At 37.2% G+C, this 72,089-nt stretch overlaps 1 protein-coding gene across 1 annotated transcript; it reads right to left on the bottom strand.

The window, feature by feature from the left end:
* Positions 1–38,732: 38,732 nt before the first annotated feature.
* Positions 38,733–48,669, bottom strand: LYPD6B (LY6/PLAUR domain containing 6B). The gene is made up of 4 exons (XM_044666595.1): positions 48,555–48,669; positions 45,564–45,662; positions 42,609–42,739; positions 38,733–39,495 (listed from the first exon to the last, which is right to left on the bottom strand). The coding sequence occupies exons 1-4, from the start codon at positions 48,667–48,669 to the stop codon at positions 39,331–39,333; spliced, it is 510 nt and encodes a 169-aa protein (XP_044522530.1). The 3' UTR covers positions 38,733–39,330.
* Between the last annotated feature and the right edge of the window lie 23,420 nt (positions 48,670–72,089).

The following is a 72,089-nucleotide window of genomic DNA, read 5'->3' on the forward strand; positions in this document are numbered from 1 at the left end:
AGGTGGAAGAGTGGTAAGGGTGGGCAATGGGGGTCAAGTGACTTGCCCAGGGTCACACAACTGGGAAGTGTCTGAGGCCGGATTTGAACCTAGGACCTCCCGTCTCTAGGCCTGGCTCTCAATTCACTGAGCTACCCAGCTGCCCCTCATGGCTATTTCTTACAGCATAATCTTTTTTCTTTTTATCACTTAATATTTTATTTCCCCCCAATTATATACAAAACAGTTTTTAACATTTTGGGGGGCTCCAAATTTTCTCCATCTCTCCCACCATCTCTTCCCTCTACCTGAGATAGTAAGCAAATCTAAATGCATGTTTGGTGATGATTAAAAATTCTAAGAGATTGGGTTCTGGGTAAGAAAATTAATTTATTGTTGAGGTTAGCATTAGCCAGTAAATTAATTTTGGTTAGTGGTCTCTTTTGATGATCAAAAATCAAGAATGAAAATCTTGAGGATCATTAGTACGATTCTGAAAGCTCATTATTCAGTCATCCCCTAGACATCCTTTGGAATTCAGTGAGCACATCATTCTCTCAGTCCCTCTCATATTCCTTGGCCGATGAATGGAAAATCAGATGCCTGAGTCCTGATCCCTGCATCTAGAAGGAGTAATCTAAGTTCTGACCAGTTAGGAGTGATTTTATTCAATATATTTTTTATGTTTTAGAAAAATTTTTTCCATTGTTACATGATTCATGTTCTTGCTCTCTCCCCCATCCCCCACCCCACCATAGCCAAAGCACATTTCCACTGGTTTCTTCATGTGTCATCAATCAAGACCTATTTCCATATTATTGATACTAGGGTGGTCATTAAAAGTCTACATCCCAAATCATGTCTGCATCAACCCGTGTGTTCAAGCAGTTGTTTTTCTTCTGTGTTTCTACTCCTGTAGTTCTTCCTCTGAATGTTAGTAGCGTTCTTTTCCATAAATCCCTCAGAATTGTCCTGGGTCATTGTGCTGCTGCTAGTACAGAAGTCCATTACATTCTATTTTACCACAGTGTATCAGTCTCTGTGTATAAGGTTCTCCTTGATCTGCTCCTTTCACTCTGCATCAGTTTCTGGAGGTCATCCCAGTTCACGTGGAGTTCCTCCAGCTTATTATTCCTTTGAGCACAATAATATTCCATCACCAACAGATACCACAATTTGTTCAGCCATTCCCCAATTGACAGGCATACCCTCATTTTCCAGTTTTTTGCTACCACAAAAAGTATGGCTATAAATATTTTTTTCATGTCTTTTCCCCTATGATCACTTTGGGGTACAAACCCAGCAATGGTATGACTAGATCAAAGGGCAGGCAGTCTTTTAGCACTCTTTGGGCATAGTTCCAAATTGCCATCCAGAATGGTTGGATCAATTCACAACTCCACCAGCAGTGCATTAATGTTCCAAATTTGCCACATCCCCTCCAACATTCATTACTCTCCCCTGCTGTCATTTTAGCCAATCTGCTAGGTATGAGGTGATACCTCAGAGTTGTTTTGATTTGCATTTCTCTATCATAAGAGATTTAGAACACTTTTTCATGTGCTTATTGGTAGTTTTGATTTCTTTATCTGAAAATTGCCTATTCATGTCCCTTGCACATTTATCACTTGGCTTGATTTTATCAATGGCTTGATTTTTTTTGTACAATTGATTTAGCTCCTTGTATATTTGAGTAATTAGACTTTTGTCAGAATTTTTGTTATAAATATTTTTTCCAGTTTGTTGTTTTCCTTCTGATTTTAGTTGCATTGTTTTTGTTTGTTCAAAAACATTTTAACTTAATGTAATCAAAATTATTTATTTTACATTTATATTTTTTCTAACTCTTGCTTAGTTTTAAATTCTTTCCTTTCTCAGAGATCTATATACTAGCAATCTAGTATACAAGTATACTATTCTGTTTTCACCCAATTTACTTATAGTTTCCTTCTTTATATTCAAGTCATTTACCCATTCTGAATTTATGTTGGTGTAGGGTGTGAGATGTTGATCTAAACCTAATCTCTCCCATATTGTTTTCCAATTTTCCCAGCAGTTTTTGTCAAATAGTGGATTTTTGTCCCAAAAGTTGGGCTCTTTGGTTTTATCATAGATTGTCTTGCTGAGGTCACTTTCTCCAACTCTATTTCACTGACCCTCCCTTCTGTCTCTTAGCCAGTACCATATTGTTTTGATGACAACTGCTTTATAGCATAGTTTAATATCTGGTACTGCTAGGCCACTTTCCTTCATGGTTTTTTTTATTATTTCCCTTGATATTCTTGATCTTTTTTTATTTCAAATGAACTCTGTTGTAGTTTTTTCTAATTCTGTAAAAAATTTCTTGGTAGTTTGATAGGTATGGCATTAAAGTAAATTAATTTGGGTAGAATGGTCATTTTTATTATGTTAGTTTGTCCTACCCATGATCAATCAATGTTTTTCCAATTGTTTAGATCTAGTTTTAATCCACATAATTGACTATATCAACAAGCTAACAAACAAAAATCACATGATTATCTCAATAGATGCTGAAAAAGCCTTTGACAAAATACAACATCCATTCCTAAACACTAGAAAGTATAGGAATAGAAGGACCTTTCCTAAACATAATAAACAGTATATATCTAAAACCATCAACAAGCATCATATGCAATGGGGATAAGTTAGAAGCCTTCCCAATAAGATCAGGCATGAAACAAGGATGCCAATTGTCACCTCTATTATTTAACATTGTGCTAGAAACACTAGCAGTAGCAATTAGAGAAGAAAATGAAATTGAAGGTATCAAAATAGGCAATGAGGAGACTAAGCTATCACTCTTTGCAGATGATATGATGATCTACTTAAAAAATCCTAGAGAATCAACTAGTGGAAATAATCAACAACTTTAGCAAAGTGGCAGGATCCAAAATAAATGTACATAAATCATCAGCATTTCTATATATTTCCAACACATCATAGCAGTAAGAGGTAGAAAGAGAAAATCACCCCAGACAATATAAAATACTTAGAAATCTATCTACCAAAACAAACACAGGAATTATACGAACACAACTACAAAACACTACTCAATACATTTCAACGTGAGATTCAAGGACTCTGTTTGACTGCTTGTAGACACACTGGGCCTAAGCTGGCTTTTATTTACAGAACAAGAGAGAACTCATAATTTCACTTTTCTATTAACCTGTAATGGGAGATATTCTAGAGTCGGAACATTCCTTGAATTTTCAGGGAACAAAGGAATGAGTAAAGAGGTATGAGAGTCTCATTTCAAATCTCAGAAATAGAAACATTTCAATAAATTAGAAATAAATCTTCTCAATTCTTAAAATAGAATAACTGAGAGAAGCATGTAGATCAAGAGATCTAGTGAAGAGTAGCAGAACCACTGAGTGATGGCATTTAACAAAACTTTATTACTACTCACAAGGGGAGGAAGAGAGGGAAGAGAGGGAACAGGGAACAGAGAGGAATGCCAAAAGGGAAGAATCCCACTGAGTGAGCCCCATGGCTCCTGCTCTCCCACTAAGAACAGCACAGAGCCTACAAGTATCCTGCAGGGCAGATGCTGTACAGTCAAGCCAGTTTTCAGCGGTTCACATTGGAAGTTATTAGAATTTCCCCATATCACCAGATGTAGCTTTCAATGTGTGTAATTAGAATTTTGTACTCCTGGACTTCATTTCCCAGCATTCCTCTTTTTTCCCCATGTTTCATCTTTACGTTTTGTAGATAAAAGTTTCTGTAACGCCACCATCTCTCTCTCTGCTCCCACTTCCGTAGTCCAGTAAACTTCTCTTTACTCATACTATACTTTTCCACCACTTCAAGTAATTATTAATAAATCTTATAAAATATAATACTTGGAGTTATTGGAAATTAATTTTTAATCTTACAAATGTGACTTCTAAATGTGAACCCAAGCAAAGATTTTCACAATTTGGTCAAAGACTCAGAGCCTGTTGACATTCTCACATGTACAGTTTGAGACAAAGAGCTAGCTGGCACCTGCCTTTTTATCTATAGGAGAGGATAGCTAAGACTAATAAATGGAAGATATTTTCTTAATTGTTTAATAAGGAGTGAGGAATGAAGGGCAAGGGTATAGGGACCTTAATTCTAACTGTGCCATCCAGCAAGAAGCTGGGGGACATGGGGAAGGATAATGCCCAATTTCTAGACTTATTAGGTTTGGTCTATATGCCTCCTGGGGGGTTGAAACTGTGCCAGTCCAGCCAGTTTTTACTGGTTGACATTGGAAGTTATTAGAGTTTGCCCAAGTCACCAGATGTGGCTTTCAATTAAGTCCACTTTAATTTTGTGCCCTTGTTAAGTTTCATGGGACCCAAATCATATATCAAGAGTCCTCAACATCCATTTTCTTCCCACTTCAATCAGTCTTACACTGCTGCCAGATTAATCTTCCTAAAGTATAGCTCTGGTTATGTAAACCCCTTATTTGAAAACCTTCACTGACTATCCATTACCTATGGCATAAATTCCAAACTGCCATATATTCCAAACTTGTAAATAAGACGTTCAATCACTTATTCCCAACCTACCTTATCTCTGTGACTTCTCTTCAAGAATGCTGTGTTCCAGCCAAGCTGTAATATTTGTTGTTACCTGAACACAGCGCAAGGTTTCCTGCCTCCATGTTCCCTTGACCTGAAATGCCATTTCCTTAGTTTCAGGTGTCTGATTCCAACGCCATCATTTTCTTGTCTCGCCATCAAAATCTGAAGTTTCATAAATGTGGGATATATTCTCTTCCTTATTACCTTTCTGTGTTGGGACCAGTTACTGTCCCTCTGCCTAGATGGAAGATTTTGTTAAAGTGTGAGCCTGAAATACTGTGTACCTAGCATACAGAAAATAGAAATACAGTAGGACAGCTTGCATGTGTGTATACATATATGCACATCTGTAGGGATAGGGGGGAACCTGTGATTTCATCGGCATAGGTAACCACTAGTTAGAGAAACCATCCCTACCAATGCAGGTAACATAGTCTTAGAAAACTGAGAGGCAGTAGCTTACCCAGATTCACACAGTCTATATGTGTCAAACTCAGGACTTAAACTCAGGTCTTGGCTCTAAGGCAGCTCTCTAATAAATATGTATATATATACATATATATCAGTCATTTTTCAGTCATAACCAACTATCTGTGATCCCATTTGGAATTTTCTTGTCAAAGATACTGGATTGATTTACCATTCATTTCCTTCTTCAGTTTATAGATGGGGAAACTGAGGCAAACTAGGCTAAGTGATTTGCCCAGGGTCACACAGTTAGTAATTGTCTGAGGCCAGATTTGAACTAGGAAGATGAGTCTTCCTGACTCCAGGTCTGGCACTCTATACACTGAGTTATCAAGCTACCCCAATATTTGTGTATTTATATATGCACATTTATATATATGCACAATTGAAAGCCCTTACTTAGTATACCGCTTGCCTAGGAATAAAAAGGGCATGAGATATGTCTAGCATTCAATGGTCATTGACTCAAGAAGTAGTGTTTCCTTTCAGTTCCTTCAATGAGAAGCTTCATCAGGAATCACCAGGTCCAACTCATAGGAGAGTTTTGTCTAGCTTTTTGTCAAGAACCTAGGATTGTAAGGGAATTTAGTCTAGTACTTTCATTTCATTGGAGAGGAAACTGAGTCACAGAGAGAGGAAGTGACATTCTCTGTTAGCAGCATGGGAATGAGTAAGCTTAGTGAAGAGCTCTGGTGACCCAGCCTTGTTCCCAGGGCCATAGTGTCTGATGGCAGGAGAATAATGGGACAATTAAGGGCAACACCAGCCATTATAGGCTAGCTAGAGGGATTTTGCTAGTAGTACATGAACCAGAAATATCAAAGATGGGGGAAGGGAAAGAAAAGAAATAGAGAAAAATCTACAAATTTACCTTTAGCTGGCAAAGTAATAAGATATACAGGAAGGTGAAAGAGGCAGAACTTTGAGTCCTGTCCAGGGAGATTTAGAGGGGCAGAAAAGGAAGAGAGATTCTTGGCTGGAAGTCATTTCTGTCTTAGGGATAGGGAATACGGAAGCTCTCCAGGTCTTATGGTCAGTGAGCCTAAGGTGGAGGAAACACAGACCTAAAATCCTGGGAAAAGACTAAAATTAGGAGACAAGTAATAATAATGGTGAGCACTTATAAAGCACCTGCAGGTTTACAAAATGCTTTAAATGTCATCTGTAGTATACAGAATTGGGGTGATATAGTTTTTTCTAGCTTTGGCTGAGTTCCAAAAGCTGTTAGGGGTTTGGAATCTTGAGGAATAGACAGTTGGCTGGATCTTCCGTGGAGGGAGGTTGTCAATCAGCCGAGCTGCCTTGATTACCTAGCTTTAATATTGAAATTTAGCCTAGCTTTGACATATTTACTTAAGAAATTATTATTTTAGATAAACCCTTTATATCTTCCTTTCCTAATACCATCCCTGCCTTCCCTCCCTTACCTTATATGTCTGTGGAGTTAATAAGGAGAGTAATTAGAGAGGAGTTAAATCTGTGAAGGGTTACCTAATTGACAGCATTAGTTATAGTTAGTCAGTCATCATTTATTCCCTTTAGATAGCAATAGCACTTTGTAAAGCTGAGTTTAAAGGCAGGTCCTTACTCAGACTCCATCTTTGATTCCCTTCCCCCACCTGAGGTTCCTGAGACAACTGATAGGGCTTTCCTTTGATCCACCTTCCTAACAAACATCCTTCAAAGAAAATAAACCCTTTTGTGTTTCAACAGCCCTATTAATATAATTTGTCTGTTAGTTATCAAAAGGGAAGAATAGGGAAAGAAACAACATACTCTGGGCTTAGAGGGAAGCTGGGGCATCCGTCTTGAAGGAAGGTGTTACTTCAAAACAAGTCCCTTCCTGTGAAATTAACTAAAGCCTGTTTGTTAATTTCAGTCTAGTCTATTTCCCTCAGCTTGTGTTTGAGTCTAAGCCCCAGTCTGTAAGCTTGCTGTGTTTGTCTGTTTAGTTTAATTTCTCTTCTCCCTGAAGATCTCTGTTTCCCTTCTGTGTTATACTCCTGACTTCAGTCCTATTATACCCTGAATCTCCTTTAATTCCAGCCTACCTGTAACTGAGATTACCCACTTAGTAAGTCTCCAACATTCTCCTTTCAAATTCCCTTATACCACACACCTTTTCCCAAATTATCCACATAACACATCTCATTTGACAACTGGAAAGATGTGTCTCCTCCGTGCCCCAGATTCCTATAACCAGACCTGATGGAGGAAACAGATTGTAGAACACTGAAATAGCAGATCAAATCCACCAGCTACAGAGGACAGGATCTGAAGAAGCATCTGAGGACAAAGACAAAGGGCCATCAGAGGGAAGGAAGAGGGAGCTAAGTATAGTAAGGCTGAGCTTCCTGAAGATTTTCTGTGGGACCAAGATTCACTCTGAAGATCATGATAAGTTTGATCTTTTAATTTTGTTATTTTATCTCCACTGTATACAGTTTCTCACAGTATAAAAATTTCCCACAGTAAACTCTAAAGGGCCAAGATTACTAAATATAAAAGGTCATAAGAGCAGCTGGTTGGCTCAGTGGATTGAGAGCCAGATCTAGAGATGAGAGGTTCTGGGTTCAAATGTGGCCTCAGACACTTTCTATCTGTGTGACTCTGGACAAATAAGTTAACCCCCTGTTGCCTAGCCAATATCACTCTTCTGCTTTGGAACAGATATATAGTATTGATTCTAAAACAGAAGGTAAGAGTTGTTTTTTGTTTTTTTTAAAAAAAGTATATCTTTCTGGAGTTGACATATAGGACCACAATACAAACTTAAGACCATGATAAATCTATATGTTTCCTTTTGAATGAAAAAAAAAAGAATTACTAAGTATGTACTATGTGCCAAGTACTGTGTTAAGTGCTGGGGGTATGTATAAATGGGAAAAAATATACCAAGATGGTTCCTGCCCTCCAGGAGCTCACATTCTAGGTAGCTAAGATTACAACAGATCAAAGAAAGCTCAGTTTCTGGATAGATGGAAAAGCCCAGAAAGTTCCAAGGGTGCAGTGGTAAGGCCAATAGCAAAGCCAAGGGATCTTTAGGTTATATTGTTATTGTTTCTTCCCTATATATAATTTTATGCAAAGAGCAGCAGTAAATTCTGAAAACATCTAAGAGTTCATAGGATCTGGCACTGGGATCCAGGAGGGATCTTGGAAGTCATCTAATTTAATCCTTTTTTTTTCATAAATGAGCAAACTGAAGCTCTCTGCTATCTTCAGGAAGCACAGCCGGGGGGGGGGGGGGAGGAAATGTAAAATTATCATTATCAAAGCTAGATATCAAAGGAACTCATTTCCCAGAATTGGTAACACAAAAAGACACAAAGAGGGACCTGATATACTTGGAAAATATTTTGCAAACTCTAAGGCATTATATCAATTCTATTATTATTTTTATATTTTATATTTATTAATTAGCAAGGCAAGTCCTGGGGCTTACTGATGGAAGAATCATGAAATCACATGGTGCTTTGCATATGGTAGAAGTTCAAACACCATTTGTAGAATAGCATTAGGCTCATTGGACTAGTTGAGATGTCTCAAAAGACACCAGTTCAAGTTTTGACTTTGACACATATAGAAAAGTTTGTCACCACTTCTCACCCAGCTCTCCAGGCAGAATTATCACTTGACCCAGTTCACATGATGAGAAACCAACTTGCTCACTCTTGTCATGTGATGCTATGGGACTATGGTACCAACTTAGTTATAAAGAGCCAGTTCCTGTGGGTTTATCTCTGGCTCTCCTTTTGGTTTTGCAGAGGCAACATTAAGCTATTCAATTCAATTCAACAAATATTTCATTAAAGTCCACCACAGCTAGGCACTGTTCTAGATGAAAGAGACACAAAGACAAAGGATACAGGTGGTTCTTGACCTCAAGGAGCTTACAATCTACTGGGGACCAGTAACCAGGATATTGCCCTTGACGGATGTAAGAAATAACAGGACCTGGGCCAGATTCCCAAGCCAAAGATCTGACTTTTATTTATGGGCACCAATATAAAAGTCAGTGGTCTGCCACCATGCCCAGAAGATGGCAGAGACATCTGATGTCCAGTCAACAAGAGTTATATAGGCTTTGAACAATTGTTAATGGAAGTAATGAATAAGGAAAACATGCAGAACATGTTCCTGATTTGGGAACAATTTGCTGAAATAGTTAACAAATTCCAGTAAAGAGATTATGACCATGTCACCCCACCTCCTTTCTCCTTTCTCCTTTCCCTTCTTGGGTCACTTGGTCACGATACTGCCAGACTAGTGGCTCAGTTTCCTCTTGTCACATCCTCCAGGGTGTGTGGTATTATGAGCAGTAAAAGGGCTCAGGAAATGCTGGTGATCTTTGCTCAAATAGGAGAGAGACTCTAGCCACAGCAAGATGTGAGTATAGGTTTTATTCCCACACCAGCTGGGCTAAGTCTTCTTTAAAACTGAAGATTCTTTGCTAAACCACAAGTTTTAGAAACCAATCCAGCCAGGCAGTTGGTAGGGGTATCCAGGAACTAGAATACAGGTTCCTGAAACCCTAGGTTGAAATGAAGGATCACCACTGGCTTGGAAATGGCCACAGTCAGTTAGAGATGTTACCCGGATCTGACTCTTGAAACTAGTTACTGTTACTATGGTAAGAAGTTGGCTTTCAAAGAATGTTTAGGCTTTAGGATCAAACTGGGTTTATTGGTTATCAAACTGGGGTAGGTAAGAGGGGGAAGGTAAATGGGTGAAATTACCTTAATTATATTGCCTAATTATAAGACTAAATAAATATTGAAGCACAAGTTGTTTCCTAAGGTGTAAAGTATGGGAAAACCTTGGGGGCCTCTCCCAACTCTGTGGCTGTTTGTTGCTGAGCCCAGAAGCTATCAAGCCCCTGGGTCAGATGATATTGTTTCCCTGAAATTAGCTGTTCACACTTGCTTGATTTTAAGGTTGTTGGCTATGCCAATAAGGTACTGATTTAGCTAGCAATGAAGGTTGTCCCTACCTGCCTGCCTGATCCAATCGGCCCAGTTTGCCACCACCTCCTCCCTAACCCTACATGATGAGAGAAAGAAGTGAAGTCTCAGGGGTTTGTGGACCCCAATTTATACCCTGTCCTTAACTGTCACCTTGGTACATGCCCTAGGGTGCTTTGCCAGGTTCTGTGTTCCAAAGTGGCAAACTGCTATTTTGTACCTACAGAAAATGGCTGCCCATTTCTGCATATTACAGTGGCAAAGAAAGGGGAAGTATATAAGCATTTCCATCATGGCAGAGGCTCTTAGTATTCCTATTACTGTTATGTCTTACTTAAATCACATAGTTACAGCTTATCAAAAGAGGAATCCTTATAAGTGACTGAAATTACTTAATTAAATTTCTCCTTATGCCTAAGACTTACCTATTGAGTCAGACAGGTTCCAATCTGCATTAGTAGAAGCATTTCCATTCCTTCAACCCCATATCCCCAAATGACAGATGCTTTCAGTATTTAGAGATATGAAACATTCAGTCCTTCCATCTTATATACACCCAGTTTTTAGAATACCCTCACTTTAGGCTTCTAGAAGTCCATAGTCCATTGTCATTGTCATTTTTTTTTAGTTGTATTTGATTCTTCATGGCCCCATTTGGGGTTTTCTTGGCAAAGGTACTGGAATAGTTTGCCTTTTCCTTCTCCAATTCATTTTATAGATGAGGAAACTGAGGCAAACAAGATTAAGTGACTTGCCTGGGGTCACTCAGCCAGTGTCTGAGGCCAGATTTGAACTCAGGAAGATGACTCCTCTTGACTCTCGATCTGGCACCCTCCCCACTGGCATCACCTAGCTGCCCCTACATAGTCCATTAGTACTGGCTTAATTCTTTCAGGCAGTACTTCTTGGGTCTCCTTTTTAGACATGGTAGGGTCCCTACAAAGCCTTTCAAGACTTCGAATCTGTCTAATTTTGAGCTCCATCCTTTGGCAGGTTGGCTAAAAAGGTCAAGGAAACAAGTACAGGGGCGTCTTAATAGACATGAAAAGTTAGCAATTGCTTTTTCTTTTTTAAACAAGATTTCCATTTGGCTTAAAAGCATAATGAGCAGTAACAATTACCTCACAGTCTAGGCATACCAAGGGTTCATTGAGGTAGGAGTAGCATTAGTCATCCATCTTGCACCCAAAGAGGCCCCACTGAAACTACACAGGATGCAAAGGAAAACAGAACAGCTAAGGGCAACCGAGTGCCTGTTTGGGGCCGAAAAAACAACAAAACCAAGCTTGCTCAGAGCTAGGGAAACACAAGCTCTTTTACATTGGGGAAGAGCGTTTAAACATTTCACAACCTGGCAGCTCAAATACCCACTCTAGTACCTGGGGAAGCAGCACCCTGTCTGGAGAGATAACTGAGACCCAACGTGGAAAGAAAACAGTCCCCAAATCTGATTCATGTCCCCACCTCTTCCCCCGCTGCTCCCAGGATGGAGAGTACCGAGGAGAAGCAAAGCCACATCTGGGAAACTGCTGCCTCCCTGGGCAGACTTGCAAGCAGCTGATGTTTATGAAACCAGTGACAGAAAGGGCTGAAGGGAGTTCTGCCCTTTGCCAAGCTCTGCATCTGTAAGAGCACCCAACACATATTCTTGATGGCGATTATAAATTATGCATCATGAAAGGCATTCTGTGATGTGATTCAGCACTGTATTGTGGAAATGCATTCCTGGAGAGTCAGAGGACCTCAGTTCAAAATCTCTCTCTGATGCATACTACCTATGTGACCCTGGGAAGTCACTTGGCCTCCTTGTCACTCAGTTTCTTCCCTTGTAAATTAAGAATCTGGACTTAAATAGACTTTGAGGTCCCTTCCAGATCTAGCTCCATGATCAGTCAAATTGGTTATTCTCCTTCGTATTTGAAGAGGATCAAAATATCACCAGTGAGGTCTTTTGACTCATGAATAACTTGGATTTAAGTGAGGCAGAGTTGCACAAAGTTATTGGCCTCACTCTGGCTTCCAGGCATCCCAGTCCAGTGGAAAGACAAAAGTCAGGAAGACTAGTGATGGCCAGGGGTGCAGGAGATGACTTTAGCCTATGCATATATTTGTATATGCAAACATATTTATATATACATTTTATATATGTGTGTGTCTGTGTGTGCTTACATGAGCATGTATGTGTGTGAGGGGGTTAATAGATACGTTTAAATCAAGCCTCTGATTCTAATTAGATGTGTGATCCTGGGCAAGTCACTGTAAGGACCATTGAGACTGACCTACTAAGTCAGAGAAGGGCTACGTTCACATTGCTTCCTCCCACTTCAGTCGCATCCATTAAAATAGAAACTAAGGCCACTAATCAGTATAGAAGGACTCTGGAGATCTCATAGTCTTCATTTTAAAATGTAATATGATCTATGTTTTTATTGTATTTTATTTATTTTATTAAATATTTTGCAATTTTATTTTAATCTGGTTTAGGCAGTATAACACTCCGCAGTTTGGTAGACCACATGAACTGTGTGTTTGACATCCCCGTTCCTCATGAACTCAAGAGACTCTTTGAACATCTACAATTATTACAAAGACGAAGGGACTTTCCTGAGCAGTCAAGCAGGTTCTCTGGCTTACAAGCCCCTGATACCTATTAAACACACACGTGCGCACATGCAAGCACTTGTGTGTACATATGTGTGTGTAGTGGCATTAGATTTCTGACCCAGGACAATCTATTAACCTAAAAACAGAGCCTCCCTAGATGCTTGCATTCCCTATGATACAACTTCCCTGAGTTCAAGGCAGAATTTTTGCAGTATATATTATCTAAATCACCAATTCAGTACTTACCATTTAGTGACAGGTGTTCAAAGTTATCTTTTTTATATATAAATAAATACATAAATATAAATTTTATGTATGGTTATATATTATATATTATATATGCATAATATATTTTAAAATATCATATGTTTATAAACTATACTTTGATATACACATTTATTTTTTATACATACACATATTCCCAATTGTGCTATGTGGAAAAATAGCACACTAATAACCTGGATATTGCTGTAAGTCTGACTTTTGTCAAAAATTAAATATTTTTTCAAAAAACTTTGACCTTGGGCAGCTAGGCAGTACAGTGGGTAGAATGCCAAGCCTGGAGTCAGGAGGTCTGAGGTTCAAATCTGGTCTCAGACACCTCCTAACTGTGTCACTTTGGACAAGTCACTTAACCCCATTTGCCTAGCCCTTTCCCTTCTGTCCTAGAATTTTTTCAAGAACAAAAATTAAGGGTAAAAAATTTTTTTTGACTCATGATTTCATAGGTATAGGGAACTCCTAGCATAGAAACTCCCTCCACTGATGCAGATTGGCAATTTAGTCTTAGAGAGCTGCCTGGGGTAGTGAAAAATTGAGAGATTTGACTCTGGTCACACAGCTAGTATGTGCAAGAGGCAAGACTTGAACCAATATCTTGTAGATTCTAAGAATGGTCCCTTTTCCCACAATACTGCCTCTCCTTTGTTTTATGTTTCCAATTAGTCATTGGTGTCTTCAAATAAATGATAAAGTATTTAGATTTGCCAGTTCCCACAATCCAGATCCTTTTTTTCATAAATTTGCTAATTGTTCTTCCATGCTGTGAGCACTAATCTTTTGGTCTTTAACATAAAACACATAGATAATATACCGAGAGGAGCATTACACCACAGTTAAATTAATTAAAAGATTGCTACTGTCCTTCGCAGCCATTGGAGGAGTTCCTTCTATGTTCAAACAAAAATAAGGGATCAATCTATGATTCTGAGAGATTTGAAATCTCAATTTGAATAATAGATAACTGGAGATTTGCACATAGTAGGCCCATAATAAGTATTTATTTGATTTTATTTTGAAGGCATCAGTGTTTCATGGCAAATGAATTCCAAAACTGCTTAAATCTACTGACCTTCAGGGCACAGGGCTCTTCACTCAGACCATGGCCTAATTCACTTAAGAGTCCCAGAGTTAATGTTATTTATGGAAACATAAGCTGTTTGATTGGACAAGAGCCCAAGGGCCTTAGCACTTTATGCATTTCAATAAATCAAAGTGGTAAATAAGTCACTGAAAAACTGGTCTTACATGGGACCTCCAATTGAACTGCCACCTCCCACATAACCACTATCTGAAACCTCGATGCTGAGAGGGTCAACATCCATTTCAGGTTAGAAAAGGGCAGACATGTTATCACACTCCATGGAAGGGGGAGATTTGGAGTCCAGCCAAACATGCAAAGAACCCTGCATTGCTCTGAAGAATTCGGGCTTATTAACCCCAAGCCAATAAGATTACAAAATAGGAGATATCCCCATAAACTAGAAGCACCATTTGAATTTCTAGCCCATGCTTTGAAGATTATTATTGTCTTGCCCTTAGGACCTTACTATGAAATATTTTTAAAACCCTACTGAGTCATAAACCATAAGAGCTAAATAAGCTCCTGGAAAATTTTTGAGTTTTAAATCAACTTTCGGTTTCCATCATCTCTATCATTCTACTAAGCACCTTTGCTCCATTTTTTTCTTTTTACTGTTATCACTTAGTGTCAGAGATAGTGATGAGATTTGCCCCCAAGGAAAATCAATCCTATCAGAACATGATCTGAAAAAAAAAAGTCTATGCAGCACCACCATAAGAGAGAAGAGTCTAACTGAATATTTACCAAATATAAGCTATGTTATTTTATTTCTTGCTTTAACATTCTTTCTAAAAGTTACAATAAGCAATCACATTTTCTTTGGATCAGGAAAATCTTTCTGGGTGATTAACAGTAAGTCAGAGCTGTCTCATGAAGAGTATATAACTATTAAGCCTCCTGGGGGTAGAGACTCAAATGTTGGCATCTTGAGTGAGTTCAGCACCTTGGATGTTTTAAAATACCAATCAATGCTAACTTGAATAAACATAATAAAGATTTAATGAGTATGACTTGAATGGGTTTTGCCTTTGACAACATATGTATCTTTCAATTAAAGATCTATAACTTGATTGGTGGGCAATATTCCCTCCGCAAGCACATATCACAATCTTTCCATGCCTTCACAGAAGATTGTAAGTTGCTGGGGCCATCTGTTGCACTTCCCTCTTCTGGAGGACAAACTTTTCATAATGATGGTCTCCAAAGGCAAGTAGGCTGGATGCCAGACAGAACAATCCTGAAATCAGAGCTCTTCTAGCTTAGTAGACTTCCTTCCCCCCTTTTATAAAGATATTTTATTTGCCAATTACAAAAATTATTTGCCAATTATTTGCCAAAATAATAATTTTGCACATAAATCTTCTGAAGTTAAAGGATTCAAATCATCTCCCTCTCTCACTCCTTTTGTTCCCTTTCCCTTCCTAGAGATAGCAAGCAATTTGATTTGGGTTGTACGTGTATTATCACAAAAAATGTCCATATTTGTTCATTTTTGTAAGAGAATAATCATGTAAAACTAAAACCCCCAAATAAAAATCTACATAAACTAAGGTTAAAAATCAAATTGATGATCTGCATTCCAACTCCAACAGTTCTCTCTCTCTCTGGATGTGGATCACATTCTTTGTCATAAGTCCTCCAGAATTGTCCTAGATCATTATATTGCTGAGAGTAGCTAAGTCTTTCACAGTTGAACATTCCACAATAGTATTGTTACTGTGTACAATATTTCCTGGTTCTGCTTATTTCACTCTGCATCAGTTCATGAAGGTCTTTTCAGCTCTTTTTGAAATCATCCTGTTCATTATTTCTTACAGCACAATAGTATTCCATCGCCATCATATACCACAATTTGTTCAGCCTTTTCCCAACTGATGGACATCCCTTTAATTTTCGTTTCTTTTCCACCATAAAAAGGACTGCCATAAATACTTTTGTACAAATAGGTCCTTCCCTCCTTCCCCCAACACTTTTTTTATCACTTTGGAATACAGACCTAGTAGTGGTATTACTGGATCAAAAGGTATGCACTGCTTTATAGCACAATTGACTTTCCCAGGCTTGTGTTCAGCTGGCATAGCCTGTAAGAACCGAAATTCCATACTATGATGAGGAATTGAAGAAGGACTTCTTTTCTCCCTCAAATACATTTTATTTTAATGGGTGTAGATAAGTAGAAGTATTTAATTATAAAAATAACAAAAGAAAAGAAAAGAATAAATAATAAAGAAAAGAGAAAAGTTGTTTTCTACAGATCATGTCATATAAAAAAACTACAAGGCAAAAAATAGTGATGATAAATTTAATAATGAAATAACAAAATCATCCTGCTTGTTTGTATAAGTCCTCAGTTTCTTTGTATACTTATCTAGGTTTTGCCATTACTATTATTATCTATATTTTCATAGTTGTAGTCATTATGAATATATTTCTTTTAGGTCCACCAGCTATACTTTGCAAAAGTTTACCCAAATTTTCTATATTTTTGTGAATTAATTTTTTATTTCACAATTGATTCCAGTCATTTCTAAATCAATAGACACCAAACAATCAATTAATAAACATTAAGCATCTATTTTGTGACACTATGCTAAGACACAAAAAGGCAAAAGACAATATCTGCCCTCAAAAAGCTTACAACTTATTGGGGGAAATAATATGCAAACAAATAAATACAAAGCAATCTATAATCAGGATAAATGGGAAATAATGAACAGAAGAATAGTACTAGAATTAAGAAGAGTTGGGGGGAAAGGACCTACTTGTGCAAAACTATTTATAATAGCACTTTTTGTAGTGGTAAAGAAATGGAAATAAAGGGGATGTCAATCAGTAATGGAATGGTTGACCAAGTTGTGGTTTATGATGGTGATGGAAAAGTATTGTGCTGTAAGGAATGATGAACAGAATGATTTCAGAAAGAGCTAGAAAGACCAAATGAACTGATGCAGAGTGAAATAAGCAGAATCAAGAAAACATTGTACAAAGTAACAGCAATATTGTGGAATGACCAACTGTGAAAGACAATTACTTTCAGCAAAACAATGAACCAGCACAATTCTGTAGGACTTATGAAAAAGAATGTGATCCACATCCAGAAAAAGAACTGTTGGAGTAGGAATGCAGATGAAAACAAAGATTTTTCACTGGTTTATTTAGGTACATGTTTTGGTTTTATAATATTAGTTACTCACAAAAAAAAAGAATGTTTTGTATGATAATACATGTATAACCCAGATTAAATTGTTTACCAGCTACAGGAGGGAGGAAGGAAGGATACAATTTGGATTATATAACTCTGAAAAACTTATGTGGAAATTTATTATGTGTAATTGGTAAAAAAAATTAAAAGAAGGGGTTGGGAAAGGTTTTCTATATAGATGGGATTTTAGTTGGGGCTTAAAAAAAGTCAACAGGTAGAATTCAGAAGAGAGAGCATTAGGGGCATCAGGGAGAGTTAGAGAAAACTGTTTGGAGCTAAGAGATGGCATCTCTTATTTAGGAATAACAAAAAGGTCAATGTCACTAGGTTAAAGAATAGGTGTTGTGGAGTATGATATAAGAAGACTGGTAAGGTTGGAGGGGCCTAGGTTTATTTCCAGTTTTTGCTATTATAAACAGTGTTTCTAGGGATATTTTTGTGTATATATATATATATATATATATATATATATATATATATATGTTACTTTCCCCCCTCACCCCATATAGGACTTCCTTAGGAAATAAATGTAAGAGTAGGATTACTCCATCAATAGGTTCTGCTTTTGAAANATTTTAGTTGGGGCTTAAAAAAAGTCAACAGGTAGAATTCAGAAGAGAGAGCATTAGGGGCATCAGGGAGAGTTAGAGAAAACTGTTTGGAGCTAAGAGATGGCATCTCTTATTTAGGAATAACAAAAAGGTCAATGTCACTAGGTTAAAGAATAGGTGTTGTGGAGTATGATATAAGAAGACTGGTAAGGTTGGAGGGGCCTAGGTTTATTTCCAGTTTTTGCTATTATAAACAGTGTTTCTAGGGATATTTTTGTGTGTATATATATATATATATATATATATATATATATATATATGTTACTTTCCCCCCTCACCCCATATAGGACTTCCTTAGGAAATAAATGTAAGAGTAGGATTACTCCATCAATAGGTTCTGCTTTTGAAAAAGATTGGACCAATTTATAGTTCTGACAGCTGTGAGTTAGAGTGACTGTTTTCCACAGCTGTGCCAGCAATGAATTTTATCATCCTTTACCACAGAAGGAAGATTTTAGTCCCATCAGATTTAATTAAATAACCTACACATAAACATTTTTAATCACAGACGTTATTTCCATATCTGAGCCAAAAGTTCCATTTAGAATTGCATATTAATAGGTAATGATTTGGAAACCAAGTGTAGTGAAGGCTAAGACCAAGAGGAAAAACATAGGCATGGCTGTGCTGTCACCTCTCTAACCTCTTTCTTTATGTTTGCTCACTTTATTTTCACACAAATATATCCCATAGTAAAAAATGCTAAAACACAGAACATTTCCTACCACCACTCACCTCGCCAAAGGAAGGGTGAATAATGTTAGGTCATCATTTTGTTAGTGGAAACTCAAGTGCTGACAAGACAAAATTGCTGTATTTTTTAAAAACCTGAACAGAGACAACTGCCCTCTAACATAGTCTTTGCCAGTCAAAACTTTAATTTTTTTAATTTAAAAAATATTTTTTCTAGCTTTTGTTTTTATTCATCTGCATTTCCCACTCTACTCCTCCTTTTCTTTCCCAGGGAGCCATCCTTAATAATAATAAAAAGAAAAAAAGAAAAAAAGTTCTGTAAGGTAAACCAACATATTTTTAAAAACTGACCTTCTTGGGGCAGCTGGGTAGCTCAGAAGATTGAAAGCCAGGTTTAGAGATGGGAGGTCCTCAGTTCAAATCTAGCCTCAGACATTTCTCAGCCATGTGACCCAGAGCAAGTCACTAAACCCCCATTGCCTACCCCTTACCACTCATCTGCCTTGGAGCCAATACACAGTATTGATTCTGAGGCGGAAGGTAATTTCAGAACCATAATCCCTCACCTCTGCATAGAACTGCTATTTATAATTTTTAAGGTAAATTGAAGTGAGTATTCATGGAGCTCCTTCATTGTGAAGCAATTTCCTAAGCAGAGAGGGGATTTATTAATGCTGTTAATTTTTTAAATAGTATAATCCTGGTCAAGGAGTAAAAATAAAAAATAGACCAAGTCAATTGGAATTTCTCAGAACAGATTTGAAACTAGATGTGATTGTCTCATTGCAAAAATATTTTGAACTCCTTTAATTGTCATTAGAGTATAATAAAAGGACCTCTAGACTGGTAAGTCAGAACACCTGGGTTTCATTCCACGCTCTATAGCAAACTCATTGTTTGACCCTGGGCCAAATTCGCTGTGTCACTTTGGGCCAGTTCTGTTGGCTTTCTGGAAATGTTTCAGAGCTAGCAATTTTGGCTCAAAAGAATGTAATAAGGTACTATGGGCAAATAGCACTAAATATAACCTCAAATAAATCCTCTGCTACTAGTCCCCTATTGAAACATTGCCACAAACGGATGGCAGAGAAACCTCAGAAATGGGACCACGAGAGGGAGACAGACATCTTGGGGAGGTTCTTTGAGGAAGCTTCTGGTATGGCAGCTACACAAGAAAAAAACGGACTGAGGCAAGACCTAGGAAGAACTCAGCTGGTAAATAATAACCCCCCCAAAGGAGAGGAAGAATGAGGAGAAAAGTATACCATTCTGGGAGCTTCCTTGTTGAACTATTTATTTTTGTCACCTAGTTTCTACAATGTTAAATGACTTTAAATATCTACATTTTCAATTCTAACAATGTTTTTAAGAAATTATTTTAATTTTCAACCCATTCTACATGTTAGTATCCTGGAACAAGGTCCCAGACAGCACTCCCTAGTTATGAGTTTGCTTTCTAGTCTTATCTCTATAATATGAAAGCTAGATAACATGATCCCTTCTAGCTCTAACTATGCAAATTTTGAAAATTATAGAGTAGACACCAAGGTATTACTGACAGATCTATTGAGGTCTCCTTAAATGACAAACTTCAAGGGCAGCATTGGAGACCAGGAGATTAATATACATCAGAATGTCAATTGCAATATATCTGCCACCCATCAGTGTATAGGGATGAAAGCAAGGAAAGCATAATTAAACACAATCTTCCAAATAAGTCTCCTTACAGAGGTTACAAAATGTTGCAGTGTTGCCAAACCTGGCAAAATCAATTTTCATTCAGTTGGGGTGTCATGCAGAGACTGCTGAAACAAGCAAAATGAAAAGCATTAATAATTGGTATTAATAGTTCATGTAAATTAATTTGTTTACTTAAATGGAAACTAACCCAACAACTCATTAAATGTAAGTATACTGCACACAGAGAATACAGGGACTATGCTTACTACCTCGAAAATGAAACCATCTCTGCTTTTGCCACTAAAATGTAGCCAACCTGGGAAGGAGGAAAGGAGCAACTCACTTTAAAGAAATTGAAGGGATGCCCGTCAGTTGACATCTGACCATGATGGAACACTACTGTGCCATAAGAAATGATGAGCAGGTTAATTTTGGGAAAAAATGGAAAGATCTACATGAAATTATGAAGACTGAAATGAGCAGAACCAAGAGAACATTACATACAGCAAAAGAAATATTGTCTGAAGAAAGACTTCTGTATGTTTACCTCCAGAGAAAGAACTGAAAAATGGAAATGAGCAAATACATATATATAGTCAAATTATGCCTTCTCTAGTGTGGGGAGTAGAGGGAAAGAGATAACTAGGTATTTTAATGTAACAAACTAATTAATTAATTTTTTCAAAACTGAGGGGACACCATATCAGCTCAAATTGTCAAGGTTCAACCAAGTAGGCTGCCTTTCTTCTACTTAAAACACAATCCTTAATTCATCTTTCTGTACTCCTTCTCTCATATTGATGAATAATAAATAATAACATATTTCTATAGTACCTGAAGACTTATCAAGGGCTTTTCTTACAATAATCCTGTGGGAAAAGATAATGCAAAAGTATTGATTCAAACCTGAGAGAGTCAGTTTTATTGGATTGGTATAGACATAATTGTGGACAAGACACATTGTGGACAGTGCCCTAGGCCAGATGTGTCAAACATGCCATATGAAGTTACCCAGGTATTCTGTAGCTAGACTGAAATGTAATTGAGAAATATTTAACAAAATAGATAAAAATAATGACAAAACATAGATAATCTTAGTGCGTGGTTTTCTAAGTCAATATGAGCCAGCAGGAATCATTAGATATGGTTTAGTGGTCCCATTTTTATTTGTTTGACACCACTGGTTTTGACCATTCTCTAAGACTAGTTACAAGGATCTCTTGGAAATCCTTTACAATGATAAAACCACACCACTAGTATTATTATACCCATTTTACAAATGTGGAAATTGTTAGTTGATTAAACTTACCCCAACACCCCACAGCCAAGAAAACAACAAGATATAAATCTAGACCCTCTAACTTCAAGTCAAGGGCAATTTTGTGTACCTAGTTATCTCTCCGTGTGTCAGCATTTCCAGTTCATGTAACAAAATATTGACAAGCTTAAGAAACCATGCACAGAATGCTTTGTTGGTAAGACTTTTCACAATGCACATCCAAATCTCCTAAACTCAGGACTTTTTCACTTTGACCAATGTTACCCAGAGCCATACTCATATGAACCATTCCTTGAAAATGTTAGTGTGTGCCACAACTTGTTTAGCCATTCTCCAATTAATGGGTATCCCCTCAATTTCCAGTTTTTTGACACTCCAAAGAAAGCTGCTATAAATATTTTAGGACATATAGGTTTTTTTCCTTTCCTCCAAATCACCTTAGGAAATAAACCTAATAGTGGTATTACTAGGGCAATAGATATATATAGTTTGGGCATAGATTCCAGATTGGTTATCTGGATCTCCAAATGGTTAGATCAGTTCACAGTTCCATCCATAGTGCATGTGTCCCCATTTTCCTACATCTCTGTCATTTGTCATTTTGCCTGTTATCAATTTTAATATAATGAATAAATTTTTAAAAATGAAAATGTTAGTATAATGAGAAACGGTGAATATGAGGAATTCAGAGAAACATGAGAAGACTTATGAATCAATGCAGAGTGAAGTAAGCAGAAACAAGAAAACATCGCAAGGTCAAGAACAATATAAACAATATAAACAGAAAGAATAAAGAAAGAATAAAGAAACATAAACTCCAACCAGTGTACTTCCTATATAAAGTTAGCCAGTAGACACAATTAGCTCTTATACAAGGCTCTGTTTAAGACAATATATTAAAACTAAAACATTTTCAACATAAAGTCATAAAAACAGAGCATTTGTGGGAAGAATGTCTTTTTTGTAGCCTAACTATTTCATATCAGGTATAACACCCTTGGCTGCATACTTGGTGTTCTTCTTTGTAGTACGAGGTCCTGATATCAAACACATCTATCCTTGATTTCTGGAAATTATGTTCTGTCCTTGCTTTTCCGCATCCATATCTGTCTGAAGTATGGGTCAATATTCCTATTACTGTGTCTTCAATTATCTCTGACTCCTCAAACTGCTATCTTCCTTTTGGGAAAGCAACTTTGCCGCTACATACAGTGGCTGAAGAAGAACAATAAGGAGAAAGAAATTCCCTCTTTCTCCCTTTGCCAGAATATCCTCTAGAAGCTACTCTTGATCCAGATGAATTCCAAATGATGATTTTTGACAGTTTCCAGACATGGCTATTTAAAGCCCCAAGAGTATGGCCATTTTTTTTTCTTATTCAATAGCAAGATTTTATTTAATTTCTTAGAGAAAGATGTTGACTGGGCTTTACACCTTGCTATCTGTGACTGCATTCTACATTGAAAGAGAAAGAGTTGAGTTTACATCACCTTACAATTGTTTTTTTGGCTTAAAAAATCTTTGTTATAAAAGAAGCCTCACTAGATTATAGGGGAAGGAGTTCATCTGGAAATAAAATGTTACATAAAAGCCAAAGGCATCAAAAAACTTTTTTTAAAAGGTCCCAGAGAACAGAAAATAAAATTTACCCTTTTCATAGCCAAAAAGCAGGGCAGAATTTTGTTCATATTGCTAGTCAATCATTATATCAGATTTGATTACATATTTTCTTTGATACAAAGAAGTTTCAATCCCATAGGAGAGGAGGGCTTTTCCCCTCCAGAAATGACTATCAATAAAGACAAAAGGCATCAATAAAACATATTTTTTTAATTCAAAAAGAAAATAGGAATGTAGATTTAACTGTAAAGTACCAAAGCATATGTTGGGTTATATTGGAGAAAATTAGCTTACAGACAATTATACAAATTATCATATATCAAAAATAACAACTCAAACAAATAGCCTTACAGTATGAACTTAGCTTTAATTGTTTCCAATAATAAATCATACACAGGACAGTCAGGCAGTGAAGACATCCTGAGAAAGATCAAGGCTCATAAGAATGAATAAATGAACAAAAAAAATTATTTGTTAAGAGATTGCTATGTGCAAGTATTGTGCTAAGTATTAGGGATACAAATATGAAAGCAAGACCAGACTCTCCCTTTGAAGAGCTAACATTCTAATGGGGGAGTCTCCACCCAAAGAGGAGTAACCAGAGAGGAGCACTTTGATCCTAAAAGTAACAAAGATGGTGAGTGGGAAGTAGACTGATAAACAACACCCAAGAACAAAACAGAGTTGTTTGTTCATGGTTCATGGAGAGGGAAAAGACACCAAATACTGGTTGTGGTTGAAAATTAGGAAGCCAAATTCTAATTCCAATTCTGTACCTGATCATTTGTGTACCCTTGAGGAAATTAACTCACCCATCTCAGCATGGTGATGGAGGCTGGACTAGACAACTTCCAGAATTTCTTCTTGGCTATAACATTCTGAAAAAAGCTATGAAATTTCCATTATTCAGAGACAACATAATGGTGTATGCCCAGTCTTGCTGTTGCCAGGACTTTACTTAGAATCACATCTCTTCTGAGATCTTTCAACAGTATCTAATTCGTCAAAAAAGATAGTCTATCATGTATACTAGGTAGACTACATGTTCCCCTCATGTTCTCCTCCTTTTGGGTATTATTATTATTATTATTAATTATTATGAAGAGGAAGAAGAAAGGAGCAAGAAGGAAGAATAGGAAGAAGAGGACAAGGAGGAGGAGACAGTAACATCCAGAAATATATTTGGCTCTGCTTAACAATTAATATTTCTCCAATTATTTAAATATGACTATTTATATTAAAAGTGTTTTATAATTATGTTCATATAGTCTCTGATTTGTTTAGGCAAATATTCTCCTTAATATTTTGTTCTATCTATGGTTAGCTTAAATGGGTTCTCTCTTATTATCTCTTTTTGTAGGACATTGTTGATGATATAAATGCTGATAATTTGTGTGGATACATAAATGTTAATTTTTTGCCAAATGATGCCTTCTGTAATGGCGGAAGGGAGGGAAGGAGTTAACTGGGTATTTTAAAGTAACAAGCAAACAAATAAGTGCATTTTGAAAAATATATTTGTAACAAGTAGGAGTTATTTCATTATGAAATAGTAACACTGGTGACATACACATACTAGATTTCTCAAATGTAACTGAAAATGGTTTGCCTCAGGATAGAGTCCATGACACAACTAAGATTTAAGGATGAAGTAAAAAGGCTCCCCCTGACTGACATCTGCATGAATTCAATATGTCAATTTAGCCAAAAATATGTCAACAAAGAAACATTGAACAAATAATTGCATCATGTGGTCTTGTTTGAGGAAACAGAGAGGTTTGAAGATGGCAATTCAGGGCAAGGTCATTGCCACCAGAAATGACAGAAGGGATCTTTAATGACTTTAGTGAATCATGTTGACTATATAAGGAAAAAGTAGAAATTTGTGCCACATTACAAGAGGCCATAAAAGTTTAGCACTGACTGAATACCTAATACCTAACATCAGAAGTTCAATATATCCTGTTTCATGGACTAACAGGGGACAAATTACTATACTATAAATACAAAAATAAAAATATCCTGAAGAATTCGACCAAAAAATCATCATGGAACTGGACCAATATCTGACTGAACTATTACCCAGACCTAATACTGACCCATAAAAACTTTAAAACAATGTTTTTAATGGATTGTGTCATGCCAAATAGGTGGTATAGTGGATAAGTGTCCAGTCTGGAGTCAGGAAGACCTAACCTCAAATCTGACCTCGGTCTATTAGCTGAACCCTTCACAAGCCATTTAACCCCCATTGCCTCAGTTTCTTCATTTGTAAAATGAGCTGGAGAGGGAAATGGCAAAACACTCCAGTATCTTTGCCAAGAAAATCCAAAACGGTGTCACAAAGAGCTGTACATAACTGAAACAACTGAACAGCAACAACAACAGCCGTACCAAAGAGTGTCTAAAAATCTTTGGACATAAAAGATTTGGCAGAACACATCAAAACTATGTGGAGATTGTAATGGGAAAAGGATAGAGATAGGATAAGATTTAAAAGAAGTGGAAGGCTGTCTTTAAGGCACATACTAGGAACTCAAGGGAAAGGATCTTAGCAGGCAGAAGGCAGAGGAGGAACGGTTTGGAAGTGACAACTGGTAGAGTGACTTGACTTCCTGTGGGAGGTTGAGAACTTCCTGTCCAGGAATGGTGGAGAAAAGGCGGGCTTATCAGAGCTCACCAACTCACCTGACTGTGGAGAAGGAGTATACCCGTAATTCCTCTTCGGAGCTACTCTATTTAAGTGGGAAAGATCTAGAAAAGGATCTGACTCTACCTGCTGTGCTTTTCAGAAGGTTTTCCTAAAATTTTCCTGTCAGATCAGCTTTGAGGTTTTACCTCAGGGGTCAGAACCTCTGGGGTGAACTTAGCTGTTGGAGTTCATTCATAACGGGGTTTTTTGAGACAGCTTTTGGGGAATAAAATCAGACCAACTACTGAGGGTCATAGATAGTTAACTTAGTCAATTTGGGGGATACCTAGATAGAAACAGGAAGTTAAGTTAGCCAGAAGACACAGAAGGCTCCCTCTTGTGAGGGATGTAGAGGATTGTGGGTAATTAGCTAGATCCCTTAAACCAGTGGTTCCCAAACTTTTTTGGCCTACAGCCCCCTTTCCAGAAAAAGTATTATTTAGCCCCCTGGAAATTAATTTTTAAAAAATTTTAATAGCAATTAATAGGAAAAATAAATGCACCTGTGGCCATCACTGCTCTCCTGGATCACTGCAGCACCCACCAGGGGGTGGTAGCTCCCACTTTGGGAATCACTGCCTTAGAGTTAGGGACTCCTTATTCTGATCCTCAGTTTGTATTCCCTCTTAAATAAAAAATACTGTTTTTTATAACTATGGTCTCCAAGGTGTTTGCGCAACTGGCCCAGTGAGAGAAAGTGATTTAGTTTCACTCTCACTAACTAGAGATTAGAATACTGGGCTGGATATTCAGGGGGATCCCTGAGTGGCTCTCCCCCCCCCTTTTTTTTTTAAAGATGGAACAGCTAGGTGGATCAATAGATTGAGAGTCATACCTAGACATGGGAAGTCCTGGGTTCAAATCTCATCTCAGTCATGTCTAGCTTGTGACTCTGGGCAAGTCATTTAACCCCCATTGCCTAGCCCTTACTGCTCTTCTGTCTTAGAACCAATATTGGTTCTAAGACAGAAGGTAAGGGTTTTTGAAAAAATTTTGTGGGGACAAGATAAAGTGTATATTATCCTTGTGATTCTGGCTGCAACTGAAATCAAACAGAGGATACTAAGCCTACAGAGGATGAACTTATATCCCAATATTTATTTAACTTCAAAAAGCAATTATTTCATCCACCTCTGCAACAGTCCACAGAACATCAAATATAAAATAGTCTAGGAGAACAACTTGTCCCAGAGCCATTTCTATCTTAATCCCATTAAAAAAAACCCGAAGAGGAATTACAAATAATTCTTGCTGCTTCCAAAAGAGGATAAAATCAAAACTCGAAAATACTCGATCTCAAACCTATCAATATAGTCACCTACTAGGCCTGTCATAAATGTGGGAGAAAGTACCTTCCTTCTTTGTTGAGTAGGGGGTGGGGTAGAATGGGAACATTGCCTCTACTGTCAAATTCACTTTATGTTTTGTTTGGCTTTGTGAAATGTTTTTCTCCCCCCTTTTTCTTTTTTAATTCATTGTTAGAAAAACAAAAACAAAAAGAGCATTCTGGAGAGGAGAGGAAGAAGGATATATTTGGATACAAAGTTAAAAAAAAAGTAATTTTTTTAATTCTTGGGAAAAAGTTAAAATTCCTTTTAGATTATTTATGGCTTTTGCATATACGTACCCACCACTATAGGGGATAATCAAAATTTGTGTCAGTTTTTTAGTGTTGGCATATGTGGTAGTGTATGATTTCTAGTCTTGAAACACTATAGCTGAGAAGGATCTCAAGGTCAATGAAAAAACAAATGTTAGGCAGAAGCAAGCTGTAATATATTATAAGGATTACAATGGAAGAGTTGTACAAAAGATGGCATCAAACAAATTATAATAGAAAAAAGATGGAGCTAGTTCCATAGAAGAAGCAAGGAATAAACAATGAAAACGTACAATCTCCACTAGATCTTTGAAATGTCAAGAGCTTGAGAAATGCCCCTGGCACGGGGTAGACCCCTGTGGTAAACTTATAGAAAGATATCCATTCGTTGCACAAGGTGGGTGGGCATAGGTTAGTTGTGATCTGCATCCCTGGAGGAAATAACCAGATCGATGAAATCACAGATGCATTGGAGTAAGTGCTTCGGATATTTAGATTGGTTTTATCCTGAAAGATAGTCTCAGTTTCATTAGGAAAATTGGTTTCCTCTGTAGTTGCTCGGCTGGAATTGTTTCTTACACGGCAAAACTGCTAAAATTCCTTCTTCTTCAGTCCATTTTTCATGTAGCTGTCAAAGCAATCTCTCTAAGCCCCAGGTTTGACCCATAGCTATTTCTAAAGCCAAAGTCTGAGAATAGAAGCGCTCTCGTGTGTAGCTCCAAAGTATGACTGTATAGATGTACTTTGATTCCAATTGTTAAGGTAATTGCAGAAACCTAAAGAAGACTCTAAAAAGCCTGTCAGGTAAATGTGGTTTTCCTTCTCCTTCTGTGTAAATCTCAGATTACAGTCTCCCCTTAAGGCACTGCAGATTTCTGCCAACATGAGAATTGTGTTCATTAGGATTCTGTGGGTACATTCAGAGGAATCTACATCCCACATGCCTTAGTGCTAGCTTGCCCTGTGAGCACAAACATTTAATCTAAATCTGACAGCAGACATCAAAATACCTCAGGTAGCTGCAATTCGGGAGAAGCCGATAATGAAATGAGGGTGACCTGGCTTTGGCCTTAGCTTTTTTATAAAAAGTAGACAAACTCTCGTGTTTTTTTGCTTTTTTTTTTTTCCATAATCAGGAAAGTAAAAGTTTTGACTTTACTTCTTGGCTGCTTTCTCTATCACCATTAAACCTTAGCTGTGACCGTGTTATTTTATTTTTAGCAAAATTGCTACCCTGTTTCCAGCATGTACTTCATTATCTCATTTAATCATGGATTATCTTTCCACTTAATTAAACTTGCTTCTCAAACTGAAACCCTGCATTTAAAAGAAAAATGCAGATGTCATGTAGAATGATTTTACTAATCTATTATATCAATCACATAATTGCTCTTTGCCTCCAGATGGTTGAAGACCAAGCATTGTTTGGCACTCTGATCCAAATCTCTCTTGTCTGTTTTTACATTTCTTCATTTTTGGAAGGGCTTGGTTAACCATGTAAAAATCACATCCCCAAAAACTCCTGAGAAAATAACTTACAGCATCAAACTTGCCCAAGAAGTCTAAGCATCTTAGAAATGTACCAGTCTGTTTTTTTTTAATAAAAAGTAATAAACTAACATAAGTAAAATAACATGCATTAAACAAATTCAAACCTTGCTATTTGAACAATACCACATTTTCCCAAATAAAATTATGAATATAAAGGCTTTTCTTGAGATTAAAAATATCTCTGACCTATATGTATTGTCTAGAAGATATATGTAATCTGCATATGTGTATCTACACCTTTATGTACATAGAATATTTATATTTAGTGAAAATCCTACTGATTCTCATTTAAAGTGCTCCATAATGGAGAATTCTCATCTAAAGCAGTTAATTAAAATGTTTTGCATTCAGTACTCATTTGTCTCTGAAGGGAAGCTTCATTTGAGGGCTGGACATTCAGGAACAATGAATTCCTTGTATTTTCAGAGACAGTAATAATGCTATGGAAAGAATCTGGAATTTAGAAGACCTTGCTTCTGATGTTACTACCATATTTACCCATGTGACATTGGGCAGATAATTTCATATCAAGGGTCCTCAGTTTTCTCATATAAGGGAGGGAAAGAATAAGCATGTGTATAGTTGCCTACTATGTGCAAGGCATTATGCTCAGCACTTTTTACTAATAATTCATTTGATCCTGACAACAATCCTGCAAAGTAGGTGCAATTATTATTCCCGTTTTAAAAGTGAGGAAACCAAGGCAGACAGAAGTTAAGTGGCTTGCCCAGGGCTAAAAAGCATCTGAAGCTGGATTTGAACTCAGGACTTCCTGATCCCAGGTCCAGCACTCTATCTGCTGTGCCATCAGTTGTCTCTAAGGAATTTCTTTGAAGAACTGCCATATTCCCATGGGGTTTTAGGGCCAGGGAAATGTATTCTTTGGGAGTAAGACCTGAGCCCCATGGACCCTGACTGGAAGAAGTTCCTTGTTGAGGCGAGGAGGGTGGAAAGAGAATATAATTCAATAAAAACTTGATGGATGTGCAAGGCACTGTGGGGGTCAGGGATAAAAGATGAGGAGGCAGGGATCTATTCAATGACAATGTCTCTAAGGCTATTTTATTTAAAAGATAAAAGATGACAGCACCAAAAGTGATAGCACAGTTAATTTGATATGGATCTGGTTGAGAAAAAGAGTAGAATTCAAATTTGACTTCTGACATTTACTAATTCTGGACACTTCAACTATGTTTGTCCTCGTTTCTTTCCTCAACTGTAGGATGAAGATACTAACAGCACCTACCTGTCCAGTTTGTTCTCAGGATCAATGAGATACTTATAACACCAGGTCTGGCACATAGTAGATACGTAATAAATGCTTATTTCATTCATCCAACATGAAAAGAAGACTCCAGGGAGGGCTTCAGGGATCTGGACTTGGTCCTTTGTTTAACATTTTCTATCTGTGACTTGGATAGAAAGCAGATCTGGCATGAAAATCAAATTTGCAAGTGACCCAGAGAAGTGGAGAAGGTTTCAACTTAGGAGGGGTGGCTAAAATACTAGATGACACAGACAGGATTCAAAAAGTTCTTGACAGGTCAGAATCTTGGATCACATCCAATAAGATGAAGTGTAATAGGGATGAATATAGTTTTATAGTAGGAGAAAAAAATCAGCTTCAGTACAAGATGAGGGAAACCTAGCTAGGTAGTCATCTGAAAAGGATCTTGGAATTTCCATGAACTTCAGTGTTCTATGGTTTATCAGTGTGATGGTCAAAAAATATAGTGTGATCTTAGACTGTGTTGAGAGATATAGTAATTGGAATTTGAGAAGCAATCAATGTGTCATACGCTGTCATTGTCAGTCTACATATGAAGCATTCAGTTTTGGGTGTGGCCTTTTAGAGAGGATATTAATAATCAGGAGATTGCTTCAGCAAGGACAATTAGGATAATGAAGAACCTTGAGATCGTGTGAAGACCAGTTAAAGGAACTGAGACACTGAGTCTAGAGAAGACTTGAGAAAGCGATAACTGTCCTAAACTTTGAAAAAATGCCACACAGACTAGAGAATAGACTTGTCTTGCTTGGTTTCAGATGGCAGAACTAAGATAAATGGAGGAAAGATGTGAAGAAGCAAGTTTGATAACAGGAAGAACTGCTGGAAGGGGATTCTGAGACAATTTCATTTCATCTCATTTTACAAATGAGGGACTGAGGCCAAAGTTGGTTATGTGCAGGGTCAGAGGTGGGATGCGATCCCAGAACCAGTGTTCTTTCGACATTGCACACTGCATTGCTATGATTGGTCTTCACCCAAAAGGAGTCTAATTAAAATTAAAATGAGTCTAATATGATAAAACAAAAAGGGGAGCATGTGCAAAAACAAAAAAGTGCACTATGCTAAAAATGAGAATACCAGTGTATAGAAGAAATATGTTTTAAACAGTGAGAAAAGTTTGAGAAAAGAAAATTATCTTCAATTGTTTGGGTTTTTTTCAGTGACTGAAAAAATTACTTAGTTGAGGAAGGGGCTATAAGAGTAAAGGTAAAAGAATAGCCATAGTTAAGCCAAATAGGTGATCAAACACACAGAGCAAGTCTAACTAGTCAGCTTGCAATCACTTTCACCTTGAACATTCCTTGTGGCCTTAATATGGCAGGAAACATGTCTAAAAGAATGACCAAAAGCAGCATGGTTATGTCAGCTGCCAATGTACCAACAAATTTCCATCTGGGCTCTATTTTTTTTCCTCTAAATTTGCAGGAGTGAATAGGTATATGTCAACCACACAGAAATCACAGCATCTGAGGTCATAGAACAAGGTGACAAATTAGATGTCAAAGGTCCAAAAGTCAAAGCAAAGATTTTTTAAAATTTGGCAGGCTCTAGATTTTGTTAAAGGTCAAAATAAGAGTCAGCATCTAATCAAAAAGGCAGATTACACTTTGCTCTAAGTAGGTGACTTGACAGTGTTCAGACTGTGGAAAGTGAACAAGTTGCCAACTTTTTCCCTTTAAATTCTTCTTTTGGGTTTCCAAAATTATTTTTATTAGTTTATTCATTTATTTTATTGGTTTAATTAAACTCAATAAAATTACTTTTACTAGTTCCCATCTGACCCCAAAGGGTATACATGCATACTTTCTCTTCTAAGAAATAACTTACTTAATTCTAGTTGAACCTTATTAGATCATATAATAAAAACAGAAAAACTGCTTATTCTATAGATTTATCTAAAACATGTGACAAGAGTCTGTGACAATCATTCTTTGTGGCAGTCTATGATGGAGAAGAAGGCTAGCATGAATTCCATTTGGATCATTGTTTATTTTGAATTAGTCATTTGTATGCATAGTTTTCTTCCTCTTCTAAATTGTCAGCTCCATAAGTTTAAGTGACCTTTGTATCTTCCTTAGTACCCACCACCATGCCTTAGCAAGCACTTTAATTGAATAATTTATGGGTCTTTTATTTCAGTCACAGATTCACTCTCTTACCTTTTCCATGTCTCCTCTTTGCAAATCTCTCCCCAGAAATTTTAACATGTAATAAAACTGATTGGTTTGGGTTTTCTCTCTTTCCGCTTACCAGAGCTATAGGAAACAATTTTGGAACCTGAACTATGATGTTTTTCATGGGATAGGCAACTTCAATACATCAAAGATCGGTCAATGTGGTAACTCCATCCATTGATGCAGATGGTAATTTTTTCATAACTTTGTGTCTAAGACTTAGGGAGTTGTCTAGGGCTCTAAGAGTTAAATAAGTTGCCTGGGGTCATCAGGCTAATACAGTAAGACTTCATTTTATGGAAACTAAACACATGCAAATTGAGGGATACATGATTTGCTATAAAAATAAAGGCAGACAAAATTATCAGTAATCACATGAAAAAATGTTCTAATTCTCTCCTGATTAAAGAAATGCAAATCAGAACAACTCTGAAGTACCACTTCACATAAAACAGATTGGCCAATATGACAGTAAAGGAAAATAATAAATGTTGGAGGGGATGTGGCAAAATTGGGACACAAAATGCATTGCTGGTGGAGTTGTGAATTGATCCAACCATTCTGGATGGCAATTTGGAACTATGCCCAAAGAGCGCTAAGACTGCCTGCCCTTTGATTCAGCAATACTACTACTAGGTTTATACCCCAAAGAGATAATAAAAAATGGTTGTACAAAAATATTACTAGCCATGCTCTTTGTGGTGGCAAAAAATTGGAAAATGAAGGGGTGTCCCTCAAGTGGGGAATGGTTGAACAAATTGTGGTATATGATAGTGATGGAATACTATTGTGCTATAAGGAATGATGAACTGCTTGATTTCTATATGAACTGGAAAGACCTCTATGAACTGATGCAGAGTAAAATGAGCAGAACCAGGAGGACACTGTACACAGAAACTGAAACATTTTGGCACAATTAAATGTAACAGACTTTTCTATTAGTAGCAATGATCCAGGGCAATCCTGAAGGACTTGTGAGAAAGAATGTTATCTACATTAAGAGAAAGAACTGTGGAAGTAGAAACACAGAAGAAAAACATATGATTTATCACTTGTTTATGTGTGTATATGACTGGGGGTTTTGGTTTTTAAAAATTACTATTACCAAAATGAATAATATGGAAATAAGTACCAAATGATAACACATGTACAAACCAATGGAATTATTTGTCATCTCTGGGAGAAAGGAGGGAAGAGGGGAGGGAGAAAACATGAATCATGTAACCATGGGAAAATATTTAATAAATAAATGTAAATATAAATAAAGGCAGAAAATATGTAAAATAAAAACATTTAAATTATAGGTTAAATCTTTACCACTTTCCCATGTGGCATAAAGTTTCCCAGCAGTTCACCCAATCACACTCATTCTCACTCTAGGAAGGGCTAGTGTGAATCATTACATTATTTTGCACCAAACATTATCTCTCACATCAGTCTTTATCCAGAGTTCTTGTCACGTGTGTATCAGAGCAGTGCTTCCTTTTTTTTTTATTAGAACTATTTAATTATTAATAAAATGGCCCTAAAACACAAGAGAAGTGATTCTGGTAGATCTGATAAGACTAAGAAAAGTCATAAAGTGCCTAGGTATGTTCATATAAAAATAGTATCAAATAATGGGGTTCACTATTATGCACAATTTTCAGCTTATACAAAGGGTCTTGGAACATATTGGCCACATAAAATAAGGTTCTACTATAATTGTCAGAGGTAAGATTTGAACTCTAGTCTTCCTGATTCAAGGTCTAGCATGCTATCACTTTGCAATGAGCAACAAACAACAAAAATTAGGGACAATTTCAACTGCAATGATAAATCATTAGTCACCTAGTGCTGTGTAAGTTTAATTCTAAATGCTAATGTGAAGGACCTAAAATTATAAAGCTATGCCACTGATCCCTACCCCCTTCCTTTCCCTACCCTAGTTCCCCAATCTAGATCCAAAGGCTGCTAAGTGAAGTGACAGTTAAATGGTCCAAAGATGACCATCAAAAAAAGCAAGAACCTTGGGATAATCTGCTCCTGCTACAATCAATGATGACCTGCAAATACATATTCACCATTCCAGACACACTGAGCACGGAATTTCTTGACTTGTGCTCAAAAGGAATTGGCTCATTATCTGTGTTTATCAAACAGGGAAAACTTTAAACATTTGTGGAGAATGAGAGAAAAACACCCACTTAAAATCTACTGGTTAGGGCAAGAGCAAATTTTCCTGGGGAAAAAATAAAGCATGAGAATATCCATTAACCTAGACCACAGTGACAGAACCAAGGGGAAAAAAATTACCAGCTGTTAATGGTTTTTACTAGACAATTCATCCATTTAGTACTCAAAAGAAACCCTGGGGAATAAAAAGAAACCAAAGATGCTATTAAAGTGTTTCCAAGCAAAACAGTATGTAATTAATTTCAAACAACCATGAGCTGTGAAAACTGGATACTTCAAGCGGATGAGTGAAAGGCAGGATAAATCTACCTCATACTTCAAAACTGTCACTCCCAAGTGAGACTGAGGCTGGGTTGGTGAGACTTAGGGATGATGATGCCTGTCGCCTCCCTATTTTATATGAAGGTTGGGAGGAGTAGGGTGTGAGGCACTCAATGTTAAAAAAGGGCTGCAATATAAATATAGACTTGTATCATTGCTGTCATCAACTCCTGAAACCAGCCCATAATGCTTAAAATACTGAATGACCTTCAGGGCATAAGCCATGAGGACCAAAAAGAGAAGCGTGCTAATGGGCAAGCCAATCCACCAGTTACTATTTTTCTCTGTTTTCTACTTCACAAAAATCCTACTCAGCTGTCACAGTGTGGACGGTTCTTAAAGGCTATTCCAGAAGAACACAAGTTCTGATTGGTCTTAATGAGGAAGAAAGGCATTGAGTATAGGTCAGATGATGGACTTCCATCCAAGCTAAATTTTTCAAGGTTTTTCACCAGGGAGCCTACCAGGGAGTTAACTTTCTCAGTCACAGGAACACATTTAGAAGGATTATAATGTGCATTTGGAATGACAGGGCTTAGGTTCAAATTCTACTTCTCTCTCTCACCATCTCCCAAGTCTTTTGAGCAACAATCCCTTGTCATGAACTGTCTACTAGATATTTCTATTTGGCTGTCCTATAGACAGCTCAAACTCATCATTTCAAAGGCCCATTTCCTTCTCTTGATCTGAATTTTCTTATCTTTTCAGTGAGGGGACTGGTGTAGAAGATCTCTAAGGTTCCTTCTAGCTTTATATGATCTTATTTATTTAGGAGAATGCTGAATTGGTTTGGGGAGAATATGAGTTCAAATCCCACTTCTATCAATTATCTAGTGACCTTGGACAAATTCACTTTAAATAATAAAATTTTCTATCACAGCAAGAGAACCACAAATACAGAGAGGTCAATCTTATCATGCAAGCTACTGAGCAACAAGAATATTTCCATTAGTGACTTCTCTGAAATCTGGATTCTGTTGCCTTCATTATTCTACTAAAATTGCTCTCTCCAAAGTCACTGATGATTTTTAAATTGTCAAATCTAATGGCTTTTCTTCAATCCACCTTCTAGATTCTATTTAACCGTTGACACTACTGATCATCTTCTCTTGCATACTATTTTCATTTTCTTCTTGCTCTCTCTTGGTTCTCTTCCTAGCTACCTAGCCATTACTGATTTACCTTTTTTGATTCATTATCCATGTCACACCATGCTCTTTACTAAAGGCCTCTTCTCTTCTCTCTTTACAGTCTTTCACTTGGTAATCTTATAAGCTCCCATGGGTCCAATGACCATTTCTATGTAGATGACACACTCCTCCAAGATCTACATATCTCTAATTTTTCTCCTGAGCCCCAGTCTCCTATCCTGAACTGCTTATTCTACATGGCTGTCCTTTAGGTATCTCAAACTCACCACGTCCAAAAGAGAACTCATTTTTGTTCTCTCCAAACTCACCTCTGTTTTTAACTTGCCCTATTATTGCAGAGGGCACCATTATCTACCCAGGCAACAACCTTATCCTATATCCAAACAGTAGCCAAATCTTGCCTTGCTCTCCAGAACATCTCTTGGATATGCTTTCTCCTCTCCACTCTCACAGCCACCACTATAGTTTAAGCCTTCATTGTCTCTGGTGGATTATTAAAACAGCTTATTTGAGCTTTCTGACTCTACTCTCTATTCACCCCAAGCCATTCTCCAGTCACCAAAATGATTTTCCCAAGTCTAGGGTTGACAATGTCAACCCTCTATTTAATAAACTCTAGTTGCTGCCTATTACCTTTAGGATAAAAAAATGAATTTCTTTAGCATTTAAAGTTCTTCATAATTTAGGTCCTTCCCGCCTTTCCTTTCTTATTGTTCACAGATATTTTGTCTTGTCTGACTCTTTGTGACCCTATTTGGGGTTTTCTTGACAAAGACACTGGAGTTATTTTACCATTTCCTTCTCTACTTGATTTTACTTGGAAACTGATCCAAACAGGGTTAAGTGACTCACTCAGGGTCACATTTTGCTAGTATCTAAGGCCAGATTTAAACTTGGGGAAGGCGAGTCCTCTTGGCTCCTAGTCCAGCATTCTATGTACCATGGCACCATCTAACTAACTGCTCTACTCTTTCCATTCTATTTACATGTGAACTCTTACTCTATGCTTTCGATGGTCCAAATATGCACCATTTGATGATTCTTCCACATGAGATTCCCTCTTGTCTCTATGCTTTTCCCCCTCCATCTCTAAAAGGCTCTCAAGTGTCACCTATCTTAGAATCCCTGTTTTTCTTCAAGACTCAGTTCAAATGCCACATTGTACAGAAGGCCTTTCCTAGTCCCATCTGTTGCTGGTCCTGTTTAAAATGATCTTGTATCTACTTGAATCTACTACAAGGATCTTATAATATACTAATATATGTACATGTTGTCTCTCCTCTTAGAATATTATGGGTTGCAGATTGTTTCTCTTTTTTTAAATTTCCAATGCTTGACACACAGTAGGTATTCAATAAATGCTTGGTGATAAATTTTCTAAACCAGGGTTGGCAAATTAAAACCTGAAGGACAAATTCAGTGCTTTTTTTTGGCAGCATATATATTAAGGGACAAACCCAGCTCAATGCCTGTTTTTGTAGAGCTTACAAATTTGATTTTTTGAAAAACTAAAAGAAACATTTTTTAAAAATCCTTTTTTTAGGGGCACGTAGTAAGCATTGTGGAAAGGAGTCAATTTGGCCTATTGCCTGTTTCTGTTTAGCTCTCAGAAGTTTGTTGTGTTTTTTTTTTTTTAAGACAAAAAAAACCAAAAATTTTTAAAAATTCTTATTTGGGGGCAAATTTGACTTGTAAATAACCTCATAACGAATACAAAAATAGGAAAGGCAGCTCACCCACAATCTCTGCTCTAAACTCAGGGATTTTTTAATGGTACAAGTTTAATATACAATAAAGTTCAACTACTCAATGAAGTGGCATTATAGGCATAAACAGACTACTTAAAGGTCATACCCCCACACATCCTAAATAAGTAAGAGAAGCAAACCATCTACTGAAAATGGAGAGAAACTGCTCCATCGAAGTTCTGAGAAAGGGAGGAGTGGACAAAAAAGTGAGAGGAAAATGTTCTAATAGGGCAGTGATGACAAACCTTGTAGAAACCATGTGCCCGGCCCCTCCTTTACTGGACAGAGGGGAGGGAAGAAGTTCTCCCATTTAGCTGCTCTTTGGAGGAGAGGGTGAAGTGAAGAATGTCCTCAGTGAGTGTAGAGAGGGAGAGGGGAGTGGCCCAAGTACTCTGCTCCCCTCCAGGTCTGCTGCCTGTGAGCCACCTACCTTCTCTCATGTGTGCTCCCATTGGGCTGCTGAGCAGAAAGGCGGGGCATATGAAAAATGTCATCAGGTGTGGTGGAGAGGGGGAGGGGAGCATCTCTGCTGAGTCCCTCTGACTTTCTAGTAACAAACTCTGGGGAGTTGATTGGGGAGTTGCCATCACTATAATAGGGTTTGTTTGAAGGAAACTCTTTTGTGGGAGAAGTGACTTCTGATCCTCATTTTAAACTTCTTTTTCTAAGGATGAATCTTTGTCAAGTGTCTCCCCAAAGCAAATAGCTTTTTTGGACTTAGGACAACCAAAAAGGTTTATATCTATATTTGAATTTTTTAAAGTATCTGTACCCTGATACTCTCACCCACCCACCCCTCAGTACTGGGTTAGGGTGAGGACTTTAAAAAAAATCAATATATTAAGGAATTGCACACTTGACATGAAAATCTACCAGGAAACCACAGCAATCTAAGTCTTAGTCTTTGGAGTGTAACATCACATGAAGGACAAAAACACACACACCCCAAAATTACATAATTTAAAACTTTTATTTTTCCCACATTTAGTAACCAGACTTCAGAAAGGTTATACTGGAATACTTTCCTAAAATAGTCTTCCTTTTTCCTTACTTTTTCCCCTTTGATGGGGATATTATTTTCTCACTTAAGGAAATGGGATGCTTTTAAGAACTGAATTTTTAGCAATTCCAAATGATTGAGAGGATCTGATTCAGCAACTGTAATGTAAAGAAAGAGGAAGAGATCTTCTTGCTATAAGCATAGCACAGAGGGTTTTTTCTTCTGCCTCTGTTCCTGTTAACATTTAAAACCCCTAGAGGAACCCATTAGGACCCTCCTGTACTGAATAGAGCAGCCAGCAATGGTAAGGAAAATGATAGATTAATCTCCACATCTTGCTCTGGGCTTTCCATCCTTGCCTCACTCCTGGCCCCTCAGGACTTCAGGTCCTTGCATGGGGCACTTTAGCTAAGCAAGCAATTGACTCCAAACACCACATACAATTCTATGTTGTGATCTAACATGTGCTTATGGAATTCTTCATAACGTGCAAAGTTCAACTCCAACCAGAAAGTTCATTGCTCACAGTTTCAAGCTTGAAATTGGATAGATTGTCTCTAATTCTCCTGGGATCAGTAGCATCATAGTAAGTGAATTGTGAAAACACAAGCAAGCACTGGTAAACTGAATGTCCAAAGGATGGTGCCTGATGACCTCCGAGCCTGTATTACTGCAAACACTGCATTTGTGTGATTTGTGGGGACTTCCACATTGCAAATCATCCCTTCACAGCATGATCTGCATTCCTGTGAATAAAGATACAGAATGGAAGAGAAGGAAGTGTTAAAGGAAAGGGTGAACAAATAATCAACAAACAAAACAAGAACAAAACAAGGAGGAGGAAGAAAGAAGGGAAAAACAAAAGTAAATTAAAGAAGGTAGGTTCTAGGTGATCCTCCCCTCCCCTCAAAAATAATAAGTTAGCTATAACACTAATAGTTCAGTCTATTAATCAATCAAGTCCTATTCTATTCTTGCCGTCATTTTTTTTTGTATTGTATGCCTGATTTATCAGCATGTGACAGCAGCCTGAACAAGGGATAGGAAAGGACCAACAAGAGAACAAGCACCTTTAACATTCAAATGAGTACATTTTTGTAAAGATTTGGCAAGAGAAGGCCTTGAAACCAATGAGCAAAGGGGGCTTTTGTATTATCTTTTCATTTGGTAAAATTATATTTGTTATAAATGAGAAGAATCATTGTTAGTCCCAAATACTTGTAGGCTAGCACTACTATTTAGATGATTAATTATGGTTACAGATGTGGAGATGGTAGTTCAAAATCTAATCTAACTCTCTCATTTTACAGAGAGGGAGACTAAGATTCAGCAGTGTTAACTGACTTGCTTGATTAAAACTATTACTAGGTTATCATGAAGCCCAGGATTGGAATCCAAGTCTCCAGCCCACTTTCCACTGCCCTGCACTGCCTAGAGAAGTAGCTAAGAGATCTATGCTTGGTCTTGGGCTATATAACTAATTTTTTTTTAAATCAGTAACCTGAATAAAGTCATGGGTGGCATCTTTTTCAGGTCTGAAAATGACACAAAGCTTGTAGGTATAGTTAACCCAATGGATGAGAGAGTCAGGATTTCAAAAGTCTTTGACATGCAAGAATAGGGGGGCTGAATCTAATAAGCTGACATTTAATAGAGCATTAGTAGAAAAGAAAAGCTTTAAAAAGATAAAACTGGGAAGGATTGATTAGATATGAATTGGAAAGGACCTCAGAGGGCAGCCAACCATTTCTTGCCCAAGAAAGCCCTCTTCAGTATCCTGAGATAATTCACAGAAAGGATCAGTTGAAGCACCTGGAAATGCTATCTGGAATAGAGGAGTCATGATAATTCTCTTCAAGTATCAATAGATTCACTGCATGGATGAGTGACAGGAATTGTTCTTTGTAGACCCAGGATATAATTCTAAAAAAGATCTGATGGCTTTAGTAGACTATGAGTTCAATAGAAGTCAACAATGTGATATTGTAGCCAAAGAAATAAATGTAATGTATGTCTACATTAAGGAATCATAATTATCAGAGAGAGAGAGAGGTGATAGTCCTACTGAGCTCTTCCTTAGGCAGTTCACGCGTTGTGTCTCATTGCTATTGGTCACATTTTAGGAAAGACATTGGCAAGCTGGAGAGCATGCAGAGGAGCATGACAAGGACAGTAAAAGTTTCCAAGAGCATGACCTGTGATAACCAGGGAAAAGAAAATTAGGATGCTATATCTATCAAAGAGATTCTGGGGAGTCATGATAATGATTTTCAAGGCCATAAGGCCATCTTATGGGACGGGGACTTGATTTGTTGTTCTTTGCCTCACTGGGCAGAAATAGAGGCAAGGGATGGAATTTGGAAAGAGATGAATTTTGTTTCAGTGTAGGGAAAAACTTCCCAACTATTAGAACTCTCTCAAAGTAAAATGTTCTGCCTTGGACTCCTCCTTACTGGAGGTCTTCATGTGAATGTTGGATAACTACTTGTCATGGATGTGGAAGAAGAAATTCTCAGTCAGTTAAGGGTTGACAAGATAGCTCTGAGGTATCTTTTAGCTCAGGTTCTCTAACACAAATTCCTATCTTCTGACTATACAACCAGTGTTCCTAAAATCAAATCTGCTGCTGGTTTCAAAACTAATGGTCTTTTCCACTATATCTTTACATTTAAAGTAAAAAGAATTAGAAAAATGTCAAAATTTTTTTGAATTTTCCCTAAGCTTTCTGGTTAGTTGTACATATCCTTCTGTTTATTTGTACATATAGAGAACACTGGTCACAGAATCTTAGCTCACTAAGGGACCTGAGAAATTAACTTCTTCATTTTTAGAGATGAAAAAACTGAGGTTAGGTCAAAAGATTTCCCAAGATCATACTATTCATTAATGGCAGTGCTAGAAGTAGCCCCCAGATTTCCTGGTTCCAAAATGCATATGTTTTTGTTCTTGTTTTTACAATACCAGATGACTTTTCCAAAAGGCCAGGATGAGGAAGGTATAAGTTTACTCCTAACATATTTATCCCATAAATTGAAAACAGGGCAGTCCTCTCAGACTTACTAACTCCTTTCAAGATCTTTTTTTTTTTATTAACATCTCTCACAGAGACAAGCTAAATAAGGTTTCTTATGGCAAAAAAAGAAAGCATCATAATAGACATCTCTGCCCTCTTCACTCCTCTGTTTTCCAAACCAGTTCATTCAACAATTATTGGCCAAAACTAGAGTTCCAGAGCTGGAATTTGAAATATAATTCTCTCAAAGGATGGCTCAAACATCACTGCTGGGTCACAAGGATAGACCTCCAGCAATTATCCTGAAGCTTTTGGTATAAAATTAAATCATGGAAATTGTTTTTTTCATCAACATGAATTGTGAAAGGGAAGTTTCATCTCATCGCTAGTGCCATTTTCATTCAACAATTTCAAAGGCGTTTTCTTCCAAATTCTAAACCGTGTTCAAACTTATCACCTCTTCCCAGGTTTTTTCCCACTGGACAGAAACTTCATGGATGTTTAATACAAATAATAATTGCTAACATTGATTAAGATTTTCAAAGCACTTTCTACTGATCTGATTTGATCCTCACCATTACCTTGTTGAGTATGTGCTATTGTTATCTTGTTTTATGGAAGAGAAAATTGAACCTGAGAGAGGCTAACTCACTTGTCCTTGGTCACAGAGCTAGTAAGTATCTGAGATTGTATTTGAACTTAGGTCTTTCTGCCCCCAAATCCAGCAACTCAATTCACTGGGTCAAGTGCTTTCTCAATAAAGGAAGGCCTGAATGGCCAAAGCTAAATCTGGAAAGATAGCAACTCTTATTCCTACATAACACACACACACACACACAATCTTACTGTTTGTCCTCCATCTTGGTGGTGGTGACAGCCAACAAAATGACACTCGCTCTTTGAAGCACATTTTTTGGTGATAGATGTACTACTTCCATAGCTGGTGAAGCGATGAACTGTTAAGCAATATTGTGTATCTGTGTAGAAAGACCAAGACAACTTTATATGAGAGAGAGAGAGAGAGAGAGAGAGAGAGAGAGAGAGAGAGAGAGAGAGAGAGAGAGAGAGAGAGAGAGAGAGAGAGAAACTTTAAGTGGAAAGACAGTAGATAGAAAATTGGACTTTGAATTCACTGGATTTGGATTAACTAAGATTTTGGTTAAAACAAAATAGCAGCCTAACTTCTTGTTAGCAGGACAGAATGCAATCATTTCAAATGCACCCAATATGATATTATCATTTAACTTGTCCACTGACCAAACATTTATTCTAGATTTCCTGTATATTATGGTCCCTCTATCTTGCTTTGATTATTATTCTTCAATGGATTTTTTTTCTTTCTCTTGGGCAGCTCTCACTTCTCTCTGCTTTTCTTCTCATCTTTGCTTCCCTCTAGACTTTGGCTACTCAGAATCCTCCATGACAGCCTTCACTATTTCAGAAGGCTCTTGCTTAAAGCATTCTCTAGGGCACTCCAAGATGCTGCCCCCTGGCTAGAGATACAAAGAAGACAGAGACAGAACCAGTAGAGAAGGATTATCACTGCAACAAGTCGACTGCCACTTGTTTTGGAGAGATCTAAATGGGTCTAAGATTGTTTAATTGTGTTTCCATAGGGAGGCCAACCTATAGAAAAAACTAAAAAAAAAAAAAAAAATTGAAAACTGGTAACAATGCATGCTTACATAAAATGATGTGCGTGACTGAAGCCAGCTAAAAATTTCATAGTGAAAAGCTCACTTAAATAAGATAATATCAGCTGAGTCATCTCCTACTACATCCAATCCCATAATTAACAAAATATACAAAATAGAGAAGTGAAATGGCTAAAAGGGACTAACTATTGTGTAAGATACAATAATGACTGAGTACAATAGCTGAAAAACTATTTTTACTAAGAAATGGAAAAGAAAAGTAAGAAATTATATCGTTAGCAATAAACCCAGATTATTAGCATCACTGGAGCCTGAATGAGTATGCAGTTACTCAACTTTTCTATCTACCTTAATCCCATAAATATACAAATTTCAGAATACTAGCATCACCAACCAAAAGCAAAGCCACAGTTACCCTTTGGATCATACAAGGGGAGAACACAATGAATATGAGATGCCATTTGAAGATTTAAAAATAGCAAAGAGCATCCCATGCTTCACTAAATGTGTAACAAAATAGATTAAAAATTCACAGGCCAAGCAAGAAAATTCCTGGATCAATTCCAAAAGGTGAAATAAAGTCAATGAGGAAAGCGAATATGAGGATAGACATTGATCCCATACTTTCCTACTTCCCTAAAGCAAGCTCAAGGTTAAGAGGGGAAATCTAGAATGTATTGCTTAAAAGATGATGTCCATCTAGGGCATGAATCATACAGGACAGAAATCAAGCAGAGGAGGAAACCTTAGAATATCCAAGTTGGCTGGAATATAAAGAAAACCTTAAGTACATTAGAGGCTATGTCTATTAAAATGAAGGTCTTGGCTTAAATACAAGATGTCATAATAAATCTATATAGAACTTTTAAACTGATTGAAGATAAAATATTGTTAGACATTAACTACTTTTTTTCAGTTGCACCCATACCTGAGTTAAAATCTATGAATATGAGCAATATTTCCCAGGCATAACTTCCTAAAGCCCTATTCCATGTAGGAAAAGCCCAGGTTGTTGGAATAGCTTTCTGATGGGCTGGATATCAGAAAGCCAGGGTACAAAGAGTCACCCAGCTCTTGCCCTTAGTTTCTGACAACCAACTCTAGATTATGCAAAGACAGGAAAGCTGTGACCTATGGAGTCAATGCTGTCTACCTGCTGCATAGACATCCATTGCTCAGAATAACTTGCCCATGTTATAGCTAAGTAAAATGCCTTTTCTAAGTGTAATTTTTGTAAGTGGAAACACCATGAAACCAGAAAAAAATGTGCTTTAATGTGCTGAAGTCCAATAAAGGAAAAAATTCTTTTCCTAATTCTTTGAATATAGTTTGCCTCTCTCCCTAGTTTTGGAAGCCTCAAAACAAATAAGTGATCCTGCATTCTATATATTTCTAGTTTCCTTACATTTCTAATCATAAGATTCTATTCCTACATGTTCTTTTCTCTACTCAGGAAGCTCCTTTGGCTCTTTATTGCCTCTAGGATAAAATAGAAACTCCTTCATAACTTGGCTCCAGCCTCCCTGTCCAGGATTATCTCATATTTTTGTTGTCATTCAGTTGTTTTTCAGTCATGTCCAACTCTTTGTAACCTCATTTGGGGTTTTCTTGGCAGAGATTCCACTTGGGGTCTTCCTGGTTCTCCAGCTCACTTTCCAGATGAGGAGACTGAGGTAAGCAGGATTAAATGACTGGCCCAGGGTCACATAGCTAGTAAGTGTCTGACGCCAGATTTGAACTCAAGAAGATAAGTCTTCCTGACTCCAAGTCTGGTACTCTATCCACTGAGCCCCTCCTAAAGAGTAGAAAAACGTTTTTATTTACTTAGGTAGTAGGCATGTCTGATATGGTAGAGTTAGCACCAGACCTTTGGGATGTTGGGAAACATTTCAGCTATCAGTTTTCTATGTGTCGTTCCCTCTAACTTCTTAGTAAATGTCTTCATCTGAGACTTTAGGGGAAAACTGGGCCTAAGCCAATTTGCAAGATCACAGAATACATTGTTCTTCCTCCCAATACCTGCAGGACATCTGCCTGTTGGTATGCTAATCCCATTAAGCTCCAAGCCTATGCTCTGGATGAGTCAGGAAAAATCTAAGTGAAATGAGATCAGTGAAGAGAAACTTCCAAATGCCATCATACTTACTTTGTGGACACCATTTATCTTCTGCCCATCGGTTACAGTTATAATTATCTGCAGCATTTTCACAGGTAAAACATTTGAAGCTGTTTGGAAACGGTGTGGCTTTAAAGAAATGTGAAAAGTTAGGTCAGGTTGACAAAAGGAAAGTAAGTCATGCATCAGAAACCTGGCTTAGCTGAGAATCAAACACATCCATGGATGACTCTTCATAAGTGGATATTAGGAAACAAGACCAAACTCCCTTGCTGTGAACATGGTTACTCCTTGTAACATGAAGGAACAACATGAGTGCCTCAAGCTTCTCACGCAAGTCACACTTATTGTTTTATAATCATGATCATAATTTAGAGCTGTTAGGTTTGATGTCTCTGACTTATGTGGACAAGTCAACAAGCATTTATTAAATGATTACTATGAACTATGAGCCAGGCTGTGACCACGGGCCATCCACTTAATTTCTCTGTGTGCCAGGCAACTCTCTAAATCTATAAATTGCAGACAATCTCCTCCTCTTTGGGGTATTTTCACACATTAATATTGTAGTTCAGTCATTTTCAATCATGTCTGACTCCTTGTGATCCTGTTTGGGGCTTTTCTTGGCAAAGATACTGGAATAGTTTGCCATTTTCTCATCCAGCTCATTTAACAGATGAGGAAACTGAGAAAGAGTTAAGTGATTTGTCCAGAGTCATACAGCTAGTAAGTATCTGAGGCTGGATTTGAACTCATGAAGATGAGTCTTCCTGATTACAAGCCTAGTACTCAATTTATTGAGCCACCTAGCTGGCCCCACACATTAATAGGGGAATATGATTATATGGTACAGTGGTGCTTCAACATTTCTATGCCATGCTGAACCTTCAGAATTTTATTTTTCTTATTTCTTGATCAGAGATAAAAAGACAAACTTCTATCCAGAATCAGGAAGAAACCTGGATCATAGTGGCTGGTCAAGAGCCAAAAGGTCAGAAGTCTGTTGGCTGTTCCATGCTTGAGGAAATTAATGCTAGTGTATAGACATTGGATAAAACACTTGGTCTCTCCTTTTGAAAACTCAAGTGAGAGGTTTCCACTCTATATTAAACAACATTAGTAATAATAATAAATAATCAGATAGCTATATATTCCTTTTAAGATTCACAAAGTGCTTTATAAATATTAGCTCCTTTGATATTCACAACAACCATGGCAAGTAGAAGCTATTGTTATTATCTCCATTTTATAGATTCTTTTTAAGATTCACAAAGTGCTTTATAAATATTAACTCCTTTGATATTCACAACCACCATGGAAAGTAGACACTTATTATTATCACCGTTTTACAGATGAGAAAATTGAGGCAAATGGTGGCTAAGTGACTTGTCCAAGCTGATGGGAAATCAAGTATTCCTGATTCTGGGTCCAGCATAAAGAATGAGCTAGGAGCCCGAGATAAAATCTGAACAAAACTAGATCCCTAAATCATAACAATAGAGCTAGAAAGAAAATCAGAGGTCATCTAATTCAGTCTCCTCATTTTATAACTGAAAAAAAAAGAAGTCCAGGAGATAATAACTGGTCCAAGGTCACACAAACAATAAATTCTGGAGGTAGAATTGGAACCCTGGTCCTCTGACTCCAGAGGCAATGTTCTTTTCACTGTCCAGCTCCTTCATCCATAAAAGATGACAGGTTTCTATGTAAAAAACTGCCACCAAATGTTAAAGATGAAAGTTCAGAGGGCAAAAATCAAAACACTGTAGATAGACACATTTTTAGCTTTGCTTAGATTTCAATGTGCATCTAGCTTAATTTGCTAAAGATCCAAGTATTGTGAGAACCTATACTTTAGCATTTATGGCTTTTCCATCCTGGAATAAACCTTTAGGGCAAAAGCTATCCTTTGACATTGCTTTATGTAATTAAGCTCCCAGGACACTGGAGTTATCACATTTTAAATTGGCCATTAATAACACTCCTGAGTTTATGCGTCTAGGTGTGCATTTGATGTCTCCCATGTCCTTAAGGAAAGGAAATCAAAGTTAGGACAAAGCAATGGGACAAAGCAAAAAGCCTTTGAGCAGGATATCAGGCAGCTCTCATGGCTTACACAATAAAATGATTATTTAGAATCTCTTTTTCAATAAATACATTACCAATATGGACTTGAAGACTAAATTGCTCCTCAGATCTATTCCACTTTTGTCTCTTCAATAGAACTCAATTCATATCCATGATCAGACTTTGGCCTTTAAGGAGGCCAAAAGAAAGAATTCTGAATTCTGAGCCATATTTAGACAAAGTGCTGATTAACAGCCAAGAAAAACTGCGCACACACACACACACACACACACACACGCACAGGATCCCACACACATATACACACATAAATAAAACCACAATTTCCCCCAAAACGAGCTCTATAACAAGTTGTCATTTACTTATTTGGAAGCTGAATATTAATGGTGCTCTCTGTATCTATTGCGAGCGATGATTTGCTACAATATTAATGCAGATGTAGAAAATATAACCCTCCAAAATTCCCAAGTAGTTATTCATTTTCAAAAATGCTAATCTGGCCATTTGGGGAAATTAGTATGGCATCAATTATGCAGAAACTTTTGCAAGCTGGGATTTTTTTTTCTCTCTTCTACACTTTATGAACCTCTATGTAAGACACTTCTGCAATGCAGAGGTCAATGAGAACCCTGCAATATTTCTCATCTAAACCATGGAGAAAGAGGAGAATCGAAGGATGAGTTAAAGGGCCAGTGCTTAAACATACTGGAAAATGAACATGAAGGTGACCAAAGCACTCCAAAGTGCTAAGAAATTATGGCAGTGTCTTTTGTCCTGGTAGTTGCTAAAATCCAGATTACGATGACTTCTTGCTTTAGTCTGTGCCAGACCCAAACATTCTGGGAGGAAGGCAGCGTTATGAACTGCTGAAACATACATCAAAGGGGATGGATCGCTGATGAGGCAGATGCACCTGGGTGGCAATCAGCTACTTACGATCAAGAGGAGGTCTCACATTGTAGAAGTTGATGTTCTTGGCCAAAGCCCAGTTTTCAGAGAAGATGATGATTTGAAGACAAGCTACAGCTAACCCAGGACTGAGGGGCAACATGCTGCCTTGATGCACTGGAAAATCCCAACCTCATAAACCTAGAAAGGCAAAAGAGAGTCATGTCCTATGGAGAACTCATAAGAGAAATGGGAGAGCTACATTAAGCGTCTGTTTTACAGCTCATTTATTCAAAGGTAGTTCTTGCTAGAACCTGGGAACATACTGTGAGCCATCCTGATCTTGGGAAAGTTAAGCAGTTACTGCCTTCTACTGGTCAAGCTCAGATACTAAACTCTCAGTTTCTGCAGGGTGCACAATAGGCTCTTCTGTTCAGAAAGGAAAGCCAGTAGGTACACACACAAAAAATACCACATATCTATGCTGACCGAGTACACCATGAGAAACTCGATGGCCCATTATTAGGCTGAACACAATCCTAAACCCTTCCTGGTCTCCTCAGCTGCTAGTGCCTTCCCCTCAAAATGATACTGAATTGATCTTATATCTACCTTTACTTGTACTTGTCATCCCTACCCATCTTCCACATCATAAACTCCCTGAGGTTATGGGACAGTTTGTTTTTGTTTTTGATTCCAGACCTCAGACACTGGCCAAGTCACTTAAACCCATCTGCCTCAGTTCATAATCTGTAAAATAAACCAGAGAAGGAAATGGCAAAACATTCCCATTATTTTTGTCATGAAAATGCCAAAACAGCCACCGAGAGTTGGACACCAGTCTAAAATCAATAACTCCATAACAACAATAATGCCTAGCATCTGGCATATATATATATATATATATACATAGATAGATAGATAGATAGATAGATAGATACTTAATAAATACTTGTTGGTTGATTGACTTACATTTCAAATAAAGAATGAGGTGTGGTGGGAGGAGGGATGTTGAACCATAATTGGAAGGGGGTAGTTTAAGTGAGACTTAAGAGATGACTTCTGTCAGCAGTTAGGGGAAGGGGTTAAAATGGAAGTGGTAGGGCAACAAAGAAAAATGCCAGTTATTTCTGTCTTTTCTAGGGATAACTTTGCCTCAAAGATCAGAAGGATCTCCAGAGAGCCACTTCCCCTTCCCCCCCTCAAGACTTCTCCCTACAGAAACAGGGTCCAAAGGAAAAGAGAGACCCATGGCTCCACCCACTCCATTAGCTTCCTTTGGAGAGCTTAGGTTGAGACGCCTTCTCTAAGCTGATTGTAGGAAAGACCAAGCCTCACACTGCACATAAGAATCCATCATTCTCCTAGATAATGCCTTGCAAAAAGAAGTGGGAATGAGGAAACTCTGGGTGAAAAGCAGGAATAGGATCTTAGACTCACACAAAGGACAGAGAACTGAGACCACTCTTAACTGATTCGAACATCCTTGAAAGGTTGAAAGTGACCTCTTAGGCATTGAAGTCAAAAGTTCTGGGGTCAAATCCCAGCACTGACATCTGGTATATCTGCCTCTCAGATCATTGTATTTTGGGACAATTTTACATTTTCTTTTCTATGAGTTTAAAACTGACTTTCCTTCAGCTTCAAGTAAATGGGGAAACTATTGAAAAGATAGTGTTAATGCATCACATCAAGTCTGCTAGGTTAGCTAATGTTTGAGATTTACTCCAAGCCCTTCACCAGGTAACAAAATTTAAAAAGTCAAATCAAAAAGCAAACATGATGGTTTGCATTTCAAAGGATCATAGATCTAGAAGTAGAAGAGACCTTAGAGGTCATCTAGGGAAGAAGAAGAGACACATTTATATAGGACCTACTATGTGTGAGGCCATGTGCTCAGCACTTTATGAATGACATCATTTAACATAATTGTCACAATAACCCTATGAGATAAGGTGCTATTATTATCTTGATCTTATAGTTGAGGAAACTGAGACAAACAGAGGTTAAGTAATTTGTTCAGGGTCATACGGATGGTAAGTATCTAAGGCTGGATTTGAACTCAGGTCTTTCTGTCTCCAAGCTCAGTGCTCTATCCATTGCACCAATTAGCTGTTATCTAGAAAAGAAAAAAATATATATATATCTTACTGGTTGAAGAACTAAGGCTCATAAAATAGAAGTAATTTGCCCAAGGTCAAAGAGGTAATAACAGGTGAGATTTAAACACAGATCTTCTGACATCATGACTATAGAAGCAGTGTTCTGCTCTCTGGACCAGACAGCCTTAGGACAGGTAGTCTTTCCATTCTCATGACCAGAATACTCTGGGATATTGGATAGCTTTATTACAGTATAAAATGTCATTTTCTAGAACCACAGGATTTAGAGGAGAAGATTACCTTCCAGAGAAATAATCTAGTCCAAGAGTTGGGCTAAATTGTAGGCATACAAAGAAAGGGAAAACATTCCCTGCCCTCAAGGAGTTCACAATCTAATGGAGGAGATGATCTGTAAACAGTTATGTACAAACAAGATAATCTCATAGGAAAGGTACTAGCACTGAAGGGCAAGAATGAAATTTAGCTGTGATGTGAAGGAATGCAGAGGAGATAAGAAGGGAGAGCATCCTGGACTTGGAAGACCAAGTTTAAAGATGGAATATTTTGTGTAAGGCATAGCAAGGAAGCTAGTGCAACTGGACCATCGAATATGAGAAGTAATGTGAAAGGAGATAGGAAAGGCCAGAAGAGGCTAGGCAATAAAAGCCTTTTTAAGAGCTGGTATATTTTATGTTTGGTCCTAGAGGTGATAGGAAGCCCCCAGACTGCTGTGTTGGCAAACCTATGGCACTTGAGTCAGAACATGTAAGAGGGTACTGCTCCTTCCCCCTCTCCAAGCATGTCTGAGGACATTTCTCACATGACCTTCCGCTATGCCCAGCAGCCCAATGGGAGAACTTCCTCCCTCCCCTGTCTGGGGTAAGGTAGGGAGCTCATATGTGGCATGAGGGTTATAGTTTGGGCACTCAGTCTCCAAAAAGTTTGCCATCAGTGCAGAGTATTAATGAGTGAGGGGATGAGAAAGGAATCAAAGACGACACCTAGGTTGCAAGTGGAGCTAGGATTGACATCCATGCCCTCTGATTCTAAATCTATGGCTTTGTTATATTGGCAAAGTACCAAAGGTGCAATGTGGTCTAATGGAAAGTTCAATAGATATAGAATCTAAAGTCCCAAGTTCAAATCCTCTGCCACCTAATTATGACCTGCATGACTTGGGTAAGTTACTTGTCATCTTTGTGTCTCATTTTCCACATCTATAAAATGAGGGAATTGGCCTCCAAGATTCCTTAGGAGAATGACATTATCAAGATTATTTGATTCAAGGATTTATACAGTATCATTAGAGATCTTTGTTCTAAGTTTATATTGAACCTTGAATTATTGGCTAATGATCAAGCCACCATAATTACCAAGACATTTTTAAAAATTAGTCTTTTGTTGCCAAAAAAGATGTATCATCTATAAAACTTGTTTAAAAGAATAATGGACCAGATGACCTCTGAAAGCCCTTCCAGCTCTTCTATGATTCCATCAAAACCTGTATCTATACCAAATGCAAACAGATAAAGAAGCAAATAGATCTGTCTTTTCAAACTAAAAATAAACCGGCTGCTATTGGGGGGTGGGGGGAAGAGTTTAATTTTACACAAAGATACCTAGTTTACCCAGATAGCATTTTCTGCTTTGAAGAATGTTAACTTAGCAACTCATTTATCATCATGTCATGCCTCCTCTTCCTGGTCCCTGTGAATTTATTAGCTTGCTTCTCAATGCACAGTGCACAGTGATTAAGGGGGTCCATTGTTTTACTTGCCACAATGAGGATGTTTAGTGAAATTAAAGAATCATCATAATGACGCTGTTGGATAAGTTGCTGTGGTGTTTGAAAATTATTTTACATTTAGACTCAGGAAAACCATACACTACTGTTACTACTACTACTAGCTAGCTAGCATTTATGGAACACTTTCAAGTTCTTTATATGGCTAATACATATATACATATAAGCAAGAATTTATATGGCTCCTTCTTTATTCCAGGCATTATGTTAAGCACTTTACAAATATTACCTCATTTTATCCCCATCACAACCCTGAAGCTACCTTCTATTATTATTAATCATTTTACAGATGAGGAAACTGAGCTGGAAAGAAGTTAAGCATCCCATAGCTAGTAACTACATGAGGTAGGATTGGAATTTGGTTCCTCGTGATTTCAAATACAGCTCTATCTAATATACCAACTAATATATACTAGATTTATGGGACTGTATTTCTTCCATAGGACAAGACAAGAAAGTGAGACTGTAATAATTTAGCCCTTCTGATATTTTCTTTGAGTTTGCATTATATTAAACCAAGTTCTGTACTAGAGAAGGCATTTTATAGTAAACTCCAGTGAAAACCTGCCAAGCCTGCTTTCTGGAGTTCATCATACACTGGGGCAGTGCAAGGCATATGCTATTTGTCCTTCATTTTGAAGAGGATCAATGACATCACAGGGTGATGGTTTGACTTGTTCATGAATTAGATTTATTAATTTAGAATATTTTTCCATGGTTACAAGATTCATGTTCTTTCTCTTCCTTACCCCCAACCCTCTCCTGTAGCTGATGCTCAGTTCCACTGGGTTTTACATGTGTCATTGATCAAGACCTTTTTCCATATTATTGACATTTGCACTAGGGTGTGCTCATTTAGAGTCAATATCCTCAATCATATCCCCATCAACCCATGTGATCAAGCAGTTGTTTTTCTTCTGTGGTTCTACTCCCACAGTTTCTTCCTCTGAATGTGAATAGTGTCCTTTCTCATAAGACCCTCAGAATTATACTGGATCATTGCATTGCTGCTATTAGAAAAGTCCATTACATTCAATTGTACCACAGTGTATCCTTCTCTGTGTATAATGTTCTCCTGGTTCTGCTCATTTCACCTTGCATCAATTCCTGGAGGTCATTCCAGTTCACATGGAATTTCTCCAGTTCATTATTCCTTTGAGCATAATAGTATTCCATCACCAACAGATACCACAATTTGTACAGCCATTCCCCAATTGACAGGCATACCCTTGTTTTCCAATTTTTTGCCACCACAAAGAACGCAGCCATAAATATTTTTGTACAAATCTTTTTTCCCTATTATCTCTTTGGGGTACAAACCCAGCATTGGTATGGCTGGATCAAAAGGCAGACAGTCTTTTAAAGCCCTTTGGGTGTAGTTCCAAATTGCCATCGAATCATTGGATCAATTCAGAACTCCACCAGCAATGCATTAATATCCCAATTTTGCCAAATCCCCTCCAACATTTATTACTCTCACTTGCTGTCATTTTAGCCAATCTGCTAGGTGTGTGATGGTACCTCAGAGTTGTTTTGATTTGCATTTCTCTAATTATAAGAGATTTAGAACACTTTTTCATGTGCTTATTGATAGTTTTGATTTCCTTATCTGAAAATTGCCTATTCATGTGCCTTGCCCATTAGGAAATGGTTCGATTTTTTGTACAATTGATTTAGTTTCTTATAAATCTGAGTAATTAGAACTTTGTCAGAGGTTTTCGTTATAAAGATGTTTTCCCAATTTGTTGCTTCCCTTTTAATTTTGGTTGCATTAGTTTTGTTTGTACAAGACATTTTTAATTTAATGTAATCAAAATTATTTCATAAATTAGATTTAAATGAGGTGGAATTGCACAAAGTCTCACTCTTTCTTCCAGAGAAATTGAAGACCAGTAGTAAGACAAAAGTGGTGACAAGGGGCAATGGGACAAAATACAGTGAAGGGCTTTGCTTCTACAGCTAACCAAACTCATTGTGCCTGCTTTACCACCTTCATGGCTCCTGGAATAAATTGTTCTCATTCACTTATTCTGTGGGGGAAGTCTTCACATGCTTAGGATAAATACCCCCTCACTCACCAATAGATTTGAGACCTGTTAGTTAACCCTCCACTGTTTAGTCTGTCTTTCAAGATGGTTTTACTGGGGTATGGCTTCTGGGAATGCTACAGCTACGTCATGTTGGGCACAAATTAGGAACTCACTAAATGCTTGTTGAGGTCGACATCACCATTACCATAAACATAAGGTATATAAATATGCTTATCCAAGTACTTTCCTTAGCAGAGAGAACAGAAGTGGAAGTTAGATGAAATGCCCAGCTAAACACTGGAGGGTCCACTAAGGACTTCAAAAAGATAAAGCAGGGTGATTGGGGAAGATCATCTCTCTCTTTGAGCCTCAGTTTCCTTATCTTTAGAACAAAGAAATCGCTTAAATTCTTGGTGCAGTGGATAAAGTACTAGTTATGGAATCATAAGACCTAAGTTCAAATCCTGCCTTGGACACTTACGAGCAATATGATACAAGGCAAGGTATTTAGCCTCTATTTGCCTCAGTTTTCTCAATGGAGATGTTATTATCCTATTGATAGTACCTTCTTCCAGGGTTGCTGTATGTATCAAAAGAGAAAATATTTGTAAAGTACTGTGCAAACCTTAAAGCTCTGTAGAAATGCTATCTCTTATTAAATATCATAGGGCTGCTCTAATAGAAAGCACTTTAGAAACCATCGAGTGCTACAATAATATGAGATTCCATTATCATTATCATCATCATCATCATTAGTATTATAAGGGAATAAATGTCAAAGGAAACCGTAAAATATAACTGGAAAGCAGTGAAAGTTCTCGTGCAGCAGTTATTCTGTTCCCATCCACCCATGAAGCATGCACAATGATTGGATTCTGATTGGTCCTCACAAGCTGCTTGGGTCAAGCTCCCTTGGGTCAAGAGAGATTAGCTACCAAGCAGAAAAAGCTGTCCTTTAAGCAGCCTTTACAGGGAGATTACTTCTATTTTCACAACTCCTATTCCTCACCTCTGAACCTGTGCCTTAAGGCCCTGACAACTCTCCCCTGGATTTCCATGGTAGAGGAGGAGAAAGGAGATAACCTTTTTCCTCTCCCCCACAAAGGCAGTTATGTAGACTATGAGCTACATGCTACTAACTATATGTGCCCATCTAGGTGAGTCTGATTCATATCAAATCTCTGGCAGACTTTTCTGCTTTGATTTGTCTTCCAGAAATACAGATGACTGAATGGCAGTTCTGTGAGATGGACTTTTCAAGCTTGAAGCTTCAGGAGTTTGGGTGTTCTTGGGTTCTTCACTTGGTACCAGATGCCCTGTGTGAGATGAGTTCTCTGGAATGACTATAACGCTTCTTATAGGACAGTGGTTCCCAAACTTTTTTGGCCTACTGCCCCCTTTCCAGAAAAAAATATTACTTAGCCCCCTGAAAATTATTTTTTAAAAAAATTTAATAGCAATTAATAGGAAAGATAAATGTACCTGTGGCCATCACCGGCCCCTGGATCACTGCAGCACCCACCAGGGGGTGGTGGCGCCCACTTTGGGAATCACTTGTACTATAATATAGGATAAGATGGCCACCAGCTAGAAGATATGTTGCATCCTGGCTTTCCAGAAGATATAGAAAATTCAGAAAATGTAGAGCTAGGTTGAAAATGAAATGTGCTTGATAGTGCCACAAAGTGTTTTATGTTTTAAGCATCAGTTTTCTGGGAGATTATAATAGAAGAAATTGGTTACTGTTTCATGTTTTAAGTATTTATCAAAGGACATTTAGAAGTCTTGATATTTCAAGAATTTTCTGGTGGAAGGAAAAAATAAGGGTCCTCTGTACCATCAATTTTGTTCATTGAGCATCCTGATAGAAGGGACGCTATTAGTCTCTTTTGGGAAAACTTGAGAAATGGGTTATGCATAAGCTTTACGAAATTTCCCCAGGGTCTCCAACATAGGAACATAATGAACAAGAGACATAGAGAAAAAGTGTGATCACTTTTCTTTGTTCTTTAGACAGAACCTGGTCTGCATTAGTCCAGAACTGGGAATACTTCAGAGAAAAGGGAAGCCTACTTTCCTGTGCTTATTATAAATGATCCAGATCTGTTTCAATTGTACAATGAGTCAATAATTATAAGACTAATTTCAAGCAGATAGTATGATAGAAAAAATAATTGCTCTGGACTCAGATGACATGAACTCAAATATGTTTTCTAATATTTGTTATCAGTATGACTTTGGGCAAATCACTACTTTAAAATGAAGTGTTGAACTAAATGGCATCTGAGCTTCCTTTTAGCCCTAGATCTATGATGTAAATCAAATGAGTAATTCAAGAGAAGCAGCAACATTGAGTTTAATATGTCAACCACTTTGTGGCTATCACTTAACTAACTCCAAGACCCTTTAATGACATACTTTAATATACTAAATTTCATATTCAAAAAAATGTGAAAGAGGGGATGTGAAAATACCGGAGCACTAGTGTACTGCTGGTGGAGCAGTGAACTGCTACAATCATTCTGGAGAGCAATCTGTACCATATCCAAAGGGCTATCAAACCCTGCCTATTCTTTGACCCAACAATACCACTATCAAAGCCTGTATCCCAAAGAGAACAAAGATGGGGGAAAGGATCTACTAGTACGAAAATATTTTTAGCAGCTCTTTTTGTAATGGCAGAAAACTGGAAACTGAAGAGACATCCATCATTGGGGAATGGCTGAACAAGTTGTGGTATATGATTTTAATGGAATACTATTGTGCCAGAAGAAATGACAAACAAGTGACATAAGAAAAGGTAAACAGGATGAGTTAAAAAAAAACCACTGGTATAAACTATATCAGACTGTTTACTACCTTGGAGAAGGAGAAGGGAGAAATAGAGAATCTAAATTGCAAAATTTCAGAAAACAATCATCAAAAATAGTTTCTACAAATTGAAAATTTGTAAAAAATTGAAATTTTTTAATAAAATAAAGAAATTACAAACAAGATGATCACAAAAAAGCTAGAACGATTTATATTAAGTGAGGAAAAGAGAAATGAGAAGAACTAAAAGAACATTGTAGACTAACAGCAAAGTACAATGATCAACTGTGAGTGACAACTATTATCAACTATGGAAGGATCCAGGACAATTCCAAGATGCTCATGATAGAAAAAGGATATCCACTGCCTTATAAAAGAAACTGACAGGGTTTGAATGCATATTGAAGTATGCCATTCTTCACTTTATTTCCTACATGAATTCTTCTTTAGTGTAAGTGATATGTCTTGTTTCATAACACAATAAACATGGAAATAAGTATTGTATGAAAATACATGAACAATCTATAGCATATTGCATGCTGTCTTGGAGAAGGGGAATGAGAGGGAGGGAAAGGATATAGATTGTAAAATGTCAGAAAGTGATGATTTAAAATTGTATCAACATGTAATCTGGGAAAAATAAATATGAAGGACAAGGTAGGCACTAAAACAAAATATCTAAATTTTGCTAATAAAGATAGGATACATTGAAACACCTAACATCAAATGGAAAGTCAATAAACATGTAAGACAGACAAATACTCTCCTAATTTTCACAAGAGCAAATGCAAACTGTTAAAAAAAAGGCTAATCTTTGGCAAAATTCCAAAGCAGAATATGAAATAGATGAAGTATGAGCACTGAGAAAAGAATCTGGTCATTCTTGGGAACTAGCTTGAATTCTCTATGAAGAAATCATATAAAATAATACAATTTCTTTTTGTAAAGGGTTATTAATTTTGTAGATCAAGGAAATGCCATTCACACAGTATTCCAAAATTTTATATGATATATAACAGTCTCTTCTCATTTATTTGTGGCCAAAATGGTGTATTAGGGGATAGGAGATAGTACAATAAGAACGACTGATCAGTAGCAGTATTTGGCCTACCTTATTCAACTTTTATTTTTTATTATTGATGATCTTGATGAAGACATGAGAAGAAAGAGATAGAGAAAGAGAGTTTATCTACTCACTGGTGAAAAGGCCTCCCTCCTTACCTTTCTTCTCTTAATTCCCCTCTTCCTTTAAGCATCTCTTTCTATATGAAATCCTTCTAGATCTCCTTATTTGTTACTCAAATAACATTTGTGTGTGTATGCCTGCATGCACATATATGTAGTTATCCTGTATATACTTATATATTCACTTGTTGTCTGTTCCATTTGACTATAAGCTCCTTGAAAGTAGGAAATGTTTTATTCATTATGTTTATTCATTTATTTTTAAGCCTGTAGCATCAGTAAGTACCAGTATTAATTTTAAGACAGAAGAGAGGCAAGGGCTAGACAATCAGGTTAAGTGACTTGCTCAGGGTCACACTGTCTCTGGAAGTGTCTGAGGTCAGATCTGAACCCAGGTCCCCCAGACTCCAGGCTTGATGTTCTATCTGCTATACTACCTAGCTGCCCCTTATTCATTATATTTATATTCCCACTGCTTAATACAATATCTGGAATTACTCTTATTTCTACTTTGGGGGGCAAACAGAACCAAATCTAATTCCACAAAAATATTTTGAAGTACTTCAATACTTTGAAATATTTGACGACAACGTTGCCCCTACTGTCTTCTTTTTTCTAGGCTAGACACCCCCTAATTCCTTCAGTGGATCTTTATGGATGAGTTCTAGATTGTCAAAATCCTGCTTCGTTTATATATGTCAGCCAGAACTGAACATGATACTGAAGGTGAGGTATGACCAGAGCATAGCTTAATGGGACAATTGACTTCCTCATCCTGAATACTGTCTTTCTACAACACAACCTAAGTTAACATGAATTTTTTTGGCCTTTATATCCCAGTGTTGGCTTAATATTGCACCTGCAATCTTTTCATATGCATGGTTTTTTTTAATATAATCTATGGGATAACCATATTCTCATCCTGTTCTTCCACAATTTATTTTTTAACCAAGTTCAGAATGTTCTATCTATCTCTATTAAATTTTATCTTATGAGATGTAGCCTATTATACTTGCTTGTTAAGCCTTTTTTGGATACTTGTTCTGTCTCTTTCCATTTCAACTCTCTCTCCTATGTGATAGCTCGCCAATTATATCTTCACATACATTGGCTAGAATCCTAAATGAATAATTATATTGTCAGTCAATATACATTTATTAAGTGCCTACTATGTTCCAGACACTGTGTTAAGTGCTAGGAATACAAAAACAAAAAGAAAAAAAAAAGATAGCGAGCCTCCATCCTCAAGGACTTTACAGTTTAATAAGAGAAGAAAAAACACAAAAGGAAGCTGAAAAATAAGGGGGGAAACATCCATTGTTGGGACCTTATAGAAAAGTCAGTCAGAGAAATATCAAATTTGTATAGCCAGCTGAGAAATAAGGGAATGTCTGAGCTGAGCTCCGTCCTTAAATATAAATTTTGAAGTTCATGGCCCCACCTTCCAAAGAGAGGGCCAGAAGGTAGAGCTGAGGTGGAGTACCCAAGCTGATTGGATCTTGTTGGAAGTTTTCCCAATAATGAGTTTCCTGGGGCATTAAGAAGAAGTCAGAGAAGTCCCAAAATAGTACAGCGAGGTGAGAAATGATTATATTTCTAAAATTCTCCATCTAAGTCACTAAAATAAATAAGGTTATTCCACAGGCTTATGAAACCATAGTCATGGTTTGCCAAATAGTTGCATGTTATCTATCATGTTATAAATGATGCTTGATGCCTACCTATGATGAAGACAGAACTACCCACCCCGTGGAAGCAGATGGACTCAAGTCATGAAGATGTCATTTAGCATGATGAAAAAAGTACTTCATTGAATTGATCCCATGACTAAAAGGGTTCATAACCAGGACCTGTGAATTCATAGATGTGGGGATCTTCTGGTGAGGAAACTATCTCTAACAATGCACATCAGCAACTATTTGGAGACTTAGAGTGTTTCCTGGGAGACCTGAGAGATTTAAGCCATTTGGTCTAAATCACACATCTAAGAATTGCCAAAAGAAGTATTTCATCTCTGTTTCTCTCTGCCTCTGCCTTTCTCTCTTAAATATGACATACCATATAATGGTATGTATTATATAATTAGTAATATCCCATGTTATATATTATCTAATATAATGTTACATATATAACATGTATCATCACATCATAGAATAAGTAATGTGTAATATATTATATCACATATATAATTATTATATATTACACATATGAATGTATATCATTATAAATTGTACATTACAAATTATATTATTTTATATGTGTTATGTAATATATTGCATGTTTAATATTACATATTATTAAATATGTTACATGTTAAGAACATCATATTACCTATAATACATTATATAATATGTTACATATTATAGAATATAAATTATATAATAATGTTATATAGTTGAGAAACAGCATATGTGTGTGTATGCGTACATATATTTTATAATGGGATATTTTCCCATTCATATATGGGAAGTGGGAAGGAATCTTCTCAGCATACCCAAGACAATCAGACCCTAAGTAGGCATTGTGCTAGTTCTGGATGTCAGCAATCAATAGGAAGCTGTAAAGAGCTTTAAAAGTCAGAAAGATGATGAAAGGATTGGGAAATTATATCTATGAGGCAAGGTTAAAGAAAATATGGCTATCTCACCATAAGGAGGGAAGGCTGAAGAGTGATTTATCAACTATGTGATCATATTATTACCATACAGAGACCACTGCCTTTCTCTGTTCTCATTCTGTGTGATGAGGGTTTTTTAATTTTTTAAAGAAAATAACCACATGAAAGTTGTGACTTGGTTTTATGAAATCTGTTTTAGTAGTGAGGTGCTGTTAACCACTTGAAAAAGTTTCTAAGGGTTCTTGTGGATTTATTTTTCAGCATGTCTTTAGAAGCCAACTAGATCTATGATGTTTTAAGGTACATTTCCATGAAGAAATGAAGATGAACTAAAGACCTTAAAAATCTGTAAACAGCACTAGTGTTAACTTCAGGACCAAAGGACAGTAGCCACTTCTAAACATGCCCACCCAAGACATAATCTTCTTTTTTTTTTTAATTTTTTATTTAAAATATTTTTGCCTGATCACATGGGTGGATGGGGATATAATTAGGAATACTGACTCAAAATGAGCACCCTAGCACAAATATCAATAATATGTAAATAGGTCTTGATCAATGGCACATATAAAACCCAGTGGAATTGTGTGTCGGCTATGGGAGGGAGTAGGAGGAGGGGAGGGATAGAACATGAATCCTATAACCATGGGAAAATGTTCTAAATTAATTAAATAACAATTTTAAATTTAAAAAATTTTAAAAAGAGAATTTTTTTCCATGGTTACATGATTCATGATCCCACCTCCCACTTTATCCTCCCCCCTCCCAAAGCCAACAAGTAGTTCCACTGGGTTATACATGTATCATTGTTCAAAACCCATTTCCATGTTATTCATATTTGCAGTAGAGCAATTCTATAACATCAAAACCCTAATCACATCTCTATCACACTATGTGGTTGAACATATTTTTTTCCTAATGCATTTCTGGTTCCACAACTCTTTCTCTGGATGTGGATAGCATTCTTTCTCCTAAATCCCTCTGGATTGTCCTGGATCATCTCATTGCTGCTAGAAGAAAAGTCCATTACATTCGATTGTTCCACCATGTGTCAGTCTGTGCACAATGTTTTCCTGGTTCTGCTCCTTTTGCTCTGCATCAATTCCTGGAGGTTGTTTCAATTCACATGGAATTCCTCCATTTCTTTATTTCTTTCATCACAATAATATTCCATCACAAACATATGCCACAATTTATTCAGTCATTCCTCAATCAATGGACACTCCCTCATTTTCCTTTTTTTTTTTTTTTTTTTGCCACCACAAAGAGCGTGGCTATAAATATTTTTGTACAAGTATTTTTCCCTATTATCTCTTTGGGGTACAAACTGAGCAGTGGTATGGCTGGATCAAAGGGCAGGTAGTCATTTAAAGCCCTTTGTGCATAGTTCAAAATTGCCCTACAGAATGGTTGGACCAATTCACAATCCACCAGCAATATAGTAGTGTCCCAATTTTGGCACATCCTCTTCAACATTTATGGCTTTCCTTTGCAGTCATATTGGCCAATCTGCTATGTGTGAGGTGGTACTTCAGAGTTGTTTTAATTTGTATTTCTCTAATCAGGAGGGATTTAGAACACTTTTTCAGTGCTTATTGATAGTTTTGATTTCATCCTGTGAAAACTGCCTATTTATGTCCCTTGACCATTTATTGATTGGGGAATGGCTTGATTTTTTTTTGTAGATTTAACTTATTTCCTTATATATTTGGAAAATTAAACCTTTGTCAGAGAGTTTTTTTTATAAAAATGTTCTCCCAGTTTGTTGCTTTCCTTCTAATTTCAGTTGTATTGGTTTTGTTTGTACAAACCCTTTTTAATTTGATATAATCAAAGTCATTCATTTTACATTTTGCAATGTTCTCTGTCTCTTGCTTGGTCTTAAATTCCTTCTTTTCCCACAGATCTGAAAGGTATACTAATCTATGTTCACCTAATTTATTTATGATTTCACTCTTTATATTTAATTTACCCATTTTGAATTTATCTTGGTATAAGGTATAAGATGTTGATCTAAACCTAATTTTCCCCTACTGTTTTCCAATTTTTCCTAGCAATTTTTGTCAAATAGTGAATTCTTGTCCCAAAAGCTGGTGTCTTTGGGTTTATCATACACTAGCTTACTGAGGTCAGTTACCCCTAGTCTATTCCATTGATCCACCCTTCTGTCTCTTAGCCAGTACCATATTGTTTTGATGACCGCTGCTTTATAGTACAATTAAATCTTTACTATATCTGGTACTGCTAGGCCTCCATCCTTTACATTTTTTCATTATTTCCCTTGATATTCTTGATCTTCCATTCTTTCAGATGAACTTTGTTATAATTTTTTCTAATTCTATAAAAAAAGTTTCTTGGTAGTTTGATAGGTATAGCACTGAATAAGTAGATTAAATTGGGTAAGATTGCCATTTTTATTATATTAGCTCATCCTACCCAGGAGCAGTTAATATTTTTCCAATTGTTTAGGCATAGTCTTCTTAAAAAAGGAACAATTTCTTTACCTGACAGTGTTTAAAAAGTTCCTGGCAGATATCGTAGTGGGAAAGATCATGACTGGAGTCTCAGACCTGACATTTAGGTATGGGACCTTAGCCAAATCATTTTGTATCTTAGGGTTTCATTTTCCTCATCAATATAATAGAATGGTAGTTATACTTGTACACCTGCCTCACAGGGATGGTATGAAGAAAGTTTTTTGTAAGCTATAAAGCACTATGTAAATGTGGGTTATTATTAGAAATTGTATTATAATCAAATGTGGTTACCTTAGGCTGTGTCAATAATAGCCATCTAAAGTAGAATAAGGGAGCCTTGGCTCTCCTTTTTAGGTGTGTAACCACACACAAGTTACTAAACTTATCTCAGCCTCATTTGTCCCATCTGTGAAATGGGTACAAAATCACGTGTGATACTAAACTGAAAAGGTTCTTTTGAGGCACAAATGAGAGAATGTGCTATAAAGGCTTTTCAAACTTTCCAGTAAGATAATGACATTTTTTTTATTTTTACTATTAATAATATGGTATCCAAGGACAGTAAAAGATCCCACTTTGCTTTTGGTAGTCAGATAATCAATAAATCCATCAATAAACATTTATTAAGCACCTATTTGTGTCAAGCACCGGGCTAAGGCAACATATGAAGTCATGCCTTCAGTTTGGGATTCCCACATTTTTAGAAGTCTATTGAACTAAACATACATTTATTGAGCTCTAACTATATGCAAAGCATTGTAAATACAGAAAAAAAAAACATTTTTAAAGCCTCTTTCATCAAGGAGCTTGTGTTCTGCTTGAGTTGGAAGTAAATAGTTACTCAGATAAGTAAATACAAGATAATTTGAGGAGAGAATGAGGAAAAACCTTGTAGAGGAAGCAACATTTGTCCTGGCCCTAAAGAAAGCTATTCTAAGAGGAAATACTGAATTGGGAGCTCATTTGCTGGTCAGCAGGGCAGCTAGGGATAGAAGGTCAGGTTCACTATTGCTTACACAGCCCATTATGCTGGTATTTCCAACTCAAAAACTACATGGTTTATCCAAAAAAGGAGAAGAATTTAAGGGTGCTGGAATTAATAAGGATTAAGGAAGAAAGAAAAGAAGTACATGGAAAACAAGAGCCCCAGATGTCATAACAATATTTCAAATCTTACACTGTGTTACTCCAGAGTTTTGGAGGTTACAAACTTTATATAGGAGGATTTGTAACTATCTTGATTAGCCTAATAAAATGATTATGACATGCCCCTGAACTCAAGTTACAAGTGATATCAAAATATCTTTTAGAGGAATTGGCATATAGGTGATGGTACCAAGCATCTGATGAAAGTTTCAACCAACACTACAACATTCCTACATTCATCTTAAACTCACTCTACACTCTACAAGTCATAGTCTGAACTCAAGTATAGATTCAATAGTTTCTTATTCTATACAAAACCTATGTCCTTAACCATATTTTAAGTTAAACTCCTCTAATTTCCACCCTAGCTAGGATTTCACTTCTCTGGGGAGCTCTTTGGTATGGGAATTCCTTCCAGGGACACAGATAGGCAACTCATCTATAATTTACAATCTCAAAGACTTGGGGGAGGGGGGTAAAGGGCAGAGAACAAAGAACTTCAGTGATCTTTCCATAATCCTCCAATATGTAAATGTCAAAGGCAGAACTAGAACCCAGGTCTTCCCTATTCCAAAGTCATTCACTAATCTATTATGGCATACTGCTTCTCTATTCTTTCCCCATAAAAGTTTTATTTTGTTGTGGCATTATTATTTTTTAAATTTATTTTAAAGTATTTTTCCATGGTTACATAATTCATGTTTTTTCCCTCTCCTCTTCCCTCCCCCCTCCCAGAGCCAACAAACAATTCCCCTGGGTTATACAAGTATTATCACTAAATACCTATTTCCATATTATTCATTTTTATAATAGAGTAATCTTTTAAAAACCAAAACCCCGCATCCTATTTACATATAAACAAATGAAAAATCATATGTTTTTTTCTACATTTCTACTCCCATAATTCTTTCTCTCAATATGGATAGCATTCTTTCTCATAAGTCCCTCATTGCATTGCTATTAGTAGTAAAGTCAATTACATTTGATTGTCCTGCAGTGTTTCAGGTACTGTGTACAAGGTTCCGGTTCTGCTCATTTCGCTCTGCATCAGCTCATGGAGGTCTTTCCAGCCCATATAGAAATGCTCCAACTCATCATTCTAAGGAATAGCACAATAGTGCTCCATAACCATCATATACAATAATTTGTTCAGCTATTTCCCAATCAAGAGACATCCCCTCATTTTCCAACTTTTTGGCACCACAAAGAATGCAGCTATGAATATTTTTGTACAAACATTTTTCATTATCTTTTGGGGGTACAAACCCAGCAGTGGTATGACTGGATCAAAGGGCAGGTATTCTTTTAAAGTCCTTTGGGCATAATTCCAAATTACCTTCCAGAATGAATGGATCAATTCACAACACCACCTCCCAATTTTGCCACATCCCCTCCAACATTTATTGTTTTTTTATGATCATATTGGCCAATCCATTAGGTATGAGGTGGTATTGCTGTGCCATTATTAAAAGCCTTTGTTACCAGCCCTGCTATTCAATCACTGTTGGGGGGGAGGGGAGCATCAGTCAACCTATTGCATATCCAAGTCATCCCCACCTGTTTGTACCTAGGAATTGTCATGTACTATACCCCACCTAGATAAAAGGTCACATACTTGGGGAGGAACTGAGCTTCAAGGACCCAGCTTCCTTTGTTCATGCAACCTATCAAAATTGTCATTATCTCATTACAAAAACTGTGTTAGAAAAAAATAGGACCACTTTGAAAGCTTGCTGATCTCCCAGCAATCAGCCCATTGTGTTGCCATCTCAAAGTATTTATAATAAACTCCTTTTAATTTTCTTTGTCCTGAGTTTTGCCTTGTTAATTAGGGTAAAATCCCAAAAGGGAAAAAATTCTTTTAACAGTATATGTGGAAAAAAAATGAGATATTTTAAATGTCTTCTTCCTTTAAAAGCAGATGGTGTAGTGGGTAGTCTTGGAGCCACAAAAACCCAGATTTAAATAATTTTTTTAATATTACACTTTTATAACACTTCTAATGCTTTCTAATACTATTATTTTCTAATACTGGGTTGTAGGACCCTAGGGCAAGTCACTTAAGCACTCAATGTTCTAGGCAACTCTAAAATTCCAAATTGTGAAAAAAGCGTTGATCTAAATTCGTATGTGGGAGGCTCCTGATACCAATGAAATCACAGGTTTGGTCCCTAAGCCTAGCTGATCCTTCCTTCAGTGATATAGGTGCTTAATATGCTTTTATTGAATTAAATCAGAAAGTATTGGAACATAGTCCCACGAGTTTCTTTTCTGCTATCTATTAGTCAAAGACTTGGATCTATAGAAACAGGAAATGATGTCTAACAACTCAGGAGGAAAAGGGAAGTCAGGAATCTTATGAGCAAATAAAAATCAAAGAAGTTCAGATCTCAGCTAGGGAGCTAACAGTCTGAGGCTTTTGAAAGTGAATTAAGCCCTAACTAAAAATATGGATTTGTTTGATAAATGTTGTTGGTGTAAACACTTGAGTATACAAAGATCAATCCATCAACAAGTATTTATAGTGTACCTGGCACCATGCTGCTAATAAATAATAAACTTCACTACCACTGACTTGACAAACCCAATTTCTTTCATGTCTAGACTCTGATGCTGCTCAGTGTACTGTTCACTATCATTGCTTTACTTCATCAAGTTTATTACTTTTAATAACCGATCAAGGCACAAATATAATCAATTTCTGAGGTTGAAATGTAGTCACTGCTGGTTAAGGGCTTGCTACTCCATACTTGCTGTGTGGCTCATTACACCAATCCCAGAGACAGAAGAGAAATGCATTTCCTTTCCTCTTCTTTCTTTTAGAAATATCAAGGTCAAAAAGAGCATTTTAATGTATAGCAGTTTGGGTCTTTGGAAAATGGCAGGGCTTGCTGCTGAAGTAGTGAATTGGTCCAACCATTATGGAACAATCTGGAACTCTGTTTAAGGGATATAAAAACACACATATCCTTTGACCCATGTAATGGAATAAAAGGGAAATATGATGTGGCTAATCAAGAGACTTATATTGAGGGCTCTGGGTGGTATCAGCTGGGTCTTCAGGCAGGAAGGTTATGTCTTTAGTACAAGATAATTTAGGTCAGCCAGAGATTGAGCCCGGTGAGCCCGGTGAGCCTGGTGAGCCAGGTGAACCTGGCTGAAATGTTTTAAATCAGCCTCCCTGCTATCTCTAACCTCCCTTGAGGAGAAGAGTAAAAGCCCCTCCCTTCTGGAGACCAATTCCCAGCTTACAGGAAGTGAAAGCTGGTTCACTTCCCGCCCAAGATGGATGCCTGGTTTAGCCCTCAAGAAAAAAAGGAAAGTTATTCCTTCCCTCTTTAGCCTTTGCCCCAGTAGTTATATAATGAATCACTAGAAGCTCTTGGTGTAAAAGCCAAAGGGGCTTATTAAAGCCAAGGGTAAACTGAGGGAAAAGGGGTAAGGTCTGATTACTGCTGCTAAGGGCTGGTATTGGGGGAGGGTCACAGAAGAGGGGAATCAGGCTGAGAGAACTGGCCCCTCAGCCAGGGATGATTTCACTGCCCTAATGTAACAAGGTTTAGCAGATTACTAGATGAGGTGATGGCCTGGTTTTAAGGTTGTCCCTGCCTGCCTATAGAAGCTAATTCCCATGATCTCCACCCACCAAAATACCCTCCTCCCAGGGCCCAATGGGGAGATCCAGGGATAGCAGGGTGTCAAGGGAGAGGTCAAGGAAAACAGGCAAAGCCAAAAGCCCAAAAGCCAAAAGCCAAAGCCAAAAGCCCCAAAAGCAAAAAGCCCAAAAGCCCCTACAGTTGGTTCTGTAGGAATCTTTATAGTCTCAGGCTCCAACGTTTTTTGCCCATGAGACCAGAACTCTGGCTGGGTCAACATTCTATTTTTCCAACTGTCAGGTTTGCTTCAGTTAGTTTTTTGTTTTTGTTTTTGTTTTTAAACCCTTGTACTTTGGTGTATTGTCTCATAGGTGGAAGATTGGTAAGAGTGGGCAATGGGGGTCAAGTGACTTGCCCAGGGTCACACAGCTGGGAAGTGGCTGAGGCCAGGTTTGAACCTAGGACCTCCTGTCTCTAGGCCTGACTCTCACTCCACTGAGCTACCCAGCTGCCCCCTGCTTCAGTTAGTTTTGCAAATGCAAGGGATTCTTGTAGCAACCCTGAATTACACCCAGCAATTTGACTACTAGGTCTGTACCCTGGAGAATCCAAAAGGAAAAGGAAAAGGGCCTATATGTATAAAAAATACTTGTAGCAGTTCTTTTTGAGTATGGCAAAGTATTGAGAATTAAAAGGAAACCCATCAACTGGGAAATGGCTGAACAAGTGGTGGTTCATGATTATGATGGGATATTATTGTGCTATAAAAAAAGTGAGAAGGATACTTTCAGAAAAATCTGAAAGGACATACGTAAAGTGGAATGAGCAGATCCAGAAGAATATGGTACAATTTAACAACATTTTTGAACAATTATCAACTGTTAAAGATTTAGCTACTCTGGTTATGACAAAGCTATTGTTCGGTCATGTCCAACTCTTCATGACCCCAATTGAGATTTTCCTGGCAGAGATTCAAGAGTGGATTGCCATTTCATTCTCTAGCTCAATTTACAGATGAGAAAACTGAGGCGACTAGGGCTAAATGACTTGCCTAGGATCACATAGTAGTGTCTGAGGTCAAATTTGAACCTGTGTTTCCTTGATTCCAGGGCTACCACACTGCCACCTAGCTGCCTAAGATCAAGACAACAATCCATGACAACTCCAAATGACCCATAAATGAAAAATGCTACCTCTAGAAAGGGAACTCAGTGTGGATTGAATCATACTTTTTTCTACTTTTCTTTTTATTTTTGCAATATGGATGATATGGAAATATTTTACATGATTTCACATGCATAATTGATATCATATGTCTTGCCTTCTTAATGCATGGGGAAGAGCAGACAGTATGGAGAGAATTTTGGAACTCAACATTTTTTTAAATGGATGCTTAAAATAAAGTGTTTAAATATGTATGTGTATGTCTACACACACACACACACACACACACACACACACAAGTGCTAAAATAAAGGCAATGGTGTCATACCTTTGATACTTAAAATTTAACCCAAAGCAAAAGCTGAACTTCCTGTACCTAACAAGCTTCTGGGCACTGGAACACCCTCTCTACATCTAGTCAAAATTTTTCAGGATATAAATTCATTTGGGACTAATACAAAAATGCCATTAAAACATGATGCCTCTGAAACACTAGCCTGGTCTGAAAAACTAACTTGGGGCCAACTAGTAATCAGATGGCCACTCTTCAGCTACTTCAAGGAGTACATATCTAGTTTTGCTTTAGAACCAGTGGTGCCCATTTTTTCCTATAGGACATAGAATTGTTAGTGTTCATTTTCTTCTCTGCTTTCTTTATCCTCTAGCAATTTCACATAGTTAATTCCCATTGTGTTTTGAGCTCTGTTTTTTTTTCCATTAAAAAACACCAGAGAATTAGGATCAGATAAAATAAAGAACTGTCTTATCATTGTAAGCAGCTTTGAGCCAATCTACCTCCAGTTGTGGATGTTTGGGTGAATGTCATTCTCCTACAAAGGATTTACCATGCTAACTAAATTCTTGCAAAGCCAAACAAGAAGTAGATAGTTCAAGGAAATCTCTAGAAGCTGATAACCTTATAAAGGCAACCCTAATAAAAAATTCCAGCATTCTGCATGGATAACAAAATCACAGCACAATTATTTGGTCTACAAATCACAACTATTACCTCTTATAGCAGAAGGAAGTCCACATATATAAAGACAGATATGAGCTCAATGACAGCTTGATACTCCCACAGGGAGTTGAAAAATTATATACATTAAAAGTATTTTAATTGCAGCTTGAAACACTACTTTTTAAATAGTTGTTTGAGTTGATTTCCCAGAAAGTAAAGGAAAAACACAGGTGCAGAGTTCAATTTCAAAAACCAATTTAAAAGTTTAAAACTAGCTATTTATCATTCCCTTCCTCCTGGGTTACATGAACTGGCCAACCATCATTAATTTTCATAATGCTCAAGTGTATTTCTGAGTATAACAGTATTTGAAACACATTACATATAACAGAGGAAGGACAGGTCTTACTCTAAAGAATATTAAATCTTTGCAAAACATTCCAAGAGTATATAGAGAATAAAATTTGACCTTCATTATAGTATTTTTCCTTGGGATGGATGGGACAAAAAAAATAAAAGGAATAAAAGCATCAAGAAATACAGAATTCATATCTTAAAGTTGCCATGTTCCCACCTGACTCCATTCACTCACACTATTCTACTTACCCAGAATGTTTTTTTCTCCTTCCAAACTACTCCATCTTTTAAAAGGTCTAGACTACAACTAACTTCCTCCTTGACATCTTCCTTGATTTCTTCACTACAAATTTATTTACATAATCTCAACTGGATCCTCACTGCAAAAAGGCAATCCTTTTAAATCTCCCCAAGTGAGTTACCATTCCATTCACTCTGGTGACATTTCCAAACGTTTTTTATTTCTTCTTAGACTTCCCAAGATTTCTTTCCCTCAACCTTACCAGCCAAGAACATGATTCATATTTCATTTTTCTTTTCCTCTTCTGAAAGTAACAGAATCTTTCTGCTACTTTCTCCTACATCTCATTTCACATGAAGAAATGGTCCTTCTTTTGTCAAAGCAAACCCTCTTCATCCATAAGGGATCCCAATTCCATGTCATCTTCCATAGAGGATTGTTGCCTCTGATCATCTCTATTCTCTCACAAATCTTCAATCTCTCCTTGTCTATTGACTTTATAAAAATAAACATATTTGTGGAGACTCCTAAACTATTGTTTTGAGCGTGTGTTGATTCACAGTTTCTTGAACCTGGGATAATTTCTAGCAGCCTGTCTAAAAGCCTATCCTCAGGGGAATGTGTCAATGAGAACAAACTGGTCCCATGAGTTGGTCTGTCAGACATCAAAGACTCCAAGGTTATCCACTACATTCCCAGGCATCCCGACTTCTGCCTTCCCTCTGGACTTCAATGACCAAGGGAGACAGTAGAACCGATTACTTCACGCAGCTTTATCTCACTTAAATCCAATTTACTCACAAGTCAGGACATCTCCTGGGGATGTCATTAGTCCTTTTCAAAAATGAAGACTGAACAAGCTTATCTATAACTTTTATATTTGATTATGTATTCTCTTAAATTGTATGCTGCTATGTCACACTTATAGTCTCTATAGCACACAAGGCAGCTGGCAGGATAATGGTGGACCAGGAAGACCTGAGATTAAACTTGGTCTAAGATACTTCCTAGCTGTGTGATTCTGGGCAATTCATCTAAACTCAGACTGCCTCAGTTTCTTCAGCTGAAAAATGTGGACATAATGTACTTCCCAGG

This window comes from Gracilinanus agilis, chromosome 3, assembly GCF_016433145.1.
Source record: "Gracilinanus agilis isolate LMUSP501 chromosome 3, AgileGrace, whole genome shotgun sequence".
NCBI lineage: Eukaryota > Metazoa > Chordata > Mammalia > Didelphimorphia > Didelphidae > Gracilinanus > Gracilinanus agilis.

Excerpts from the sequence above, each read along its gene's own strand:
- LYPD6B (XM_044666595.1), bottom strand. The coding sequence starts at position 48,669 with ATGTTGCCCCTCAGTCCTGGGTTAGCTGTAGCTTGTCTTCAAATCATC. Across the intron at positions 45,663-48,554 it reads TGTGAGACCTCCTCTTGATC|CCACACCGTTTCCAAACAGC; the intron begins GTAAGTAGCTGA and ends ATTTCTTTAAAG. Across the intron at positions 39,496-42,608 it reads ACCAAGATGGAGGACAAACA|GAATGCAGATCATGCTGTGA; the intron begins GTAAGATTGTGT and ends CTTTATTCACAG.